Source organism: Coffea eugenioides, chromosome 9, assembly GCF_003713205.1.
Source record: "Coffea eugenioides isolate CCC68of chromosome 9, Ceug_1.0, whole genome shotgun sequence".
Lineage (NCBI taxonomy): Eukaryota > Viridiplantae > Streptophyta > Magnoliopsida > Gentianales > Rubiaceae > Coffea > Coffea eugenioides.
The window spans coordinates 13405653-13477741 of NC_040043.1; the positions used below are offsets into that span (position 1 = coordinate 13405653).

General features: G+C 37.4%; 4 protein-coding genes, 1 non-coding gene and 1 pseudogene across 7 annotated transcripts; 3 read left to right on the plus strand and 3 right to left on the minus strand.

Annotated features, from left to right (window-relative positions):
- The first annotated feature begins 11945 nt into the window (after window positions 1-11945).
- Window positions 11946-23406, plus strand: LOC113783319 (small RNA 2'-O-methyltransferase-like). 3 transcript variants are annotated; one of them, XM_027329417.1, is made up of 10 exons: window positions 11946-11983; window positions 14054-14386; window positions 16216-16305; window positions 16997-17454; window positions 18242-18481; window positions 18638-19587; window positions 19784-19935; window positions 20009-20125; window positions 20792-20929; window positions 22846-23406. In XM_027329417.1, the coding sequence occupies exons 2-10, from the start codon at window positions 14114-14116 to the stop codon at window positions 23281-23283; spliced, it is 2856 nt and encodes a 951-aa protein (XP_027185218.1). In that variant the 5' UTR covers window positions 11946-11983; window positions 14054-14113; the 3' UTR covers window positions 23284-23406. The 3 variants fall into 3 exon arrangements, with proteins under 3 accessions (XP_027185218.1, XP_027185217.1, XP_027185219.1); XM_027329416.1 differs by lacking the exon at window positions 11946-11983 and adding an exon at window positions 12032-12263; XM_027329418.1 differs by lacking the exon at window positions 11946-11983 and adding an exon at window positions 12054-12072.
- Window positions 23407-26017: 2611 nt separating this feature from the next.
- On the plus strand, window positions 26018-27709 carry LOC113782235. Its single transcript, XM_027328139.1, has one exon. The coding sequence runs from the start codon at window positions 26018-26020 to the stop codon at window positions 27707-27709; it is 1692 nt and encodes a 563-aa protein (XP_027183940.1).
- Window positions 26579-26685, minus strand: LOC113748481. The gene has a single exon (XR_003464339.1). It is a non-coding gene; the product is annotated as a small nucleolar RNA R71 (small nucleolar RNA).
- A 3244-nt stretch (window positions 27710-30953) lies between the features above and the next one.
- Window positions 30954-31643, plus strand: LOC113782236. Its single transcript, XM_027328140.1, has 3 exons — window positions 30954-31172; window positions 31284-31370; window positions 31554-31643. The coding sequence occupies exons 1-3, from the start codon at window positions 30954-30956 to the stop codon at window positions 31641-31643; spliced, it is 396 nt and encodes a 131-aa protein (XP_027183941.1).
- Window positions 31644-51519: 19876 nt separating this feature from the next.
- Window positions 51520-54363, minus strand: LOC113782238 (wall-associated receptor kinase 5-like). Its single transcript, XM_027328141.1, has 3 exons — window positions 53484-54363; window positions 52772-52954; window positions 51520-52682 (listed from the first exon to the last, which is right to left on the minus strand). The coding sequence occupies exons 1-3, from the start codon at window positions 54361-54363 to the stop codon at window positions 51520-51522; spliced, it is 2226 nt and encodes a 741-aa protein (XP_027183942.1).
- A 1544-nt stretch (window positions 54364-55907) lies between these two features.
- Window positions 55908-61909, minus strand: LOC113782239 (annotated as a pseudogene).
- Window positions 61910-72089: the final 10180 nt, after the last annotated feature.

Here is a 72089-nt window from a genome sequence, read left to right on the forward strand (position 1 = left end):
TAAATTTTTGTTGTTTTCTATTTTCATTTGTAAAATCTCAATCAATACAAAGAAAAAAAGAACATTTATTACAAATCTATGTATGTGTCATACCAAAAGAAAATTGATAAAAATAAGGCTAAACACTAGAATTATTGTTATAAATTGTTCGAAAAACAGATAAGATAGAAAATAAATAAATAATTTTTTGTACATTATTGTTTATCCCCTTCCCCAACTAACTATCACATCAATGTCGTATCCTACTTTCCTATGATGACCACCAACCCTAGCCATGCACCCTTACCCTCCTACCCAATTGACTAGATTTTTCCTTTACACCAAATTTTAAAAACTTAAATAACTCATTTTCTGCAAGTATACAAATTATTTTGCTGAATATAAGGGATATTACGTATTGATCCCACAAAGAAGAATGATATAACTACCGATGGTTTTTCAAAATCCTTTATTATTTACACCACCATAAATGAATTAAAATTGCACCAAGAGCATGAAGTAAAATTAAACAAAAACAATGCTAAAAGTTCCTAGGGTTATTGAATTACTAACTACTATTACAAGTGAAATTATTGGTTAATTGAATGTTATTATATTGGTTAGTTATAGCATGTGAAACCCATTTCTTCTGTAAATCAACTATACTTATAACTATTTCATACCTACTTTCATAGTTATGAAACTAGTTATAAGTTCATTCACTTCTATGAAATTATATGGAAAAAATCATCAAGGTCACAAAAGTGTACTTCTACTTTCATGAGTAAACTCTCTAAATTTAGTACTTTCTTGAACTAGTATTAAATCTCAATTCTCATTATTAATTTAATGCCTTGAGATTACCAAACAATTAATGGCTAGTTAATCATGATTGTAGAAGTTAAAGTGCTAAATAACTTGTTCAAAATAATAGTATGAAATAACCAAGTAAACATTACAAACAAGATGCAACAAATTCATCCATAATTTTAGATATAAACTTTAGAAACACATAATGAACATAAAATTCAAACTTATGTATTAAGTAAACAGTATAATCCAATATAAAGGATAAAGAGATTGGAAAGAAATAAAACCCTAGTTACATGAGCTCATCTCCTTCTTCATCTTTGCCTACCTATACACAAGAGATGATGATATACAATTACCAAAACTATCGTACTCTATTCTAAAAGTAAGAAAATATGAATGTTACATTTTTAATGATGAAGTTCTTTCACTTCTCAAAAGCTCCTTAATGAGAAGACACAAGTTTCTATTTTATAGAGAAGTCTTTGAGCCCTTTTTCTTGTGTTTTATTTCTAGTGTGCACATTTGATAAAAATTGGCTTAAAAAATAACAATCTGGCTCCAATGGGATGAAGAAGATTTAAAATGACAAAAGTTGTTTCTTGTTGATACTTGTACTCTCCTTCTAGCAACCACAATGTCTCGTCAATACGTGAAACACATAGGAGGAGTATAAACCCAGTGCAACTTGCTCAGAAATGCGGCTAGATAATCAGCCCTGGAGCCGGCTCGTGTTGCTAAGGTCACATGGCTGATTTTTCTGCCCTGTTTCGCAACAATTTTGGCCAACATTTTGTCAGGGCGAAGGGGATAGCCGACCCCAGCGCTTCAATCGGATGTGATCCGTCCATTAACCGGTCCTAGCCCATGAGGTTATTGGGCCGATTACCTTGCCCTGCATCTTCAACAATTTTTTGGATTTTTTTTTGCTTAATTTGATAACCGCTATTTGTTCAAATCTTTTCTCTCTTTCGTGTAAAAATAATCATATTAAACAAGTAAAAAATAATTGACCTTAATCAACAATATTTACGCATCAACTTTTAAACACTACAAGCAATTCCCTTCTTGATTTCAAGCCAAAAAAAAAACTTAAAAATCCTAAACAATAGCCACTAAATGTAGTGCATATTGGCCACTTATCACAAATCCTGCAAGACCATAGCTCATCCCACCCTATCCTTCACCTGAACCTTCCTTCTCACCTTACCTTAGACTTTATCCTAAACGCACAACTACACACCATCACCTTGTACCAATCTTAGTCACCATAACTAGTTACCTTTAAGTTCTCATCATACATATAACTGGACCTAAAAGTGTACTTAAGTTCATTCTCAAGGATTTTCTTCGCCAAATGGACATCAGTGAATCCAGTCTTGGTTAAAATATTTCATTTCAAAACAAGTACCTTCTTTCGTATAAAATTTACCACTTGTTGTTTGAAAATTGTTCTTAATTATGTGCAGAATATGGTGCTATATTGCAAACCACTGGCGGAAGTAATGGAGGGCAAGGAGCAGCTGTTGCCTCCCCAAGATTTGAGAAATTCTTTTATATCCGCTTTCAAAATTAAAAGGTTTTGCTTATATCCTTGCACAAATTAAATTTTGCCCCCAAAGATTTTTGAAATCATTCTACATCCTCTTGAATGTTAAAAGTGTTACTTATATTTTTGTAATATTAGACTTTACCCCTAAAGTTTTTTTTTTTACAAAAGTATAAGAATACCCCAGCCCCCCCCCCCCCCCCTAAAGTATACTTCTTTACTAGTTTTGCCACCTCCGAATTTCAACCCCTACTTTTGCCAGTATCACAAACTATTTTCTTCATGAAAACAGAATTTTTGTTTGCTGTAAAGTAGAAAAATATTAGATGGTCAAGATTTGCCTCATAGGGCACCGGCATCATTCACGTTCCAAAAAGATAAGGCGAGTCCTTCTTGTATGCTAGGTGCTAGACGTGAAGGATTTCCTTACTTGATCGGAAGTAATTGGTATTGTAGCATTATGTGGATGTGCCCACTTGGTGTACCTTTACCATGCAATTCGTTCGCCCTACTAAATCTACAACTTACAAGCAAATGAAGTGGAAAACTTGGGCTCCACTTGTTTGGGCATGTTTTTGAAAATTTCAAATATGGTTTTAAACATGTTTTTGGGCATGATTTTTTGCATAAATATATGTACTAATAAAGTTATTACAATAAAACTTTTTTAAGAAAATCTATTCGAAAGAGCCAAGTTTTGTATGAATGCATATATTTTTCGTATAGATGTTTTTGAAAATTTTCTAATACATTTTCTGACTATCTTTTTATTTCATAGGTAAATTTATCAAAATAGGTGCTATAGTAAAGCTTCTCTAAAAATAGCCAAAAAAAAAAAAAAACAACCATCCAAGCAGAGTCTTTGTAATTTCATTTCCATTTCAATTATGTGATGATACACAATCTAAGCTATGGAATTAGTCACCTTAGCCGTTGCAAGTTTAGGCACACACATATGTATGTGTGTGTATATATGTATGTATGTTTGTATGTATATATATGTATACGTATATATTAGGCAATACTCATCATCCATTTAGATGTATTACATAATCATTGAAAAAATGAAAAAAGAAAATTAAGACAAAGTAGCAGGGAAGTTGTGATGTAACAAAACGGTATGGGATTTAGGGATTTCAAATTTTTTTTTTTTGTTCCCCATGACACCGATGTCCTTCATTTGGGGTTTTAGAGGAGAATATATAAACTTTGTGGGTTCAAGTTGTGAAAGTTAAGAATTAGAGATTGTGTGAGCAAAACAAGAAAATTTAGATTCATATAGTTAATGATAACTTTTCATCTCTCTAAATCTCACTCATTCATTTTCCCTTCAAGGCGATATCCAAACAAATCAAGAACCAAAGCAATTCAAAACTTGAGGCTTCATCCTTAGCCTCTTTTACAAGGCGACTGATCAATGTTTTATTGTTTATTTTTTTAGTTACATTTAGAGGAGAATGAATATGGGTTTTGAATATTCTTGGTGGATAATTATTTTTTGTAGCAAATTTATGATTTCTTGCCTAATATCTTGTTTTTTAAGTTTAATTATATTATAAAATATTGGAAGTGAAATTTGAGGTATTTGGTTGTTTAAGGAAATGATTTATTCTGATAGATATTGTACGATTTAGGTATGATACTGTATTTCCAAGCCTATATATGTTATAATATGATTGTGGAATGTGAAATTGTGGGATTTTGATTACTATGCAAGGCTTGGAGATAATTTGAGGTGAAAATGGAAGTTGGCCACGTAACTCGAAACTTGTTCTGCTCCAAGGTCCGGCCCTGGATTCGTAAGTGAACTTAGATCCGATCTCAGCCTGAATCTCTTCTGACAGCCCGCACCATTTTAGTATTTTAGTCATAACTTGGTATAATGTTTGAGGTCCTTGATATAGATTATTATTTAAGACTAGTGTTTGGGTTCCCTATTATGATAAACTAGGCATTTCCATATTATACGTTTTTTTTTTGTGTGTTTTTGGGGTATGATAGGTTTTTTTATTATTTTTTTTAATAAGTGGAAGATTTTAGATTCAAAATCTATTACTTATCATGCCTCTCATCTGACCATCCAATCTAACCCTCCTTTGTTTGTTTATTAATTATATGTACATGTATTTTATATTGAAACATGTGTAAAGATTTGTAACATAATTTTTATAATGTAGTATGAATTTTCATATTTTGTATTATTTTGAATGATTATGATTTTGATATGCTTTTCTACTGGAAGAGTGGTTAATTGTTTTGCATTTTTAATTTTTTGGTTTTTTAAGTGTTTACAATATATTTGTGATTTGTCTAATTATAATTTTATTATTGGTTCTGATTAATTTTATGCTAGTGAAAGTTGTGAGAGTGGATTAATTGAAGGATTTCTTAGTGTGTATGACAGTATAATTTGAGGTGTATTATTCTAGGTTGTGTTGATTTTTCTAATATTTAGTATTGATTAGTAATGTGTAAATTGTATCAATTTTTTTATTGTTTGTTGTTGGTACTATTTAACTTATGAAGAATAATTTGGCAGCTAAAGTTGTTGTTTTGTTTGCGTATCATATGTTTTTAGCTATATATGGATAGATATAGTGGTATTTTTCTTGTGTCTGAAACCCAAACATTATGAGCTAGCATAAGGCGACAGACGTGAGAGGCCCGAAGAAATCTGGGTAGACATATGAAGCAGGCAGCGACCTAAGTACCTAACCATTGAAAATACTATTTGCAATGAAAAGGACCAAAAAGGCCAAAATCTATAGAGAAACAACAGCGAAACCAGCGTAAAAAGATCAAATTGGAATAGGGCCACCAAAATTCAAAACTTGCGGTTGACAAACATAAAATAGAGATGACCCCACAATGAGTTCCATCACACCCAAAAAGACAAATGAGGACAAAATCAACACTCAAATTACAAAAAATTAGCGGAAATCACTATTTCCAATCTTTCCGCGCTTTATATATTTAGAGATTAGCACGATTGACTGCCTTTAGATTTCGAATTAAGTACTTTTGCTATGCGTAGGTGGAAAATGATTTCTAATAGGACCGCTTGGAGTTGAGTTAGATGTTAACACTTAGGTGGCGTTTGGTTCGCACATCGGTATTGGATTCGGATTCGGAATCGGATATCTTGAGTTTGGAATGAGGTCATTCATTCCAATACATTTGTTTGGTTCAAGTACCTGGAATGTGTATCATTACTATAGTTGATGTTTGGTTCGTCGACTCTTTCGGAATGGAATATAATAAATATATTATAAACCCCATCGTAAATGATAGTTATTGACTCTTTGTAAATGGGATATAAGAAATCTTCACTAATTAAATATATTAGTATAAATGTATTAGTAAATTTAGTCTAACTAATTAATAATTTCTATTAGTAAACATGTATAATTATTAGTATAATGGATAATATTAATTATATTACATAAATTAATATACATTGTATAATACATATAAATAATAATATTATTATTATAAGTTTGTAACTAATTAAATTAAATATTATATATATAATTAAATATAAATATACAAATGTTATAATATAAATATATAAATATATAAATATATAATATATACAAATATTAATTATAATAATATTTTATATAAATATAATATATATTACATATTAAATATAGTTATTATTATATATTATTATATTTAAAATAATAATTATTATAATTATATAACTTATTAATATTACATACATGTATATATTATAATTATATGCACATATAATATACATTTATAAATATACATATATATTATAAATATAATATTATATAATATTAATAAATTTATAATATATATTATATAAGTATAATTATATTTAACTAAATAATTATAATATATAATTATATAATACAATAACATCATTATTATAAGTTTGTAACTAATTAAATTAAATATTATATATATAATTAATTATAATTATACAAACGCTATAAAATAAATACATAATTATAATTATATAATATATAAATATTAATTGTACTCATATTTTATATAAGTATAATGCATATTAATATTAGATATAGTAATTATTATATATTATTGTATTTAAAATAATAAATATAAATATAAATATAATTATATAATTTATTAATATTATATACATGTGTATATTATAATCATATGCACATATAATATGTATTTATAAATATACATATATATTATAAATATATTATTATATAATATTAATAAATTTATAATATATATTATATGAATATAATTATATTTAACTAAATAATTATAATATATATTTATATAATGTACTAATATTATAATTATAATATATTATATATGTATATATTATAATATATAATATATATAATATATATAAATATTAATTATATCATTGTATAATTATAATATGTAATTGGATTTGTTTCTTGGAATCAAACTTGGGAATCGGACAAAACCCACCAAAATACTTGGGAATGGAGAAACACCAAATTTTTAGAAATCATTCCAAGATTTCAATTCTCATTCCAGTAAACCAAACACCATTTATGGGGTTCATTCCATTCCCTGAATCCGATACCCTCTTACCAAATGCCATAGTTGAAGTAAGTGATTCATATACCCTATATGTTCTGTTAATGTAATCTATATACTTTAATGATTTTGAAATATATTTTGAATTTGAAATCCAGCTTGAATGCATGTATTTTGTAACACTTGTCTACATGAAATAAAATGTGATCTTATATGAATCGTACAATTGATTTGGAACGAATGCTTTTGTTAAGCTTTGGTGCAGGTGACAATTGGCAAAACTAGTTCAGATTGTGCTAACCAGGAGCAGTTACCAAATTTTTAAGAACCATACCACACCTCGGAAGTATTTCGTAAATCTTTGGGAACTATATTGATCGGGAGTAGTTGATAAATCTTTCAGAATTGCGCCAAGCATGAGGAATTGATAAATCTTGAGAACCGCATTAACTGGTTATGTTAATGAATGCATATCAAGCGTCAATGGAAAATCTTGTATCTTGAACTTAACAATACATATGCCTTTGAAATTTGATGTATTTGATACAAATAATGGATCTTTGATCGACCTCTTGTTTTAGATGATGTATATGTTATAATTATTGATTGCAGTGTATTACTGCAAATTAACATTAACGATATCTTTTAGTCACTTTATCCTTAAGATAACGTTATCTTTTAGTAATGTTAGGAATTAAAGTAATTGTATCACTATAATCTAAACAAATAAAGTGATGATAACAATGTAGTAATGCTATAAAATAAAAGGGTATTTTTGTCCAAAATTTCTTAACATGTTGAGTTGAATTGCTTATGGGGATAAAGTGATTAAAAGATAACGTTAGGAGCTGAACTGATAGTAGTGATATAGTTTAAGAGGGTAAAGTGATAATAACCTTTTCATTTATTAATATCTTGCAGAGATCTTAGCATTTGAAGAGGTACGTACCAAAGATTTGGAGTTTACTCAAATTGTTCGAATTTGAAGAAGTGGACGTATGTGATCAAGAAAGTGAAAATTTTATATTTATTCACTGGTCCTGTAAGCAATTGATTCTAGTATTTTATGCATTGTTGTATTATGTTGGTCCCTTAGGTTTGTAATTTGTAAAATTTTATTTCCACTTAATGGTAGAGATGAAATATTGACTATGGTTGAATTACAATTGATATTTAAGGAAATTTTTGGGTATGGCCTTGTTGCCTTGTCTAGTTTTTTTTTTTTTTTTTTTTTCTGCAACGGTAGATTATGTATTGATTGGCAAAATATACACTTATATGAGCAAAGGCTCAACTAGTTCTATACAAATGTGTTAGACACACTGAGGATTGATCCATTCCTCATCTTGAGATATGCCTAAAGCATAATCACTAATCCATTCACATCTAGGATCTAGATTTCTATCTAAACAAAAGGAGCATTTCTGGAATAAAGCTCTGAGGCTATTAATATCATCAGTCAAAGTTGCCAATTTGATATCCTTGGCCAACCCATTTGTAATCATTTTCAACTGCTGAGGGCTGAGGAGATGGACTGTAATTTTCTGCCATTGCAGCTGTCTAGCCTTTATGATGGCCATCTTCACAGATTCCGCACTTGTCTGCAAATGGCTTCCTGCGTACCTATCAGTCAGTGCCCAAGCAGACACCAACTGATGGTTGAAATTAGTTGCTATAATCCCAGTCCCAACTCTATTGGTTTGTTCTTGCACATGAGTTGATAATCTGATCTGCATTTCATCCCTTCCACCCTCATCTGTTTCTGCAGTCTCTCTATCTCTTTCAGCTTCCACAGGTGACGATTTCTCCTCCTTCCAAGCTGATGCTTGCTCTTGCCATTCCTGTAGGGCCTTTTTAATTGTTTCCCAAGGATGCCTTCGTTTGGCATTGAACTTCCATTCATTCCTCCTTTTCCAGATTTGCCAAAGGATATTCACAGTTAGCTCTACATGTTCCCTTCCTTCTATCCTGTTTGTTGCTTCCAGCATAGAATTCCACCATACTAATAAGTTCCTTGTCTGTTCCATTAATCCATCCCATTGAATTGGGGCCATCTTCCACACTTCTTGGGCTCTGCTACATTGAAAGAACAAATGTTCAATTGACTCTTCCTGTTCACCACAGCCATCACAAATTGGATCCCCCTGGTGTGTTCTTTTAAACACCAGGTCATTAACTGGTAAAAGGCCTTGTCTAGTTCAGTATCACGTTTTACGTAGATTTCTCATAGTAGTTTCAATGGAAGGATTGGATAATAGTAAATATCAACAACTTGGAGTGGAGTGCCAACAACTTTTGTGTCCTTCCAAATAGGGGTGCAAACGAGCCGAGCTCGAGTCGAGCTTTGGCTAATCGAGCCGAGCTCGAGTTAATTTTGTGAAGCTCGAACTCGAGCTCGAGCTCGACGAGCTCAAAATATCAAGCTCGAGCTCGAGCTCGAGTCAAATTCGAGTCGAGCTCGAGCTCGAACTCGAGCTTAAAAAATAAAAAAAAAATAATTATAATTATTTTTATTTTTAAAAAATAAAAAATAATTTTTTTAAAAAAATGAATAAAAAATAATTTTTTTAAAAAAATGAATAAAACAATAATTTTTTTAACAAATAATAAAATATTAGGGATATATATGTAATTTTACTATTAAAATAAAAAATAAAAAATAAAAAAAAATATATAATTGAGCTCCCAACGAGCTTAATGTTTTTGAGCTCGAGCTCGAGCTCGAGATCGACTTAATTAGCTCGAGCTCGACTCGAACTCGATATTGACGAGCTCGAGTCGAGCTCGTATTCGAGCCGCTCGCGATCGGCTCGATTCGCGAAACACCCCTACTTCCAAATAAATGCTCCAAATTTTTTTTTTTTTTGTTGGGTTTAATTAATAGCCATCCAAAGGGTGGCTTTGTCCATTATCCTTCAATGACAAATTGTAGTAAAACAAACAATAAAAGCAAAATGTCACAAATAGTCCCTTGCTTTGTGATTTATTTTCTAATTCCCACATTATCATGATGCATTTGAGTCCTTTACATATTTAAAATGTACTCTATTTCTTGCCTCAATTCTCATTGTCAGCCCGTTTTTGGCCTGAGGATGTCATGTGTGCTCTTGGCATGATACTTGAGGGGCGAAAAAAAAAAACTATCGTAGTTAAAAAATAATTGTGTTAATAACTTTTTAATTCTTGCTGCTCTATAATGCAACAAAATTCTCTTAGTAAAATAAAAGAATGACTCAGTATCTAATGGAACCTAAGCACAACTTTATATCTTTCTTAGTCTTTGTCCTAAGCCTACATTTTAGAGGTTGAATTAATTTTCACAAATCACTAGTAAAACTTGTGTAAAAGAGGCCAAAATTGAGAGGCAAGCCTGATTGGTGAATTTTGATGGATTAAAATGCATTATATTAAATGTACAGATAATAAAACGGGGTAATCTTAAAATATGAGGGACTAATTAAACAATTTTTCTAGCACAGAAGGGTAAATTTGTGGAGACAATGTGCATTTGTTTTTCAAGGGAAAGTACCAAAATTTGCTTATAAATTAATTGGGCTCCATAGGTATATTGAGAGTGGAAACTATTAAATAAAAATACACTTATCAGTTTTAAAAATATTCAAGCATACTAAATCGTTTAAAATATTGGCTTATTATCACTTTATCCCCTTAAATTATTACTACTATCAATTTACCCCATAATGTTATATCTTAGTCACTTCACTACATATGTAATTCAACTCAGCATGTTAATAAAATTTTGATAAAAATATCATTTTATTTTATAGCATTGCTACATTGTCATTATTGCTTTATCCCTTTAAATTCTAGTAATATAATCTCTTTACTCTCTGATAGCTATCATTAATCTAAAAAGTATGTTAAAAAATGTTAAAATATATTTACCTTTTTATAGATAATTGAAAATAAAAAAGATGGAATAATTATTCTTTCTTTTTTTCACTCTAAGATTCCAAAAACATAAAAAAAAAGGATTTTTTCAAATTTTTTTTTCACACTTATTAATAGTTGGAAAAGAAAAAGAGATGGAACAGAAGGAGACAGAAAATTAGATTTTGCAAAGGAGGAAAATAAGGAAGAATCTAATATTATCGTATTACTTTAATGTTCTTAGAATTAGGATTGGAATTGGATAATACTAAACAGAAAAGTATTAAAAAAATATTAAAAATATTGAATTCTTTCTTGTTTGTATTAAAAAAAACAGAATTGAGCTCTCTCTCTCCTTCCCCTATATTTTCTATTTGTTTCAATATTAATAAGATTGTCAAAAAGAAAGAGATTAATATTTTGACCTTTTTTTTCTTGATACTAAAAAGGAGAAGAGGGTACTATTTTCTATTTGTATAAGAGGGTACTATTTTCTAAAGTTTTTTTAACTTGTTAAGGTGGTTTAATGGTGAGATAAATTATTTAAAAAATAACTCTAGGGGGTAAATTGATAATAAGGTTATAATTTATGGGGGTAAAGTGATAATAATTTTAAAGGTTAAATATGTTTTATCACTTGAATTAATAAATTTCGTTAAGTTTGACTGTTAGTTTTGAAAGTAAAATGACTAAAAGATAATGTTAAGGGGGAAATTGATAGTGACGCCAAATGTTAAGGGGGTAAACTGATAATAACTCTAAAATATTTCATTATCAACTTTCAAAAAAAAAGAAAAGAACATACACTTATTACTTCATGTATTTTTTTCAATATTACTTTCCTTCAAGAATTAAGTTCTTTAATAAGTTTTTTTCCAGTATTACTTTCTTTCAAGAATTAAGTTCTTTAATAAGATTTTGTAAAATGATCAAGAAGCAAATGATAATCAAATAATTAAAAAAAAAGTGAATGCCATAAAAAAATCCAACTTATACTTTTTTTAAAAAATTTTTTCAAATAAGTTTTGAAAAGCCAAAATTGCTTCCTTGGCTTTTCCTTTTCTTCTCGATTTCTCTCAATTCAAAAAAGGTGAAATACGAAACGCCCCACCACTTCCCCGGCTGACACAACACACTTAAAACCCAAAACCCATTGCCAAATTTGCCAAACACAAACCAGTCCTCCACACGAATCACTTTCCTCTTCTCTCCTTTTCACAAGTCTTAGTCCATCTTTTGCAGGTACCATCTTTTTCCAACACCCATTTATCTCTTTTCTTGCTTTCTTCCATCTTAAGGGAAGTCTCAGTAATGTTCTCCTCTTTTTGTGGGTATATCGTCTCCTCTTTTATTAGTGCATTTTTCTTTCGTTTTGTTGTTTTTCTTTGGCACTCTGGATTGGCTTGAAGAATGGTATGCCATTCTTTAATTACTTTTTCTTGAATTCTTGGCGTCAATGTGCAAGAAGTTAAAGACGATGGCAATCAAAACCCATATGACAATCTGATGCTTGTGCTTCTCTGTATGTTCTTTATTGGCTATACTGTAAAGTTTTAGTCTTTTGTAGTTCTTGATGACGTTTCTTGATTTTTAGAATCAAATTTCTTCATTTGCTGCTATTGCTGCTGCTCTTTTATTGATCATTTTGACATAATTTTTTTCACAAATTTGAGGTGAAGAAGTTGAAAATTGGAAAAGAAGTACTGTTGTTCTTTCCATGTAATGTGTTGCTCTGACGAATTAATTGATTGCATGGAAGAAAGGACAAGGGAAGAAGAAATGAAAGCATTAAGATTCGAGTTTTGTTGGTTCGTTCTCTTCGTTCTTAATGATAAGTATTAGTTAATTATGATTTTGATGGTATTTCAGTAGGTTTTCTCTAATATGTTTATGTTGGACATTGAGGTCAAATATGTCTGTGTTGGACATTAAGGGCCTCAATTCATCAGTGATCTTGAGTAAATTTTCTACTGTTAGCCATTTTATGTGATTGTCTTGTCGTCAAAGCTTCACAAAGAGAGTTTCTGTGAATTCAGTTCTGGATTTTGTTGTGAGCTGTATTGGATGAGAAAAGTATGAACTGATATGTACTTTTCAATACCTACCAGGCCCTGAAAATATATGGAAATATAATGTTATAATCTAGATAATAGAAGTTGTTGGAACTAGCATAATATATTATGAGATGATCAGGATTGGACTATATGTATAATATAATTTTTCGATTGCAGGTATGTAAATTAAGTAAATAATAACAGGATGTCTGTATCTTGCATTCCTTTTATGTATAGAATTTCCAAACATGAAAGATTTATCTATGAATTGATTTATTATTTTCTAGTAGGGGGTTTCGTTTGTAGGTTAATAAATGCAACAATTCATCTAGGATGATGAGAGATTTGACATGATTGTTATGGCTCAACTGCATACATGGAAATAACTTCTCTTTTGGCAATGGTTTAAATACAACTTTTCTATTATAGATCATGTTCCTTGAGCACTGGCTTGCAGGGTGGCCTGCAAACTCTTCTATGAATGAGACCATTGAACTAGAACACGAAAGTAGATTAAAAGGAAAATTGGAGATTTGAAGTTGATATCCAGGAAACATTGAGACGAAGAAGTGAGAGAATACCATTGTAAATTGAGTTAACTTTCAGCTGAATCTATTAATAAATAGTTGATAATTAGTTTAAAGAGAAGGTGATGGAGTATAATTAGTTGATAAGCCTAAAGCTAAAAGTTAGGATTTTTGAGTCTAACTGATGATTTTGTTTTATGATTTTTTTTTTTCTGAAAAAGGACTATGGCATTTTTAGAAATGATAATACCTTTTGGTCATTTTGCTTCATACCAAAGTTCATCATGAGTTGTTAGTTTGTTGAGAACGTTGGTGCCTTGGCTCCTGTATTAAAACTTCAGTTGGATAAGGCTTGCACAAATATAATCACTGCCATTCCTCCTGTTTTGGGGTGAGAGGCATTGTCCTTTAAAGGATTTTTTAGATCATAAGTTGGATGATTTTGATAGTTCGGAGAAATGAATAAAGTATAAATATTTTAGAATCCTGTTAATTGGCCTAAATTAGCAATTTATTATCTCGTGGAAAGATTCTAAAGCATTCGATTAATATATAGAAAACAAACAGTTGAGATTGTAAATCCGGAAATCAAAAGGCGATTGACATCTGTTACTCTGCTTGCAATTGAATGCCTTGATAAACTTAAATGATATTTGGCTTCTGTTGTGTAATGGTTGGTCTATGGCTCGTTATATTGCTTGACACTAATGGACTCCTTTCTTGGTGCTTAGGAAGAAAGGAGATTCAACCACTTCAAGTGTGCTTAGTTGACTGTGACTGTAGAAAGACAAATGGGAACGTTGTCATCCGCTGCTGTTGCAGCAAAGAAGTCATCTCTTACGCCTAAAGCCATTATATCTCAGAAGTTTGGCAGTAAGGCCTCCTATAAGGTCGATGAAGTCGAGGAATCTTTCCCAAATGAATGCCCAGGGCTAGCAATCCGGCAGAAGGGTCGCTGCCTTTACCGTTGCCATCTGCAACTTCCAGAACTTTCTGTTGTCTCTGGAACCTTTACAAGAAAAAAGGATGCAGAACAAGCGGCTGCAGAGAAGGCTATAGAAATGGTCACATCTTTTTCTTTCCAATAAAGGCTGTATAGATTTTTTTTATTAGTTGCTTTATATGTGTGATATAGCTTAATACATGCTACCTTTCTTCATGTGCATACAGGATTACTCATTGTGCCTTATTGTAGAGTTTCAAATTTCTGTATAGTCGATCAGACTGGAAAATTATTTGTTTTAGAAAAATTGAAGCAATGATTGAATTACTTTTGTACCCTATGCTGAATGCAGAGTGTTGCCCTGGAAAAAAAAAGATTACAGAGTATTACTAAAATCTAGAAACTGTAAGAATGGCTAGTCAGAGTATAAGCTTTTGCACCTCTATATTTCCCAAAAAAAGAAACTGTGATTTTGGATAGCCTTGTGAGGCAAATTATTATTATTATTATTATTATTTTTTGGTGTAAGTGAGACAAATTAAGATTATAGATTAACTTCTTTGAAATTTTCTTTAAAGACATAATTTTCTTGCTGAAGTTTCTGAAAATTTGGTTGACCCTCTTGTTCTTTGTAGCTGCAGATTTTGTCCTTCCTTAGTTGACAGAGTGTTGTGGCTTTTTTCAGGTTGATATAGGAAAGTATTTCGTTGTTTTCTCTGTTCTTTGAATTCGTACTTCTCCAGATCATATACCATGGGATGCTGTAGAACTGCTGGTTGACTTAGCCAACTTATTGTATTGTTTGAGCATAAATTGTAAACCTCATTATCTGTGCATCACTCGAATTTTGTGGTTCCTACTTCATGGTCACACATGTAGTTTACTTTGATAAGGGGTATGATACTGTTTCATTTATTGCTTTGTAGCTATCACTGAAAATCGGAAACATAAGATTCACTAGATTATTTCCTAGTTTAAGCAATTGGAGGCAAAATTTTGTGTATCTGTAAATACCAGCAATCTGATATGCCTTCTTATGTTTGGCATAGTAATTTTTTTGTAATCCTTAAATCCAGACTTTGTGGTTGGTGTCTATGAGAACTGGATTTAATTACTTTTGCATGTGCAATTATCATGTTATAAAACTCTACAATTTTGATTGATGTAGACTAACAAATGTGAGGAATATCATAGAAAAAAGTTTGGGCTTCAGTTCAAGACAGAGAAAAATGAGTATCATTTAGAAACTGAATTAACTGTTTCCAATAGACTGCCAGTAATTAGCTTGCAAATTGAGGTGTCTTATATGTCCATCTATATGAGTTAGCAGATATGTGATCAAATGATTGTTATGGATCAATGTGGTAGTGTTGCATATGGTTGAAAGAAAAGCAGTAATTCATCTGGAAAAGGAGTTTGTTTAGCTCGTGATATCTCAATTTTTATGTATATTTATCTCTTATATCTTCTTCAGAAGAAATCGCGGTATTTTTTATATTCTGCTAAGTTGCAAACTATTTTGGGTGCCAGACCCTTGAAGCTTGATTTTTATTTTTTATTTTTTAACTTTTATTGATATTGTTGATACCCTCATGTTACATTCAGTTACACAAAGTTTTGTTTGGAAATAGAACTTTGTTAGCCTGCATATTGGGCTCAATTATTCTTGCGTTCTTATCTGAAAGTCAATGTCTTGATCGGACTAATGATGTTTCCTTGGATGAATTAAGATGGTGTCTCAATATGTATTCATTTGGCCCCATAGGCTTAACATTTGTGAAGATGTTAACTCCTCATTTCTGTGCTTGCACATAATTACTAAACCTTAATATGATTCTCACATGAATAGCTGTCAATGAATAGGTGCATGCTGTCATTTTTGGCCCAGAACTGTGAAATACTAAAGAGTCAAGTATCTGATTTACTTATTTTTTGTTCTCAACTCTGCAGTTAGGTATCCATGTGAAGGAAAATAATCCCACTGAAGAGGAAGCACGGGACGAGTTGGTCGATCGTCTTGCATATTTATTCTCAAGTGAGGTATCTGCCTATGCTTCTTTGAGTTGCTTACTATCTATCTTGTTGGTTTTCAAGCAACCAGTGTTCCACGTCCATTACATTTCTTGTCTGTTGCTAAGAAATTTGAACTTCTTGCTAATGTACTCATGATACTCTTCCACCATCACTATGGTTTTGGGATTTCTATCATGGCTTTGGGTTTGTTTGTCAAGAATGTTGCATCCTTACTTTCAAGCTCCGTTCTGCATAAACTTTGACTAATGGGAGAGAAAGTAGTAATTTGAATGAGGAAAGCGCAATATATTTGTATTGTTGGTTGCTATGCATATTTCAATTGCATATTATGGCCTGTTTTTGATGTGTATGAGTGTGTTTCTGAGCGGTTTTTTTCTCCCCTCCAGGGTTCACTACAATTTTGTTGTTTAGAACAGAGATCATTGTCAAAGTCCTTTGTTGTGTCTCTTAATGTTCTTACTGCTAATTGTACCTCATATTCATACTCTGTTTTGGTGTGTCTGTGTTTACTTTTATTTTATTTTTTATTTTGGTGATATTAGAAACTTCAGGCATCAAGAAGCATTATTTTTCTGATTTCATCAGGCTGATTTTTTTGACTTTAGTAGCTTCTGTAATGAAGGTTGACATACGTACTGTATTTACCAATGGGATTTACTTCAACATTAACTTGGTCTTTTTATTTACGTTGATGAAGTTCCTCTCATCTGGTCATCCTCTCAGTGGTCACTTCAGAGCAGTCTTGAAGACAAAGGGTCATCTCAATGGTTGTATTCCAATTTCTGTTATGGCCATGTATGATGCAAAGCTTACTAACCTGTGTAAACACATAAATCCTGAAGTTGAGTCAAACCCGCTTGGGATCACATCAATTATTCTTAGTGCTGCTGAAAAATTATCTGGCTCTTTGTTGCCTTTGGAAGATCATCTCTCATTAAAGAGGCAAAGCCCACATCCTCCTGATGTTTTACAGTCTGTCGAAAATTGTGAATCTACCTTGCCGGAAAGCTTTGAGATTCAAGCAATACGTATCCCTTCTTCTGTAAATGAGACTATTGAAACCTTGGTTCTTAACCTGTCCTCTGCTAGTTATTACCTTGATGTGATTGCAGAAGCATTAGGTGTGACTGAGGCTTCTAGAGTGCAAGTTTCAAGGTAATAAATTGATATATGCTTTATCTTGATACTTTCAAGCATAGAGATTTCTTAAATACTTGCATTCTCAGAAATTTCTTGCTGAATAAATTTGTTCTTCAATGAAGTGTTTGATTTCTTCTTCTCATCTTCACTGAATGTTAGTCTTTAAGGTTCAATAGTCAGATTTCAGCTTTTTCCCTGATCATCAGATTGGGTTTCTGCGGTATGATGTTCTATAAAACAGCATTGATGCATCTGCATACCTGCCAGTTGACCAGCATTGTGATCATCAATACTAGTCTGGTAGCCATTATGAGACGTGCAAGTGCACTTTGCCTCAAATCAACACGGATCAGATGCAACTGCTCTTATAGTTTGACATATAGTAACTATGTTGTGTGCAATATCATCATAGCTTAGTTTACCATACTAATATTGCTCCATGCAGTTTATACGCTACTTCTGCTATATGGAATTCTTTGGACCTTGTACTGACATTGCCAACTTATATACCTATTTCTCTGTAGGTTATGTATCTTAGCATGAGGGGTGCTTTGCAACTGTAGGTTCTTTTTTTGAGCACCCTAAACTTGTCCTGTGGATAATTTGCATTTGTACTTTGGAATAATGAAGCATCACTTAATGTGTAAAATGGATATAGTGTAGTGTCTATTTGGTTGTACTTGTGTGCTTATGTATGTAAATGTTGTGCTAGGAGCTGTTCAAGTGGTTTGGTGGCTTAGTTTATTAGATTACTCTTTTTCAGGAGCCTTAGTCATTAACAACTAGTAATATTCTTTTATAGGACTATAGGCAAAGCTTCCTCTGAGGTCAGATTATACTTCTGTCCCAAACAACAATTGTTAGACCAATCATTGGAGCCTCTGGAAGTCCACAGGGTTCAGCTTCAGGGATCACTTAATGTCAGAGCAAGTTATTTTGCGGGTCAGGAAGTGTATGGGGATGGCATTTTGGCATCTGTAGGTTATGTTTGGAAGTCTGCCAATCTGTTTCATGAAGACATGTCCATGCGTACATATTATAGGTAATTTTTTTGGCTCAATTAATTGCAAAATCCTGTCTTACCTAGCTTGAAATACTGTATTTCTGGTTTGTATATAATTTTGAATGCTTTATTGTGTATCAGCTTCATTTGAAAATCTCAGAGAGTTATCTAGTTACTTAAATTGGTCATTGTCAGGTTACTCATCAATAAGATACCCAGTGGAGTGTACAAGTTATCGAGGGAGGCAATATTTGTCGCAGAATTGCCCATGGTGTTCACCACAAGAAGCAACTGGAGGGGTTTCTTTCCAAGAGAAATCCTGTATACATTCTGCCGTCAGCATCGTTTGGCAGAACCTGTCTTCTGTATCCCTAATAGTTCCTTGGGCACATCAACAGATCCACATGGAACATGTAAGAAGTTGAAGGTCACAGAGCCTAGTGAAGAAGGGAAAAAGAGTCCAGTTCTTGCTGCTGGTGGTGGAGGTGAGTCAGATGGACTGACCGGAGACTTTAAATGTGAAGTGAAGATCTTTTCAAAGTGTCAGGATTTGATCTTGCAGTTTTTGTCGACAAAAGCCTACAAGAAACAGACAGATGCAGTCCAGAATGCTGCTTTGAAAGTCCTGTTATGGTTGAACCTTTTTTTCAGAGAATCTAATATTTCTTCAGAGAAGTTGAGCTCACATGCAAAGGAACTTGGCATTCAGTTTTATTCGGAGTACTTTCTAAAGGAGTTTAATATTTGTCCTTTGGTGCATGACTTTTGGATGAGCTTTGCTACAGTAGAAGATGGATTATTGGACCGTAAGCATATGAAAGCAAATGATGACATGCTAGAAAATGTGGTTTTCTCTCTTAACATGGGAGGACAAGCATCTGGAGTTAATCCATCTAGTGGTTCTTTAGTATGCATTGGCTACACTTCATGTTTGGTTACTGAAGGGGGCATGAAGGAACATCTTGAAAGCAATGAAGAGTTTGAATTTGAGATGGGCATTGGAGCTGTTGTTCCTTATATTGAAGGAATTGTAACACAGTTATCTGTTGGTCAATCTGCATGTTTTGGTGCAGAGTTACCTCCTTTGGAATTTATTTTGGCAGCTGCCGATGATTCTCCAACGACAATATCATTATTATCTTCAGGTGAGTCAGTTGTTATGTTTTCTTTTTTAATCCCATTTTCAGTTGAATTTGTGTGGATCTTATAGGGTTGAATTTGCAGTAGTATGGTTCTTTCCTATATCATGAGTCAATGGTTTTCAATGCGGGAAAATATCCTTCTGGCTATTATGGCATTTGACTGGAAGATTTCTTCATCTTTTGGCTTTATGTCTTTCAGGGAAATGCAGTTTGGAGCACACTATAACGTTGTTACGTGTAACAGAACCCTTGGAGGACAGAATGGAGCAGGCTTTGTTCAGCCCTCCTCTGTCAAAGCAGCGTGTTGAGTATGCGTTACAACACATCCAAGAGTCACATGCTTTGTCAATGGTATGTGCTTGTATACCATTTTATATAAAGATCTCAAATAACTCTAGGTGTCTAATTTGCAATTTTACTTCAGATTGATTTTGGATGTGGTTCTGGAAGTTTGCTGGATTCTCTCCTAGATTATCCGACATCCCTGGAGAAAATTGTTGGTGTTGATATCTCGCAGAAAAGCCTTGCTAGAGCTGCAAAGGTCTGAGACATTTATAGCCATTATTCATTCGTGATTATGCAACTTTAGAACTTTTTGAAATATAACATTTCTTCAGCTTATCATATCCTGTTTTATCATCGTCTCTTCTAGTTAGCTGTTTCCTGGTGACTGGACATGGTGAAATTTCTTGGATATAATTTATTGTTTCTAACTAATCTTTTCAAAATGGGCTGCATGGCCGAGTAATCACACAGTGGATCTGAAGCATTAAATTGGGTAAAGAATCTGTTGTCTAGATTTATTTATTTATTTATTTTTTGGTCCTTAGATGGTTCCTTCAATCCCCTCTCATCTTGCAAGTGCCTTATATTCCAATTGACCCAAATATGTCCTTTTAGGTCTTTTAAGAATTTTTCTATCAGGATTATTGATGGCTTCGAGATCCTTAAGTTTGCCCAGAGGTCTGTTCACTGTCACAACAGTGCTAGGAGGACATGACAGAGTTTATGGGTTTTCAATATTTTTGTCATAATTTCCGGCTGCTTTGGGCCATGGTCTTCTGTTGACAAATCAAATATAAAACAGATGAAACTTGTGCAATTTGTGGGATGCGATAGATAACAGTAACTCTTTCATAGTGGTTTATGCGTTCTTGAATGTAACCTCCACTGGTTGATGTCTGATGTTCCTTTGTGGATTCTACAGATGCTCCATTCAAAATTAAACTCCAAGTTGGACTACAAGGTATCAAGTAACAGAATCAAATCTGCAGTACTATATGACGGTTCTATCACAAATTTCGACTCACGGTTGTGTGGTTTTGATATTGGAACCTGCTTAGAGGTAATTGTTCCTGCTGCTGATTGGATTGAAACAAAATGGTCTTTAGACCCATCAATTGTTTTGTTATAATGGCAATCTTCAGGGTATGTCTGATAGATTAAGGAATGATTTCTTTGAAGCTCAGTTTCTGTATTATTGGTTACTGTGTCTTGTATGATCTTCATAGGGAGATTGGATAGCTGTAATTGATACTATATTTAATAATAGCGGTGGTCGATGAAAAATTGTCATGACTAGAGAGTATTGCCCTTGTGCTTTGTTAATTGGTAAAATATCCTTTGTTGGAGGGAAAGTTAAACTTTTTAACATAAAATTGATATGCTCCTTGAACTGATGCATTTTCTAGCCCGATAAATATATTAAGAACAAACTAAATATATACTAAACTTATATCTGCCATAGTCAAATCGATGCATGGTACACAAGTGGTTCCACAGGATATACTGTAGTTGAGTTCCACCGTTTTAATAAATACTTTGATGGGATTTTATAGAGAACATGTTGACTCCTGGAACAAGAATACTACCAGTGCGATGTAGAGGGAAGTTGATTCCTTTGTAAAAAGCTTATTAATTCCTACAGATAATGAACGGAGAAGTTGGTTCCTTTCTGAATAGCTTATTAATTTTCTTAGAGATTATGAACTAATAGCTTTTAGTAGTTGGGTATCTGTATTTTTACTAAATATCATTTGTACATCAGCGACTCTGCATCCTAATGACTTCATAGTTTTCAGGTTACCATGCCTCTAGAGATTTAACGTAACGTTGGGTAGTCATAACTAGAATGACAAGGAAAGTAACAAGGGTGGAGAAAAAGTAACACACTATTATGTGTGGATTGTAGTTTATTTCAGTCTTCCAAATCAAAGAAAATGCAATGTCTTTGATTTTATCAAGGATACCATGTAGAGAAACTCAGATTGTCCTGATTGGAAAAAAGAAAAGAAACTTGAGAGTGAAAGAAGTAATACTCTATAATCTACTGTAATGTGTTGGCTTCAGTTTATTTTGGATTATCAAGTCAAAGAAAATGCCTGATAGTTGAAGAATCATTATCAAGTGTACAGCATTTCATGTATGCTGGAACACTGTAGCTGTCAGTTAGTTGCCTAATTTTGTGGTAGCAGATTGAATTAGTCTTACTGTTTCTTCATGACTGTTCAGGAACCAATCAGGGGAACCCAATTTTTGAAAATGTTGTTGCATTTATCAGGGGAGATGGTCTGTATACTAGAGCTATGAACCCTGCAATGCTGTTAACTTGGTGTTTGAGGAAATTAGAACAATAAAAAACAGAGAAGGTGATGGGAACAGCCTGAAATGTTAAGAAATGTGCCTTTCCAATTGAAGAGTTTGAGATGCCCAAAAGGATCGAATTAATTTCATTTGGTTATACTGCATCTTGTTTCCCAAACCAAAGCCTTATTTATGAATTCTAGAACGGCTGAATTTTGTCTGAGTAATGCAGTTAGTTTCTGGACTTGGTCTTTGAGGGTGTATAGGAACTCAAATGATTTCTGCCCATGGCTGCCCCACATTTTTTTTTTTAAAAGAAGAACCTGTAAAAGGTTACAAGAGTTACTGCTATAAATTTGCAAATTCATACAACAAACTAACTTATGTGTAACAGTCTGAAATGACAGAGAAAATGCCAAATTGTTGAATACCCTTAGCTGCCATATTTTCTAGATACTACAACTCAGTAGATTACGATGTTACTTGTCCTGGCATGTTTATGACCTGCGTGACTGATCAGTTGTTAATTAGTTTCTGAGAAGCTCAGTCACGATGCTGAAGCAAACAGGAGATTAAAAATAATTTAAGGATTCTGAGAATTGAGCATTCCATGTATTATGTTTCTGTAAATGTAAGAAAAGCGATTTAATGATTGAAAGATGTTGTCACGAATTGCAGGTGATTGAACACATAGAGGAACAAGAAGCAAGCTTATTTGGTGATGTTGTGCTTAGCTCTTTCTGTCCAAGGATTCTTATCATCTCCACGCCAAATTATGAGTACAATGTGATTCTCCAGAAATCTGCTCCACAAAACCAAGAAGAGGATCCTGATGAGAAGAATCAATCACAAGCTTATAAATTTCGAAACCATGATCACAAATTTGAGTGGACAAGAGCTCAGTTTTGTGATTGGGCAACTGATCTATCAAGAAGGCATAATTATAGTGTTGAATTCAGTGGAGTTGGTGGTGTTGGTGATGTAGAGCCAGGATTTGCCTCCCAGATTGCTGTCTTTAGAAGCAAAGAAGAAAATCCCAAGAACGTAGAAATAGCTCATCATTGTAAAGTTATATGGGAGTGGAGTGAGGGAGACAGGTCAAAATCTGCTCTCTAAAACTGTTAGTTGTATGTTTTTGTTTCGGCCGGCGATGCTGCCAGAGCAATTTCTACTAAAATACCATTATATTTGTCCTTCCTAGTCAAGAACAAAATAATTTCATTAATTTTTGAGGGGTCCTATTAGGCACTTAATGTTATTAGTTAGTTTTCCCTCAAAAAAAAAAAATTTGTCTCCATCTGCGGCTAACTCCATTACCGCATCCTCCACCTTAATTAAGGAAGAAAAAAGAATTAAAATGAGATGCTTATGAAGGACAAATGATAATATAATTAAAAGTACGGTACAGAGTAAAATAGGAAGTAGGATAGAAGATTTCTTATGAATTATTAGGCAGCTTTCTAGAAACTGATGTCTCGGGGCAATTTTGAATGGAATGCAAATATTGGTTGGCATTTGCCCTATAGCATCGGGCATTCACTTGGATATTTTGGCGCTGGGCGTTTGATTTTTTTTTTTTATATGTATTTTATTTTTAAGTTTCAACTCTAGTTGTGCTGTTCTTTCTTCCTATCTTGCGCCGAGACATAAAGTCAAGCAACATATTGTTGGATGAGAATTTTTGGACTGTCATTTTAGATTTTGGGCTTTCCAGATCAGTTCTTCTAGATAAGAGTCACGAAACTACATGAGTAGGGGACAGTGGGCGCGCTTGATTTCTTAGACTCCGAGTACTTAATTGGCAGACAACTCAAGGATAGATGCAATGAGTATGCCTTTGGAATGGTTCTGGCTGAATTGTTAACAGGCCAAGAGGCAGTCTTTTCAAATAAAGAAATCTATCAAATCTCTCCAAATTCTCCTTTTCTTGTTTTTCCATAGCATGCACTTTCCCATGTTGGCTTTGTATCCACAAGAAGTTGTTTTGGTGGGAAGCTAGGTGGATTTTTAGGACTTTGTTGATCACTTTGATCCTTTCATCCAAAATTTGGATGATTCCGCTATTTAAGATTGTAAGTATTTGAATAACAATTGTTTTGCGAGGATCGATTGTGGTTAAGAAATTGTACCTGTTCATAGTCAACATATTATGAGTCTCATGATTATCTTCACATGTAGTACAACAAACAATACTAACTTTGGATGAAGTGCTAGGGAAAATTCTAGCATAGCAACGTGACCACATTATCCATTTGTGCCTTTAACATGTTAAAGAGTGTCAAGTTCCAACATACTTATTTATCTTCTAGAATTACCTCTCTCATTAGCTTATTGATAGTTGTTGGTTGCCATCTCTTCAATCAAAATTTGAGCTTCCATGGGATGACTTTTCCATTAAAACCTGATAGGGATATAATTATGCATTTTATTTGTGGTTATTTGGTCTTAATTTTGGCAATTTAGTATGCAAAGTATTGGATTTCTGCTCATAATTAGTATTTGTGTTAATTACAGGCAATTAGTGTTGAAAGTGACAAAAGGGAGGCAAAATCCAGAAGACTCTTGCTTCTAAGGCGTGCCCACGCCAGATAACGCGGAGCTGCGTGATACGGACGGAGTATGTGATCCTACTCCTTGGAGGCTGCCGCAATTCTTGGAAAGTGATGGTAGCTACGTGGGATCAGGAAGTTTTTCCAAAGAGGACTTTTGGCAACAATCCAATGAGGGAATTAAGGAAATAATTCGTTTGAGAAACAACTTCTTATTTTGGCTAGCAAAAAGGACGGCGGGCAGCACTACAAATTGGGGGGATTGCAATAGACTAGGGGATCTTTTGATTCTTTTGTTTTTTTTTCCTTTTACTTCTCCACGCAAGCTTTAGACAAGCCGCCGCACCCTTTTACTTCTTCATAGACAAAATTACTTGGAAGCTTGGGATCGCATAATGATTATGCAGCAAGGCTAGTTCTTTTATCTAGTTGAGGAATAAATCAAGGATTGGAGCACCATAACTGTGAGATCGTTTTAATTGTTTATTTTTAATTTATATGTTCATGGGTATTTGATTATTCTCTATTTTTCCCTGAGTTATTATTGTTTAGATTTATTGGATAATTAGGCCTGTTATTCGAGTGTCTAAATAATTGATAGCCAATTAGGATGTTGGCGCGTCGCCTTTAAGCATCTTGATTAGTGGCAAACGAGACAATTTCACCGCCTCGCAAGCGGTCTAATTTGGATCGTGGGGATAATTAATCTAGCCTAAACAAACCCACATGTGTGTTTGTCATCTAGAATTGGGTCTTTCTAATTCCTAATGCTGTGGCTACATTAAATCCTATGAGCGTTTCTGGGGTTGTCTAGTCACAAGAGGGTAGTTTATGAGCGTCTCTTGACTACCATAAAATTAAGGAAAGATTGGTGGTTGGACGCATCGCTTGACCACTATAACCAGTTTATTCGTGAGTATATGAATTGTCCCTTGTATCCGTGATCAGTTGTGTGCTTCGGTGCCAAGATTAATTCCTTGACTAGGTTGTTTAATTAATTGTTATTTGTGTAATTTGGTTCCCGCTATCTTACTCAATTTTGAATTTCAGTTTTTACTCCTTTTTCATTAGTTGGTACTATTGCTAAAATTTCCTCCCCATTTTCCTGTGTGATAAATCTACCGGTTCCCTGAGAAGACGACCCTACTCACCACTATACTCATTCAGTTTTGGTAGTAGGTCTAATATAAATTTTATTTTTGGTGGTTTGACACCCACCAAATTTTGGCACCGTTGCCGGGGAACTGGTGTTTTAAGTGACTTATTGCACAGGCTTTAGTTTTTATTTTTATTTTTATTTTATGCCTCGATCTTCTTGTACAGGAGAATTAGAATTTGATCCAGAGATCGAGAAGACTGCAAGAAGGTTGACCAAGGAGGCAAAGTTGCGTAAGCAACAAGATTCAACGTCACCTTCAGAATCTGAGCAAGAGTTTGTTTCCAGTGATTCATCAAGTGAATCTGAAAAAGAAGAAGTGCATATTCCCCGAGTAGCAATGGCAGCCCCAAGAACTTTGAGGGAGTTGGCAACTCCTAACGTGAACCAGCAGCCATTATGCATTACATTTCCTAACACGGAAGAGGCATTTGAGCTTAAATCTGGTCTTATTCACTTACTTCCTACTTTTCGTGGTATTGCAGGTGAAGACCCACATAAACACTTGAAAGAATTTCATGTGGTGTGCTCCACAATGAGACCTCAAGGAGTCACTGAGGACCACATCAAGTTGAGAGCCTTCCCTTTCTCTTTGACAGATAAGGCTAAAGATTGGTTATTTTACCTGCCATTAGGATCCATCACTACGTGGGAAGAATTGAAGAGAAAATTTCTCGAGAAATTTTTCCCTGCCTCTAGAGCCGCCAATATAAGGAAAGAAATATGTGGAGTTAGGCAGGCAAATGGGAAAACTCTATATGAGTACTGGGAGCGCTTTAAACAACTGTGTGCCAACTGCCCACATCATCAAATCCCGGACCAGCTCTTAATACAATATTTCTATGAGGGATTATCACCCATGGATAGGAGCATGTTAGATGCAGCCAGTGGCGGTGCTCTGGTGAACAAGACCACAGACGAAGCCACGTTATTGATCTCCACCATGGCTGAAAATTCCCAACAATTTGGAGTGAGAGCTGATGGAGCAATAAGAAGGGTCAATGAAGTGAATCACTCTGACTTAGAGGGTAAACTATCTGAGCTTACCTCTCTGGTGCGTCAAATGGCAAGGGGGCAATTACAATCTGTGAAGACTTGTGGTATCTGTGCTGCTCCCGGACACATGACTGACATGTGCCCAACTCTCCAGGAGGATTCACCTGAACAAGCCAACATAGTGGGAGATTTTTCTGGACCACCTCCACGAAGGAATGATCATTTTGCACCCAATTACAACCCAGGGTGGCGAAATCATCCTAATTTTAGCTATGCTTCAAAACCCCCTGGTTTTCAACAACATTTCCAACCACGGCCACCAGTGCAACAACCATCCACTTCCAATTCAAACATGTCTTTTGAAGATATGGTGAAGTCACTAGCCCAAAGCACGAGTCAATTACAGCAAGAGGCTCAAAGATCTCAACAGGAATCTCACAGATTTCAACAAGAGACTCGTGCTAGCATTAGGAATTTGGAAGCACAAATGTCCCAATTGGCAACTTCCATGAGCAACTTGGAAAATAGCAATAGAGGGAAATTACCATCTCAAGTAATTCCTAATCCCAAGGAGAATGCCAGTGCAATGCAATTACGGAGTGGCAAGGAGGTACAGTCTCCTAGGCGTGCCCACGCCAGAGAAGAAGAAGTGCCCAGGAAGGTGGAAGAGGAAGAAGAGAAACAATCCTCTGAAATCTCAAAGAAAGTTGACATTCCTCTTCCTTTTCCTAGCAGGTTTACAAAAGCTAAAAAAGAAGAATCTGAGAAAGAGATTTTGGACACCTTCAGGAAAGTGGAGATCAATATTCCTTTGTTGGATGCTATTAGGCAATTATGCTAAATTTTTGAAGGGCTTATGCACTAATCGCAATAAGTTGAGTCTGGATGACAAGGTGAAGGTGGGGGAGAATGTCTCAGTGATGTTTCAAAGGAAGTTGCCCCAGAAATGCAAGGATCCAGGTATGTTTACTATACCATGCATAATTGGCAATCAAAGAATTGAAAAAAGCATGCTTGACTTAGGTGCTTCAATAAATGTCATGCCTCTTTCAATTTTTAAATTTTTTGAATTTAGGACCCCTAAAAGAAACTAGGGTAATCATTCAACTAGCAGATAGGTCTAATGTCTACCTTGAGGGCCTAGTTGAAGATGTTCTAGTAAAGGTCAATGAATTCATTTTTCCTGTGGATTTTTACATTGTTGATATGAATGATGAATACTCTACTAATTCAACAGTGATTCTTTTGGGTAGACCCTTCATGAGTACAGCAAGGACTAAAATAGATGTACATGAAGGAACTTTATCTGTGGAATTTGATGGAGAGAAGGTCATGTTTAATATTTTTGATGCAATGAAGCATCCTGTGGATACTGAGTCTGTAAATTTTGTTGGCATGACTAACACCATTGTGCAAGAGAATTTTGAACAGAATTTCATGGGGGACAAGTTGGACTTTGTCTTACAACAAGGCAAGACCAATTTGGAAGTGTACGACATGGAGGAGGAGGAAGTCAAAGAAGCTATCATGTCCTTACATTCACTACATCCGCTTCCAGGCAGGTTTGAAAATTCTTTTCTACCATTACCCATTTCTAATGAAAGAATTCTACCTTCTGTTCAACAGACACTAATGTGGAATTGAAGGAACTGCCCGAGCATTTGAAATATGCTTACTTGGGAGATAACAAGACTTTGCCTGTAATCATTGCCAATGATTTAACTGCATTGCAAGAAGAGAGGCTCTTACGGGTCTTACGGGAATTTAAACCAGCAATTGGATGGACGTTAGCAGACATCAAAGGCATCAATCCATCCATTTGCATGCATCACATCCTTTTGGAGTCGGACGCAAAACCCGTGAGAGAGTATCAATGCAAGCTCAATCCCGCAATGAAGGAGGTGGTGATGAAAGAGATTCTCAAGCTCTTAGAATTAGGAATTATTTTTCCTATCTCTGACAGCCAGTGGGTAAGTCCAGTCCATGTTGTTCCCAAGAAGACTGGAATCACATTGGTGAAAAATGAAAAGAATGAGTTAGTGCCAATGAGATTGCAAAATGGGTGAAGAATGTGCATTGACTTTAGGAAGTTAAATGTCGCAACTAGGAAAGACCACTTTCCACTCCTATTTATTGATGAAATGCTTGAGAGGTTGGCAGGTAAGTGTTTCTTTTGCTTTTTAGATGGTTACTCTGGATATTATCAAATTATTGTTGCTCAAGAGGACCAACATAAAACCACTTTTACCTGCCCTTTTGGAACTTTTGCATATCGCCGTATGCCTTTTGGTTTGTGTAATGCTCCTGGAACATTTCAAAGATGCATGATGAGTATTTTCTCTGATATGATTGATAATTGCATTGAAATTTTCATGGATGATTTTACAGTATATGGTGATTCTTTTGATCAGTGCCTAGACCATTTAACAAAAGTTTTGAAAAGATGCATTGAAACAAACTTGGTTCTTAATTATGAAAAATGTCATTTCATGGTTAAGGAAGGCATAGTTTTGGGCCATGTTGTTTCATCAAGGGGTATTGAGGTAGATAAGGCTAAAATTGATTTGATCACTAGCCTACTTTACCCTATTAATGTCAAGGATATTCGTAGTTTTCTAGGCCATGCAGGTTTTTACAGGCGTTTCATAAAAAAATTTTCAAAAATTGCTCAACTGTTGTCTCGCCTGCTTCAAAAGGAGGTGCCATTCAACGTTGGAGATGATTGCAAATTGTCCTTTGACACACTCAAGGGTATGTTGACCACGGCACCCATCATCCAATCCCCAAATTGGAAGCTATCCTTTGAGCTTATGTGTGACGCCAGTCAGTATGCCGTAGGAGCTGTGCTTGGACAGCGGAGTGGGAAGTGTAGTCACGTGATATACTATGCGTCAAAAACATTGACACCAGCTCTATGCAACTACACCACCACGGAGAAGGAGCTTCTAGCTATTGTTTTCACTTTTGAGAAATTTAGATCATATCTATTGGGGTCAAAAGTAACGGTTTACTCTGATCATGCAGCTTTGAAGTATCTCCTGTCAAAAAAGGAGTCCAAGCCAAGACTCATTCGTTGGGTGCTCTTACTGCAAGAATTTGACTGGGAGATCAAGGATCGGAGAGGGGTGGATAATTCAGTAGCTGACCATTTGAGTAGATTGATAAGAGAAGATGAAGCAGTTCCCATATCTGAGGTATTTCTTGATGAACATCTTTTCTATCTCAAAGGTAAGGAACCTTGGTATGCAGATATTGTGAACTTTTTGGTCAGTCATAAATTTTCTATTGGCATGAGTAAGAGTAAGAGAGATAAGATAGTCCATGATGCTCGATACTACTTTTGGGACGAGTCATATCTATGAAAAATAGGCTCTGATCAAATTATTCGTAGATGTGTACCTGAAAGTGAAATTCCTTCTATCCTTGCTCATTGTCATAATTTTGCATGTGGTGGCCATTTTGAACCTAAGAGAACTGCTAGAAAAATCCTTGATTGTGGCTTTTATTGGGAAACATTGTTTCGTGATGCTTATGCATTTTGTAAAAGCTGTGAAAAATGTCAAAAATTTAGAAGTTTGTCTCATAGGGATGAAATGCCTCAAGTGCCTATGTTATTTTGTGAAGTATTTGATGTTTGGGGTATGAACTTTATGGGACCTTTTCCTAACTCTTTTGAATTTTTGTATATTCTGTTAGCAGTTGACTATGTATCGAAATGGGTAGAAGCAAAGGCTACCCGGACTAATGATTCTCAAGTTGTTGTAGGATTTCTCAAATCCCACATTTTTAGTAGGTTCGGGGTGCCGAGAGCCATCATCAGTGATCAAGGTACCCATTTCTGCAATCGCACCATTGCAGCTCTCATGAGAAAATATGGAGTGCACCATCGTGTGAGTACAACATATCATCCTCAGACCAATGGGCAAGCTGAAGTCTCTAATTGAGAGATCAAGAGCATATTGGAGAAAACGGTTAACCCCAACCGTAAGGATTGGAGCTTGCGATTGGATGATGCTTTGTGGGCATATCGAACGGCGTATAAAACGCCCATTGGAATGTCCCCATATAGGTTGGTGTTTGGTAAGATGTGTCATTTACCTGTGGCTATTGAGCATCGTGCATTCTGGGCAGTCAAGCAATGCAATTTGCATGCGGATAGAGATGGCAAAGAGAGAAAGCTCCAACTCCAGGAGTTGGAGGAAATTCGTCTTGAAGCATATGACAATGCACGTTTGTACAAAGAGCGTACCAAGCAGTTTCATGACCGCCTATTGCGTGCGAAACACTTTTCTCCAGGACAAAAGGTACTCTTGTTCAATTCACGGTTGAAATTCATGCCAGGTAAGTTAAAATCTCGTTGGATTGGACCATATGTGGTAGCCAATGTTTTTCCCAATGGTGTGGTTGAAATCCAGAGTTTAGAGACTAATAAGAGTTTTACAGTTAATGGTCATCGTTTAAAACCGTTTGTTCATGTTTCAGACATTGGTACTGTGGAAGAGGTACACTTGATAGATCATATCTATGCCTAATTGCTCACTGAGGAGTCGTCTAGCCAAAGACGTTAAAGAAAGGCGCTTCTTGGGAGGCAACCCAAGGCCTCCATTTTTTGTTATAGTCCTCTTTCATTTTTCGTTGATTTTTGGTTGTTTTGTTTCATTGCCAGTGTTTTTGGTGTTGGGCAGGAGACTTGGATTTACAAGGCATGCCCACGCCCTATAAGTGATGCTGTTGAACATCGTAGAAATGCTTGGGCAGAAGACTCTGCCTTATAAGGCGTGGTCACGCCTTACAGCAACGCTGCCAGTCCCTGACACCTCCCCTACCATGGTGTTTTGCTGCAGTTTTTTATTCATTCAGGGAAGTTTTTTGCTCTCTTCACTTGACTTCAACTTTTCGTTCTTACATTGAGGACAATGTAGACTTTAGGTGTGGGGGGAGTAGTCTAGCTTTTCCTTCTTACTGCTTTCCCTTTTGCAAAAAAATAAAAAAATAAAAAAAAAAACTTTACCATGCCTTTTGGATTTTTATGGTTAGCCCTGATAAGCAATGGCTAAATTTTCAAATTTAACTATTGTTACGGTTTTAGATGATAATATGTTAAGTATGATATGATAACATTTTAGGATGTCTCTCTGGTAAATATTTGAGATTTTGTGACTCTTGCAATTTCTTTTGGTTAACTTTTCTAGGCATTGTAAATATTTTTCTGACATTTTTGTGTGAACTGGTTCAACTATTAATCTTAGTTCTCCATGTTAAGGAAATGAAGCAGGCTTGCATGGTTTTAATTTTACTTGGGTGTTTATTTGTGAATAACATTCGGCTATACTCCGCTGGTTATCATTGACTAGTAACCGGGGGTCTTCACCTAAAGTGTCGATTTTCGCGTCAAAAAGCAGCGATAACTATGAGTATATGGTCTTTAAGCGGTTAAAGTTGAGTAACCGGGCTCCTTCATTGGAGAGATGTCGGAGTTCGCGTCAAAAGACTTGAATGGCTCAAGACTTAGCACTTCCTTCAAGAAAAAGAAAAAAAAAAGGAAAAAGAAACAAAAAAAAATGAAAATGATGAAAAAGAAAAAAAAAGAAAGGAAAAGTATACGAGCATGAAAGTATGTGAATAATTATATTGCCTGCGGATCCATGAGTCTTTATGTTGAGATTTTGCTTAATAGTTAGACCAGTTATTAAAGAATGTTGGTTGGATATTTTCTATTCTTAGATTAGTTAGTCTGGATTTGAAAGAGTCATTGGTTTTAAAAGCTAGTTGGAGAGTTATCTCGTAAAATTTGTCATTAGTACTTGACAGTTATCTAAATCATACATTGGCAATAGTTGCTTTGATTAATAGCCATTGTTTTGAATTCAACTGCTGCAAAAATGTTTGCTCGCTGGGTTGTGTATTTAAAGTTTGAAACGCTTGAGGACAAACATTGTCTTGGTGTGGGGGAATTTGATAGGGATATAATTATGCATTTTATTTGTGGTTATTTGGTCTTAATTTTGGCAGTTTAGTATGCAAAGTATTGGATTTCTACTCATAATTAGTATTTGTGTTAATTACAGGCAATTAGTGTTGAAAGTGACAAAAGGGAGGCAAAATCCAGAAGACTCTTGCTTCTAAAGCATGCCCACGCCAGATAACGCGGAGCTGCGTGATAAGGACGGAGTATGCGATCCTACTCCTTGGAGGCTACCGCAATTCTTGGAAAGTGATGGTAGCTACGTGGGATCAGGAAGTTTTTCCAAAGAGGACTTTTGGTAACAATCCAATGAGGGAATTAAGGAAATAATTCGTTTGAGAAACAACTTCTTATTTTGGCTAGCAAAAAGGACGGCGGGCAGCACTACAAATTGGGGGGATTGCAATAGACTAGGGGATCTTTTGATTCTTTTGTTTTTTTTCCTTTTACTTCTCCACGCAAGCTTTAGACAAGCGGCCGCACCCTTTTACTTCTTCATAGACAAAATTACTTGGAAGCTTGGAATCGCATAATGATTATGCAGCAAGGCTAGTTCTTTTATCTAGTTGAGAAATAAATCAAGGATTGGAGCACCATAACTGTGAGATCGTTTTAATTGTTTATTTTTAATTTATATGTTCATGGGTATTTGATTATTCTCTATTTTTTCCTGAGTTATTATTGTTTAGATTTATTGGATAATTAGGCCTGTTATTCGAGTGTCTAAATAATTGATAGCCAATTAGGATGTTGGCGCGTCGCCTTTAAGCATCTTGATTAGTGGCAAACGAGACAATTTCACCGCCTCGCAAGCGGCCTAATTTGGATCGTGGGGATAATTAATCTAGCCTAAACAAACCCGCATGTGTGTTTGTCATCTAGAATTGGGTCTTTCTAATTCCTAATGCTGTGGCTACATTAAATCCTATGAGCGTTTCTGGGGTTGTCTAGTCACAAGAGGGTAGTTTATGAGCGTCTCTTGACTACCATAAAATTAAGGAAAGATTGGTGGTTGGGCGCGTCGCTTGACCACTATAACCAGTTTATTCGTGAGTATATGAATTGTCCCTTGTATCCGTGATCAGTTGTGTGCTTCGGTGTCAAGATTAATTCCTTGACTAGGTTGTTTAATTAATTGTTATTTGTGTAATTTGGTTCCCGCTATCTTACTCAACTTTGAATTTCAGTTTTTACTCCTTTTTCATTAGTTGGTACTATTGCTAAAATTCCCTCCCCATTTTCCTGTGTGATAAATCTACCGGTTTCCTGAGGAGACGACCCTACTCACCACTATACTCATTCAGTTTTGGTAGTAGGTCTAATATAAATTTTATTTTTGGTGGTTTGACACCCACCAAAACCCCTCCTCTTGCTACATCAACATTTGTTTTAGTTGCATAAATCAAATCATTATAGAATCTTTGTACAATAAGCTAATCAGGGAGTCCATGATGTGACATCTTCTTAGCAACTCCCTAAATCTTTCCCAAGTTTCAAAGAATGACCCTCCTTGATGTTGACTAAAACTAGTTATGTCCATTCTAAACTTAGCAGTTTTAACAAGAGGAAATTACTTGTTCAAGAAAGTATAAGAATATCATCCCAGGTAGTAAAAGTGTTAAGAACATGGGATTGCAAATATACCTTGACTTTATCTCACAATAAGAAAGGAGGAAATAATCTAAATCTAATAGCATCCTTACTAACTCCATTAAACTTGATTGTATCTTATATCTGATAGGTTACATTTTTTTTAATTAAATTTATGATTGTTTTTTCCTTGAATTTTACCAAATATTGTGTTAATTGGTAGATTCTACTCATATTTTATAATCGGTGTTGGTTGTAAGGATTTAGAATAAAAAGAAATTAAGGATATGATTTTTTACTGGACTTTTGTGCTGTTCAGCATGGGCGCATCAAAATCTAAGCTTGCACGTCCGGAAAGCTCGGAATTGGGCACATGATGTCTAGTTTCAAATTGAAGTCGAAAGAGTCAGATTCTTCACCGAATGGATAATCTTACTTTTGTTAGGATACTAGTCTAAGCTATCTTTTGGGATTTTTTGAAAATGACTTGTTGGTTTATTAGGATTAGGATTTTGTTTTGAAAAAAAAGAGAGAGTCGTTTAGTTCGAGTAGTGACAAGCCGATTTTCGAGCAGATGAGCCGAGTCAACAGCATGAACTCACCTACCAAGATCTAGAAATATCCGGGGTCTTGTCTCTCGATCCCACTCCGATGCTAAAGTCAGTTTTGGGTCAAGAGTTATAAGTAAAACCAGTGGAGTTGAAGTTTTTTGTACTCTTTCACAAAAGAGAGGAGGGTATTTATAGTAGAGAGACCTACGGGAGGAATGATGGACTCTAATCTCTGTCATCTGCAGTGCGATAGCTAGGGCGGCGGTGTCAGAAGTAGGCCTGGACAGGACAGCGGCAGGGGTCATATCAACCTATTAGGTATTAATTAGCTTTGCTTGAAGGTGTCAGACGTCAGGTGACCAGACTCGAAAGCGAAACTGAGACAGCACTCATCTTGGGAAAATGAAGATGATCTGCGGGTTAAAGATAAGGAGTCGAGGTTGTCACCTCGACATTGAAGAACCGAGAAGGTTAATCACCTCGTCATTGAAGATTCGAGAAGGGCCGATGTGAGAGCCCACAAGTAGGATTGGTACTTCGGAAGGAAGAAACATTGTAATCAATGCTTTCTTTCTCATGAGAAGAGGAATATCGCGGTCTATCTTTTCTTTCTCAGAGGAATAGGAACATCATTCTCGACTTTCTTTTCGGAAGAAACAAGAACAGTGGTTCTTTTTTTTTTTTCCTCTTAGCACCCATCTAATGATTCAAGAATGGCCTTGGCAATTACTTCTACTATTTTGCGTGCAATTTCCTCAATGGAGATGAATTAAACTTTTCATTCTAGTCAAGGAACAATGAAGGATTTGATTCAATTAAAATTGTGAGATCGAATTGATTATATTTATTTCTTTTATTTACTAGTATTCGTATGCTCTTTGGTTTAATTTCTTATGGTTATTGTTTTATTTGAATATCCAGGGCTCGGTATTTGAATTAATCTAATAACTTAGAACTAATTAGAGTAGTTAAATCCGTAATTATTTAATTATTTTAAACTAGTGGTAATTGGCATAATTGGGTTTATGTCAGGGGGACATATGGGCTAATTTAAAATAACCCTTGTTGTGTGTTATGTGATTATAATAGGGTTTCTCTAATTCTTAATGCAATTGAAAAATTAAACTCTAAGATCGTGCCTAGAGTTATTTCTTGATTAGGGTCGTAGTTAATGGTCGTACCTTAATCATCAATACAATAAGGAGGAATTGACTGTCAGCACTTGTTTGGCAGTTATAATTTATTTATTAGTGAATAAATGGAATTATTATTGCATCAATGATCAATTGAGCGAGCTATCTCCGAAGTTATTTCTTGGCTAGAGTTTATCCATTATTGTTTTAATTTTAATAAATTGTCATTTAATCATTTTTATTTGAGTTATTTAATTCTCATTTTTATAAAACCCCCTTACTCTGTGTTCTAGAAGAAACGAATCTTCTCTAATCCCTGTGGATTCGACTATACTCACCGCTATATACAAAAATTATATTTTTCTTGAGTAGGTATTTATTATTGCACAGCCTCAATACCTATCAATATCTCTAACAAGGAAGCTAAATAAGCATGTGGATCCTCTATAGCATTACTTTCGAATTGAAAATTTTGCACCATTTGAATAAGTGTAGATTTAATTTCAAAATCTTTAAGAGTTCCCGATAATGCAAAATCTCAAATTGAGATTTGGCATTTACCATTGGTTGCACAATACTCGTTTGAGCACCTTGAGTTCCTGATAATGCAAAATGCTTAAGAGTTTGCCTATTTGCTTATTGCTCTGCCACTGGCTCAATAGGTGGTAGATCAATAGAGATTTCTTCTATTTGGTGTGCTCCCCTGCTCTCCTTCTATGTCTCCATATAGTTTTTTCAAGTTTTAGATCAAAAGGAAGAACAACAAGTGAAACTCAATGCATACACTTCAAGTAAGAGTATATATTATCCTTTAAAATTCACACCAAACCACTCGAAATATATTAAAGAAAACTTAACAAAAATACAAACAAGTCTAAACTAATAAAAGTTTCTTAGGTCCCAATATTGCCACTCCTAGGCAACGGTACCAAAAATTTGACTGATTTCAAATATGTACTCAAATTTAATTTCAAATACTCCTGTTTATCTGCAAGTATACAGGTTTTAATTACCATTCAGGGAGTATGAGAGTCGATCCCACAGGGTGTTTGAATTTCAATTACTAATTCCTTACTTCACTCTATTAACTAAACAACAAACAAATTAGGCAATAAATAACAAATATGTCAACTAAACTAAAATTGTAAACTAAACTTGTAGATGAAAATTTTAGAGGAAAAAATTACCAAATACAAAGTTCTAGGACATAGATTTCACTAATGATCAAGTATACAAGTAAATAGATTATTCTCTTACTAGTTACTCGTCTTGTTAGGAATGCATTTTCAAGGTTAATCAAGCTTCACTCTCATGATGAATTGATCAATAGTGACATTATACTCCACTAATGATCAAGACCTAATAATTGAATTTCAATTACTAGGTCCTTACTTCACTCTATTATCTAGACAACAACAAATTAGGCAATAAAAAACAATTATGTCAACTAAACTAAAATTGTAAACTAAACTTACCAAATACAAAATTCTAGAGGATAGATTTCATTAATGGTCAAGAATATAAGTAAATGATTATTCTCTTGATAGTTACACTTGTCTTGTTAGGGATGCTTTTCCATGGTTAATCAAGGCTCATTCTCATGATGAATTGATCAATACTAACATTATACTCCCCTACTCTCATGGTGAAGATATAAAATGCTAGCTTTTTTAATTCATGAAATGTAATAAGCAAATCCATCTAAATATATCACTACTCTGGTGTTTCTATTTCTTAGATTTCATTCATTTTTTTCATTTATTAACAACAACTAAATGATTTTTAATTGATGATTAAGCAATTACAAATATTAAAGCAAAAGCAAATGAACTGACAGGTACAAGATCTAACATGAGCATTCACATTCAACTTATATTTAAGATTTCATTAGTTTCATCTATTCCCTAGATAAAATATCTAGTTCATCATGAAGAAATAAGCAACAAAACAACAAGATTCAATGCAATAATTCATGTTGAGAAGATAAAAAAGAAAGAGCTAAGAAAACCTTAGCCAAAGATGAACAAATCTCCCAAGATATTCAATTCAACTTCCAAAATGAACTAGTTACAAAGAGATCCTCTTTGATTAACTTTACAAGTTTTTCTCTTCAAGAAGAGAAAACTACTACTTCTACTTGGAGGGACAAGCTCCACTTTAATTCTTAACTTCTAATCTAAACTCTTATTTCCTTAAACTAGCTATCACTTCATCTATTTATAGGCAAACTTTGCTCTATATAAGACAAAAGGGAAATAATCTTCACCATGTGAACACAAAGAAAAATAGTGCTTCAAAAGTCAAGAAAAAAAGGCTAAATGATTCTTCCAACTTTGGAATGCTCAAAAGCGTGAATGTAGTTTCTTAACAAGTTAATCTAGCGTCCTTTAAGTCCCATCCATCATTGTTGGTCTAACTAGAACAAATTCATCAAGAAAAATCAAGTTGCATCTTGTAAAAATTGGCTTCAAAAGAGAAACCAGAACTTGGACAAGAATTGGTGCGGAGGACCAATTTCTTCTTCGACAGAATTTTTCAAATCAGTTTCAAACCGTTCTGCCTCCAAACCATTCTTCTAACATTAAATCACATGTGCTTAAACATTAACTTATGAAAGATTTTCATCCTCAATGCTATTGTTTTTAGCCAAACATTATTTAAAATTAGTTGAAATGGCTACAAAATACAGTGCATAAAATGCTCTAGTCAATATGGCAAACCAAATGCCCCTCAGAAAACGAAAAATAAAGAGAGTACAAAGAGATAATATGTTAACTTTGCATCCATTGGGAATATAAGGGTTTCCATCATATCCAGAAGAGCACCAACACTGGTACCCAACACCCCGAGTAGAGTTAACACAGTGACTATTATCAAGGCAAGCAACATCTTTTCTTTGTTTTGCTTCTGCACAACTCAAATTTCCGATCGACCACTCAATTACTATTGGGACATCATGTCTATCATCACACTTAGACAGATCACATTGAGTATAATCTGAAAATTCCTTAGCTGCAAGAATCACGAATCCACATTGATTTGATTTAGATGACCAGGATCTAGCCCTAGTATGTAATGGTACCAGACTGAGCTAAATGAAAATGCAGATTTGATAGTGAATTTGACAGTTGGATTTTGACAGAAATTAACTAAACAACAAAATAAGCTGAGACCAATAGCTCAGGAGCTGTTTTCATTAATTAATGAAGAATTACAGAAAATTGGCGGGAAAGCTAAGAAGATGAAAAGAAATGAAGGAATGGGGGAAAAGGGAAACAGAATGAGGTTCAGCTCGATTCTGTTGAATTGGCACAAAATTCTCCTATGCTATTACATTCATCTGATTCCCTATATAAAGCTATCAACTAATAACTAACTTCTAAAGCTCCCAATCACATTTGACCACGTGGCCAAGTGGCTGAAAGTTTGTTGCAATTAATTGGAAGTTTGTTGCAGAACTTCTGTTGTCTTCTTCACATTTGTTGCAGATTTGATTCCCAGTAAAAGCGTGTTTTTTGGATCACGCCTTTGCTTGCTTCTTCTTCCTAATTCACGACTTCCTCTCAGTTGCCTTCACGCATTCGTTTGTTCCTTTGTTCCTGCTGCTAACTATTCCATGGCATAGTATTAATGGTATGCATAAATATCTTAGAGAATGTGAGATCTTTTGGAAGACTAGCCTGACAGCAACGGACACCAGAGGGCACTGATGAAGACGCCGAGGGACTAATATTTGAGCTATTGCAAAAGGCTGCACACCCCATAGCGAACTCTTTACTCTTTGCATCAATCAGATATTCATAGATATCACAGCCGGTAGCAACGGATTTGTTTCTGGTGTGAGAAAAATTGAAATGTTCGCTAAGAAAATCATTCCCTGGAGTATCGTTGTATAAGTTCTTTCCTACAAAATTATTTCTGAGATTTGATGAACCACAATTGGAACTCCTCTTAGAATTGTAATTCTGGAATCAATGCAGAAGATTTCAAATTCTTCATCAAAGTAACAGCCTTTTCCAATGCCAAATGGGTAAGGAATGGTTAAATTATACATTTTTGTCGGCAACCTGGCTTTACAACAGATCCTGCTCCTGATCCTTGCACTTGGAGAAACATAATGCCATAACTAAAAGATAAACTGGCAGAAAGAAAGCGGTCTTAATTCCTACCTTTGGCAAGTTTTCTGGTGGTATGTTTATGTTATTTGTTAAGAACGTGTATAGACGAACTATGTTTGAACTCTGAAGTAAACAGATGAAGGACAAGGACATTATTCAATTTCCGCAACTTCTGTAGACTTTTGTTTACTTTTCAGAGCACTGGGACAAAGTTGGCATTGGGTATCTCAGTAAATATGCCAATCAAAATCCATATTTCGAATACTTGTGATTGCATCTACCTTAATGTGTGAATATGCACATTAATTCTTATAGTACTTCGTGTTTAGATAATTAATTTTTTTCACTTTTATAAAAAATAATCATCCGAATCCTTAGTTTAATGAGCGTCTCATGAATATCCTTAGTTTTATAAAAAATGAGTGTCTCATGGATATCCTTAGTTTAATTCTTATAGAACTTTTTGTGTTTAGATAATTAATTTTTATCACTTTATAAAAAATTATCATTTGAATCCTTAGCTTAATGAGTGTCTCATGGATATCCTTTAACCAGACCCATTAAATATAGATCAAATCTATGTTAAAGAAGTCTAAATTTGTAGATTTGCCTATATTTGATTTATGATCTGACGTGAATAGATCTATTTGTCAAGAATAATAGTATCTCGAATTTACTTTTTCTTGAACACTTTATCACCTTCATCCTTACCACCCTAAATTCAGCAACTTAATTTTCACATAAGTTTAAAAACATTAAACATTTTGATTATTATTAATGAGGTATGAATGGCTTTAATTTGGTTCAACTGATGATAATTGTGTCTACTCAAAGGTTTAATTATATTTAATGCTTGGTTGGGCATTATATCTTAATAAGGAGGAGATACCGAGAAATGAATATGTCATAGGCAAAAGAAAAAGTTAAGAGTTGTAAAAGAAGAGAAATGAGTGGATCCTCTTCTATAAAACAGTCCAAAAGAAAAAGTTAGAGTTGTAAAAGAAGAGAAATGAGTGGATCTTCTTCTATAAAAAAGTAGAGTTTAAAAGCAAAACTTTTAAATTATGTGGTAGGGCCAATCCACCACGGCCACGCGTTAGTTCGGACAAAGTTCATCTATCAGCTCGGTCGGATCAGCTCGGATAGGGTGGTGGTCAGTTTGTGCAGGGCCGCCGCCTCTCATACCAGATGGGCCTGGTGGGCCGTGCCCCTCGAACTCTTTGGAGCCACCCAACGGAGCCCTAGGAGAAATCCTTCTCTAATAAGACTCCATTTCCTATAAGGAGACTACTACCCTAGAGTCTATAAATACACCCCCACAAAACACAGCAAGGTACGCCACCAAAAGTACTATATACTATTACTCTGACAAACAGCTTTCACTGACTTGATCGTCGGAGTTGCACCGGAGAACTAGCCCCGCCGTTTACTTCTCTCGGCAGGGCAGCTCGCTCACCTCGCTGGTACCAGTTCGCTGAACTGCAGTTCACTCAACACGCCGCTGTTCAGTTCGGACGCACTCTCGACAGTCGCATCAATTGGCGCCGTCTGTGGGAAACGTAATTTTTTCTCTTGCGAAAACATGCCGAGAACTAGATCTCAGAAGAACACTGACGGGTCCAAGGGGAACGAACGAAATGACCCCCAAAATCCTCGTCAAGATCCAACTCTTGGGAATGAGGGTGCAGAGCTCTCGCGAATCCCGCCTGAACAACTGGTGTGAACAGTGGCAAAAAACCTATCTACTTTCAAAGCAATTATAAACTACCTCAAAGGGCAGACCGGAGACCATCATGACCAGGAGCCTAAGGCACGGAGGACAGATGGATTCAAGCCGTTAGAGTCTCGGACGGGAAGCCCCAATCCCCGACAGAAGCGGGCACGGATTCTGGAGCCCTCTCACAGGAACTCCCGAACAAAGCACCCTGAGGCCTTTCAGGGGTTCCCGCAGAGGGAGCCCTCTCCAAAGAGAGACGAGTACCAGATACAGGATGAGCTGGATCTTTTGCTAGATCCGGAGTCGGACAAGTATACTGCCTCCCCCTTTGTGCCAGACATCGAGGACTACTCGTTGCTCGTAAAGTTCAAATACCGAGCATGAAATCATATGATGCGACCACAGACCCGGAGGATCATCTGTTCGCATTCTTGACACAAATATGCCTACAAACGGCTGCAGATGCGGTCAAATGCAAGACCTTTCCAACGTTGTTAGAGGGAAAAGCGCGTCAGTGGTTCTAGGGACTGCCCCCCAAGTCAATTCGGCCCTTTAGCCAGCTCGCGCTACTGTTTTCAGCACAGTTCGTTTCGTCGCGAGCCTTTTCCAAGAGCACTGCTCACCTGATGACGATCCATCAAAACCCCGAGGAGTTGCTGCGCGAATACATGGTGTGATTCAACAACGAGTCCCTCCAGGTCTGGGATCGAGACGATAAGGTTGTTGTGGCCGCTTTCATCAACGGACTAAGCAAGCAGAAACTATATGCCGAATTCATGGAGAGGCCTCTCAAGTCAGTTCGGGAGATATTGGACCGACCTCATGAGAAAGCTAATGCAGAGGAAGCCAATCGCCTGAAAAGTGTGTAGGAAAAGCTAAGGGATGATAGGTGCAGAAAGAATGCCGACTCGGGGGACGCACGACCTGGTCAGGCACGAAAGAATACCCTCGACCGCCAACCCAGGAGCAGCCCCTGGTCAGGCACGAACAGGCCCTTTGAGAGAGAGAGAGGCTTGGACCTCCCTCACAGCGCCTAGGGCCCAAGTCCTCGCGATGATGGAACAGGAAGGTCTCTCTCGACCCCCTCGACAATTGATCGGCGATAAGAGCAGATGAGATCAAACTTTGTATTGTGCTTACCATCGTGACGTAGGGCACGATACCGAGAACTGTCGACACCTCAAGAAAGACATTGAAGAGCTGATTAAGCGAGGATATCTAATGCAATTCATCCGGAATGAATGAACTAGCCAGAGCCGAGGGGAGTACAAGCGAGAACGCGTGACCTACCCGCGCGACCGACCTGGAGGTCCCAGCGGCCAAACTCCCGAACAGGAGGTGCAGAACTTAGTGGGAGTAATCAATACCATTGCGGGAGGTCCAGTTGGAAAAGATAGTCATGCAGCCCGGCAGAGCAACCGTCCATCTCTTGATGGAGAGAGCTCGAACAAACGACTGAAAATGTATGAAAAGATCATTTACGGGGCTGAAGACGCAGTACCACTTGCTTCCCATAATCACGAGGCCATTGTGATAGAAGTTATAATGTGCAACTACAAGGTCAAGAAGGTGTACATAGACAATGGAAGCGTCATTGACGTGCTATACTATAAGACTTTCAAAGAATTGCACCTGGAGGACAAGCAACTCATCCCAGTCTAGACTCCCTTAATCGACTTCACAAGTCCGCCAATAAGACATGAGGGAATGATAACTCTCATGGTCACGGTGGGGGTATCACCGAAGTGCTGAACTGTCCCAGTGAACTTCACGGTGGTGAAGGAGTCGTCGTCATACAATATGATTCGGGGGCGGCCTATCCTGAACGCACTCCGAGCTGTCTGCTCAACTCTGCACCTTAGCATGAAATTTCCCACGCCTGCGGGAGTAGATGAAGTGCTAGGGGATCCAGAGGTAGTTCGGACGTGCTATATTGCAACTCTCAAGGGCAAGGAGAAGTTGGTAGCTCAAACAACCTACTTAGAGCCTTGGGAGCCAGCGGAGAAGAAAGAGAGATTGGAGACGGATGAGGGGCTGTCAAATTGCCAATTAACAGGGAGAGGCCCGATCGTGTGGTCAAGACCGGCTCATGCCTGAGTGAACTGACCCGGAAGACACTAGAATCCCTTCTGGAGAAATATGCAAAGATTTTCGCCTCGAGTGCGGATGATATGCCCAGGATTCCGCCCGAACTAGCAGTTCACAAGCTGCACGTGGACTCTAGTGTTCGACCTGTGAAGCAAAAGAAGCGGAATTTTACGCATGAACGGAATGAGGTCGTCAAGGATAAGATAGGCAAGCTGTTAGAGGCCAAAATTGTGAAGGAAGTCTTCTACCCAACCTGGCTGGCCAACCCTGTGCTGGTCAAAAAGGACGACAAGACCTGGAGAATGTGAGTGGATTTCACCGAACTGAACAAAATTTGTCCGAAGGACTGCTATCTTTTTTCCCGAATTGACCTGCTTGTGGATTCAACAACGGGATACGAGATCTTCTGTTTCTTGGATGCCTTCAAAGGGTACTACCAGATAGCCATGGATGAGGAAGATCAGAAGAAGATCTCATTCATCACTGAGTACGGTACCTATTGCTATGTCACCATGCCGTTCGGACTAAAGAACGCGGGCACGACATATCAAAGATTGGTAAACAAGCTGTTCAAAAATCAGATAGACCGAAATATGGAGGTCTACGTGGACGACATGCTGGTGAAGAGCCGAACTCAGGAGCAGTTCATCACGGACCTTAAAGAGGTCTTTGACATCGCATGCGGTTGAATCCCAAAAAATACACTTTCGGGGTCAGGTCGGGCAAATTTCTAAGATATATGATATCCAAAGACGGAATAAGAGCTAATCCTGAAAAGGTTAAAGCCATCATGGATATGACTCTTCCCAGAAACATTAAGGAAGTGCAGTGTCTAACTGGTAGGATAGCGGCCTTAAACAAGTTCCTATCAAAATCAGCAGTCTAGGGTTCATCTTTCTTCAAGACCCTGAGAAGAGATTCCCAATTCGAATGGACCTCTGAGTGCCAAAAAGCATTCGACAAACTGAAGGGTCACATCGCTAAATTGCCGACCCTGACCTCCCCTGGACAGGGTGAGACCCTGTTCATCTACTTAGTTGTGGGAGAAGAAGCAGTCAGCGCTGTGCTAGTGCGGGAAGAAGATAGGGTCTAGAGGCCGGTATACTATGTCAGCCGTGCCATGCAAGGGGCGGAGACCAGGTACTCCGCAGTCGAGCGGTATGTCCTGACGTTTGTTCACGCAGCACAAAAATTCAGGTCATACATCCAGACTCACCTCGTCGTAGTGGTGACCGACCAACTCTTGAAGCAGATCTTGTCCAAGCCGGACATGTCAGGAAGGATGATCAAGTGGCCTGTAGAGCTGTCCAAATACGACTTCGACTACCAACCTGGGACGGCCATCAAGGCCCAGACACTGGCTGATTTCATAGTAGAAGGTGTTTCCTTTGGGCAGCAGGAGCCCGAACAGGCCGAAGAGGTTGGCGTTAAGTCAGCCGAGGCCAAACAGGTCGGAGAGGCTGGCATTAAGCCGGCTGAGGCTGAACAGGCCAGAGAAATTGACACAAAGTCGGCTGAGGCCGAACAGGCCGAAGAGGTTGGCTCTAAGCGGGCCGAGACCAAACAGGCCAAAGGAGCTGAGGCCAAGCGGGCCGAGTCTGAACAGGCCAAAGAGGCTGCTACGCGAGCTGAGGCTAAGCATGCCGGAGAGGCTGGCGTTAGACTAGCCGAGGCCGAACAGGCCACAGAAGCTGACACTAAGCTGGTCGAGGCCGAACAGACCAAAGAGACCCTTGCGCGAGCTGAGGCCAAACAGGCAGGAGAAACTGACGCAGAACCAGTCGAGGTCGAACGGGCTGAAGAGGCTGGCGTTAAACCAGCCGAGGCCAAACAGACCGGAGAGGCTGTTGTACGAGCTAAGGCCGAAGAAATCGCGAAGGTTGCCGAGCAGGCCATCCCGACCTGAACACTGTATGTCGACGGAGGTTCAAATAAAGAAGGGTATGGAGTAAGGCTCCTCCTGATCAGTCCTACGGGGGAAGAGTTGGCTTACGCCTTCAGGTTCGATTTTAGAGCCTCCAATAATGAGTCCGAATACCAAGTTTTTTGGAATTACGAAGTTAAAGAAGAACCGTTGAAAAAGTACGTCGCCAAGGCCCAGGAGCTGAGGAGTCAGTTCAAGCAGTTTACGCTCGAATAGGTTCCGCGGAGCAGGAATAAAAGAGCTGACGCCCTATCCAAACAAGCCTTCACTTCATTTGGCACGTTGAATAAGGAAGTGTTGGCAGAAGTCATCAAAAGTCGGGCATATGAACAGCTGGACACCGCAGTAATTCAAGTGGTGAACTCATGGATGGATCATATTGTACGGTACTTAGCTAATGGAGAGCTCCCCTCAAACAAGGTAGAGACTCGAAAAATCCTCCTCAAGTCTCAGAGGTATGTGCTCACGGATAGAGTGTTGTATCAGAAATCATACCTACGTCCGTGGTTGAAGTATGTGACCCCTGAGGAGGGGGACTACATCTTGCGCGAACTGCACGAGGGTATCTGTGGAAATCATGTTGGCCCGCGGGTTCTGACCCAGAAAGGAATGTTGTCCGAATACTACTGGCCTACCATTTTCCGGGACTCGGCTGAACTAGTGGCGATGTGTAGGTCATGCCAACTGCACACACCAGTTCGTCATGCCCCGACTCAAGAGCTGATCCCCCTTCAGAGCCCATAGCTGTTCTTCTAGTGGGGAATAGACTTGCTTGACCCATTCCCTCGAGCCCCCGGAGGGTATGAACATCTAGTGATGGCAATAGACTACTTTACTAAGTGGATAGAAACCGAACTACTCAACACCATCAGTAGCAGGTTGGTCCAGAAGTTCTTTTGGAGGAACATAGTCTATCGGTTTGGCATACCTCGAGCTCTGATCTCTGACAAGGGCTGCAGTTCGCCGACAGTTCTTTTCAAGATTGGTGTTTCGAGCTTAGTATTCGGCAATACTTCACTTCTGTGGGATACCCTCAAACTAATAGTTAGGTAGAAAACGTCAACCGAACTATCCTGCACGGCTTAAAGACTCGAATAGAGTCTGCTCGAACTGGATGGGTGGATGAACTGTCCACCGTACTCTGGGCTTACTGAACTACACGCTGGACGGCCACCCAAGAAACTCTATTTGCCTTAACCTATGGAGCGGAAGCGGTAATTCCAGCAGAAATTGGTGTGCCATCAAGCAGGGTACAGAACTTCGTGGCCCAAGATAACGAGGGAGAGATGCGGTTCAACTTGGACCTGCTCGAGCAGAAGAGAGAAGAGGCAGCCATAAGAATGGCTAAGTACAAGGGACAGGTCGCGCAGCACTACAACGCCAGGGTAAAACACCTCTCCGTCAAACCAGGGGATTTGGTCCTACGAAAGAACTCAGTCAGTCCCATCGTGGGTACGAGCAAGTTGGATCCGAACTGGGAAGATCCTTATGTGGTGAAGGAAGCAAATCGCGCAGGGTACTGTAAGATAGCCCACCTTAGTGGAGCGGAGGTCCCACGTACATGGCATAATTCAAATTTAAGGCTTTTTCGTTAGGGCTCCTTCACCCGAACTGTTTTACGTAGATCTGAATAAAGTTAGGGTCCAGTTCGCGCAATTGTAATTGGTCAAGGTTGACTTGTTTTAGAATGTAGCTCGCGCATGAATGAGTTAAGATAGTATGACAAGACAGATGTGAATGAAAATTTTGGCTAAGTGTTTAGTAAAAGAAAGATTTCATTCGTTCAAAAGAAAATTTACAAAAGGAGTAGAACTCGTACAAAATGAACTGGATCTATCCAGTCCAGTGCCCTATTCCAATGCCTAGTTTTTCTAGTTCTCGCCCTCCTCCTCCTCTTGCTTAGGTTCTGGGGTGGTCACGGGCAATAAGGGATCAACAACCAAGTTAGTCAGCTTGCGCCGCGCGAGTAGCCCTCTACTAAAAGGTCAACCTGCTTCAGCGCATTGGGGTTGTAGTTTGAGAATTTTTCCAGGTCGAACCTTGGTAGGTTCGGTTCCTGCACCTCCTTTAGGGCCTGAGTGTACCCATGTTGAAGCACAGGTCTGTTCAAGATGGCCAGGTTGCCCATAAAGTCTTCTGAGCTCAGAAACTCCCGAACACCCTCCAAGCCCCCTTCCTCCCTGGTTGTCGCAGCCTGCTTTGCCAGCTTGGTGCCTTTCTGCTGCTCGTCCTTCAGCTGGGAGGTCAGGGCAGCATTCTTTTTCAGTCCAGCTCGAAGTTCGAGTGGACCTGCGCGAGCTGCTTTCTCAGGCCCTCCGCCTTCGCTGTGGCTGCTTCAAGCTGACCTGACAGCTTTTCGTTAGCCATCTTGGTCTCACTTAACAGGGGAACCAAGCTCTCATATCGCATGGCCAGCTCTGGACCTACCACGTTCATCTGGCAGTTCGGGTTCGAGAGTATCGGTCAGTCCAAGAAAAAGAAGAAGAAGATACGAGAAACACCTTTGGTAAGGACAAAAGGGAACCGACCTGAGCTACCCCCGCATAGTAGTAGTCGAGGAGGTCGGAGGGATTTGAGGTCTTGATGAAATTGTAGTCGCGAGGAAGGATGGTACCGTGCAAGAGCTCCAAAGCTACTTCCAAATATTGATCTCGGTCATTTACGGACAGCCCCCACTGGGGGCAGAAATGCATAGGGTGCTGATGCGTGATCAGCCTGGTCTGCCGGTCGAAGGGCGAGGTGCTCTTATGTTGCCACATATGAGGAGGGGCCTCAGTTCGAGCCTGCTCCTCGGGGGTGTTGACGCCATAATGCCGGAGCTGAGCAGGGTCAGGCGTCGACCCCCCTTCTCAAGCTGGAGATGAGGTCGTCTCAGTCCTGGCTTTCTTCGCCGTGGACTTCTTCCTTTTATTCTTTCCTAACTCCCCCGCCGGAGATGACTGAGCTGGAATTCATTGAACTGGTGGTGGAGGGGCCGAGCTGGCTGGAGCAGTGGAAGGAGCTGGGGTAGGCATGCTCGAGCTGCCAGTCCCCCCGAGAGATTGGAGTTGAGAAAACCTCTTCACTGCATAAATACAAGTTGAAACGATAAGTATCAGGATGAGCAGAGGTTGTCAGTTCGAACACACAAGGAAATAAGAGCAAAGAAATTACAAGTGGCCAGCCCATCCGAGAAAAGAGCATTGTTCTCGGGGAAGGGATCTGATGCGTTAGGTTGGATCAGATCGGCAGCCCAGAGCTGGGCATTGTTAAACTCCTTCACGTTCAACCTAATGTCCGAACTGAGTAGGCGCTCGAGCTCGGACACGGGGAGAGGCGAAGGGAGTGGATCGGAGACCTGGGTCTCAACCCTCCAGGTCGGGGGAGGAAGACCTATGTTCTTCACATAGAAGAACTGGGGCTTCCAATCCCGAATAGAGGAGGGCGCACCCGCGAACAGTTCACGGGTGGGGGTCTTCACCCCGCTCCTACGAGCGAAGTAAAACCACCTAGACACATGACTGCTGACCTTCATCTGGAACACAGATCGGAATAGATCGAGCGAATAAGGAATCTCGAGCACGCGGTACAAGATAAACAAGCCAAGTATGGAACGACCAGCGTTGGGAATGAGTTGGGTTATATGAATACCCCAGAAGGTGAGGATTTCAAAAAGAAAATTGGGGATAGGAAGACGGAGACCAACTATTAGCGAGTCCCTATATATTGCCACGAACCCTGGGGGAGGTTTGCTGGGGACCTCCTCAGGTCGGGCGACTCTGGCTTCGAATTGGGTGGGGATGTCGTATTTCTCTGCCAGTTCGTCAACGTCCTTTTGTTCTAGGGCGGGAAAAATGGTGTTGACCTCACCAAAGTCGCCACCCGTCCTCCTCGAGGTCCCCACAAAGGGTTGGTCTAGAGCTGCATGGGCAGTAACTCCGACAGAAGGATCGACGGGATGGTCAGGAAGACTCATTATCCGAACAGGAGACAGAACGGGGAAAGGTATGTACTCGGATTAGGATGAACTGGAAGAGGACGAGCTGGAGGAGGAAGTAGAAGAGCTAATATTTACGAGTACAGGACGGCTACCCTACGTCTAGGGGCTGAACTGGTGATGTCAGATCGCTCATATGAAGAAGACATAAAAGAAGAGGGAACTTACTGGTGAAAAAGGAGGGCTTGGATGCTAGGCAGGGTCTAAAGGCAAGACGCGCGAACTAACCCTCGACTCCTAAAAGCAGGACTGACGAGCGAACTCTCGAGAGAAGGAGGGAAGGAGCGAGCTAGCAGGCAGAGAAACGAACTGATTAAGTGAGGACAGTGGAGTGAAAGTGACGCCTAGAAGGCCTATTTATAGGCGATCATCAAGGCGGGAAAATGAAGAGACATGCATTTAATTCGAATGAAATACTGGAAATCGCCATTATGAGGCGACGTGACGGTTGAAGTGGCGGTTGCTTGGGCGAACGTGACGGTTACTCGGGCAAGAGCAAGACTATGGGTCCCACACCAAATTGACACGCTGCCTCGGAATTTGGTCAAGACTCATGTGACTGTTCGATGACTCTAGACTCCATGAGGGGCTAGTGTGGTGGGGCCAATCAACCACGGTCACACGTCAGTTCGGGTAAAGTTCATCTATCAGCTCGGTCGGATCAGCTCGGATAGGGTGGTGGTCAGTTTGCGTAGGGCCGCCGCCTCTCCTACCAGATGGGCCTGGTGGGCTGTTCCCCTCGAACTCTTTGGAGCCAGCCAACGGAGCCCTAGGAGGAATCCTTCTCTAATAAGACTCCATTTCCTATAAGGAGACTACTACCCTAGAGCCTATAAATACACCCCCACAAAACATAGCAAGGTACGCCACCAAAAGTACTATATATTGTTACTTTGACAAACAGCTCTCACTTACTTGATCGTCGGAGTTGCACCGGGGAACCAGCCCCGCTGTTTACTTCTCTCTGCAGGGCAGCTCGCTCACCTCGCTGGTACCAGTTCGCTGAACTGCAGTTCACTCAGCACGCCGCTGTTCAGTTCGGACACGTTCTCGGCAGTCGCATCAAATTACAAGCTTCATATGAATAATTACATGGGTTCCCTTTCTTCCTAGTTAAGGATGATCATATGGTTCCATTATTTGCAAAGAAACTATTCTTTTTTTTTCCTGACTTTTCTAGCTTTTATTGGATAAGGGTCATTTCGACCATATGTTTGCATTTTTCGGTGTACATTTTAAATCCATTTTTAGTTTTAGGATTTCTTTATCCTATTTGTTCACTACTTTGTAATCTCATGATTACGCAAAGAAAACCATAAATCTTGAATAAGCACTTTCCAACTGAAAAAGAAATGTTGATCTCAATGATTTTGTTTGTTTGCTTGCATTATTCCTTTCAACAACTTCGCCAAGCAAATATGAGGAAGTTTATCAAGATTATATGGAACCTTATTTGAATCAAGGGAGCATTTTTGGTCAATCAAAAGGCAAGGGAATGAATGCAAGAAAATAAGGTTTGGGATTGTTCAAAATGTTTTAAGGCCACTTAGCATCATTAATTAACTCTTAAAACAGATATGTATTCTATGCTAAAAACTATATAGATACTCTTCATTTCCTTCTGGGATTATATCAGTTTTGCAGCAATAGGAGCTTTGACCAACTAAGCAACCATCATCTTCATGAACTGTCTTTTCATCTACCAAACTCTTTCTCGCCATCATAAGTTTGTCAAGTTCTACAGCTACTTCTTTCATGGTTGGCCTATTTCGTGAATTCAGTTCCATACATTTCTTGGCAAGCATAGCCACAACAGTAATCTCCTCATGTTGACCTTCAGTAGAAACTGTGCCGTCTAGAATGTTGAACAATCGACCTTCGTTCATCGATGACTGGAACTGTATAACCAAGCCTTCATTTTCTTTATCAGAAGAAACTGCCTTTTGGCCTGTTAACAATTCAGCCAGAACCACTCCAAATGCATACACATCGCTTCTATCATTGAGTTGTCCAGTCATCAAGTACTCCGGATCCAAGTAACCAAATGTGCCACCTACTAATGTAGTCAAGTGACTCTTGTCTGTAGGTACTGATCTTGAAAGTCCGAAATCTGAGATTACAGCTCTGAAATTTTCATCTAACAATATGTTGCTCGACTTTATATCTCTATGGAAGATGGCTGTCGAGGCATGAGAATGCATATAAGCCAATGCTCCTGCAGATTCTCCAGCAATGCGTAAGCGATTCTCCCAAGAAATTGTTCTGACATTTGACTCGTCATGCAAATGGTTTGAGAGGGTGCCGTTGGAAACATATTCATAAACGAGCAATGGAACTTCAGTTTCTAGGCAGCAGCCTAACAATTTTACTATATGCCTGTGGTTTACTTGTGAGAGTATGGAAACTTCATTTATAAACTGAACAATTTGATCCTCATTAACCTTGTTGGATTTTTTTACTGCCACTATGCTTCCATCTAATAACATTCCCTTGTAGACTGTACCAAGCCCACCTTTTCCAAGAACCCGATTTTCACTGAAATTATTGGTAGCCTTGTATAATTCTTCTTTGGTAAAAATCTTTGTCTCTGAAATGCTTCCTCTGCTCGAAGACATTTGCTGCTTTAGTAACAAACCACCGTTCCTCCTAAAAAAATTCTTCTTTCTGATTTCGTCTTTTTTCTTCCTTAGCTTGTGATACAACAGGGTAGCAATGAGGATAATCATTAGAAGACTGAAAGTGAGCCCAATACCTATTCAAATTGACAAAGCAAAGATTAATGAGAGAATCCATTATGGGGAAGCATAGAAAAGTGAGATAGACATGAACAAATGAATCTACCTAATTCAATGGACAAAACAATGATGCGATTCCTTCGTTCTGGTACGCAAACTAGTTTGCCAATGTGTTTTCTATCACTCTTGTATCCCGGGAAGCAAGTGCAAAGATAGCCGCCAGGGGTATTCAAACAAAGTGCTTCCATGGGACAGTTATTACTTTCTTGAGTTTCACATTCATCAACATCTGCAAAAAGACTCAAAAAGTGCACCAAGAGCTTCATCCCCTTCACTAATATTGGTGTGAATAGAAAGTTGGGATCTTTGGTAAAGAACATGGCCTAAGAATTAAAGCACATATGTTTAACCAAAGACAACGTGTTATGACTTATCATTTGTCATGCTTTATAGGGGTGCTCCAACCCCATTCTACCAGGTATTTGACAATCTCATGAGTGTGATAAGAGTGTCGGGCAAGTCAGACAAATCCATTGACGGGTGAATATAGAGCCATTGCTCGTCCCATTAATGTTTTCAATAAAAATGGAAAGTATAAGCACTTAAAACCATAAGTGATCAGTACTGTAACGTGACTTTATGTGCTAGAGTTGAAACTGGTTAACAAAATTTCCCTTTTTTCCAAAATAAGATGCACAAAACTTGAATCTCATTCTCACTTGCTAAAATGTTTCATATGTTTTTATGTATCAAAATAAAAACTGTCACTTCAATATATATAAAAAAAGAGAGAACAAAGAGACGTATTAATGTGTTACCTTCACATCCGTTGGGAAGATAAGGGTTTCCTTCATATCCAGGAGAGCAGCGACACTGATATCCAACGCCCCGAGTAGAATTAACACAGTAACTATTATCATGACATGCATAATCTGTTCTTTTCTTTGCTTCTTGACAACTTAAATTTCCAATTGACCAGTCGAGCACAATTGGCACTTGATAAGTTTCATCGCACTTAGACATATTAAATTTGCCAAAATCTGAGAATTCCTTAGCTGCAAGAATCAAAAATCCACATCGACTAGAATTGGATGACCAGGACATAGCCCTAGTGTTTATAGTATGTAAAAATGACTTGGAATCTGTGAGATCTTTTGGAAGACTAGCCTGACAACAACCTACGCCAGAGCATGGGGATGAAGACGCTGAGGGACTAATATCTGAGCTGTTCCCGAGGGCTGCACACCCTGTAACAAATTCGTTAGTTTTTGCATCAGTCAAATATGCAAAGATATCACAACCAATTGCAACGAATTTGTTTCTGGTGTGAGAAAAACTGAAGTGAGGACCGAGAAAATCTTCTCCAGGAGCCTCATTTTGCAAGTTCTTTCCTGAAGATCTATTATAAGTGAAAGAAAGAGCTTGTCCCATTATTCCAAAACTATCTTCTGAGATCTGATACACCACAGTTCCTTCAAAATATGGTAGATTTGCAATTCTGGAATCATTGCATGCGACTTCGAATTCTTCAGCAAAGCAACATCCTTTTCCAATGCCAAATGGGTAAGGAATGGTTAAATTACCACATTTTTGTTGGCAACCAGGCTTTGCACTAGATCCTAGTTTTGATCCTTGCACATGAAAAAACAATAAAGTGATCAAAGCTGAAATATGAGCTGGCAGAAAAAGAGGGTTCATAATTCCTACTCTTTGCAAGTTTTTGATATGTTGATGATATCTTATAAGCACATATCAATCGCAGGATTATCCTTGAACTGTGATTTGTTGAGATCATGGACTATGGGCACCTTTTACAAAGTTCTCTTTACTTTTTTGAGAACTAGAAGAAGTTGATATTTTGCTACTTATCATAATGCAGTATTTTGTTAAACCGGAAAAAATTGTTTATAAACTCTAACTTGCTTTAAATTAATAAGAATCATTAGAATGTTAATAACACTTATTTCCTCTAAAAACTCAAGTTGAGGTGAAATCTAAAACTTGCACCATTGTGCATTCACTTGCCTCTTGGGTGGTTCCTCAGAGCATAGAATTACCTTGGAGAAGTCAATGTCTACTGAAGCTTGATAGTGCAAGCTTTCCTTCGTTTAGATAGTTTGTTGTAATGGAGCACTATTTTTCTTATTTACATATTGTTTTTTTCTGTAACTATTTTGGAGGTCTACATAGTTTAATATGAGTTCATAATTGTTTTAAAATTTATGATTCAAAGTGAATACCTTTATTTGACAATATAATATTTTTTTAGAACTTGCTTTTGCTTGAGCCCTTTATCATCTCCTTCCTTGCCACTACCTATGATCATAAAAGATGTTGATTCTTGTCAATCGGCATGGACGGAGCCACTTTAGTTGTAATTATGATAATGCAAATGCAAATATCAAGGGCAAAAGCAAAAGAATACAATTTGTAAAAGAATAGAGAATAGTGGATCCTCTTCCAAAAGTTGTGGCTTGATCTTAATATATTGTGGACTAATATGTAAAAGAAATAAGGTGCTGTTTTACAATAGATTATGCTTGCTCATATATAATTTTATACAAGAGGATCCAACTTTTGTTTCTTTTAGTACTTCTAATTTTTTTCCTTTGGCCTACAACATGTCGGATTGCAACTTTTATTGTGTCTTCATGTTAATTTTTCATCATTAGAGCCAAATTAAAGTGAATGAGTCATACCCCATTAACAATAATCAACACGTTTAACATTTTTTAAACCCCATGTGAAAATTAATCCGGTGAAATAGAGAGAGACATGGATGAAGGTGATAAAGAGCACAAAAAAAAAGTTAAATTCAAGAAAATTTTATTGTGAGAAAAAACATGTAAACAAACATTTTCTTTTCTTGTCATTGCTCTTTTTTCAGAGTTTATACAAAAGGCGGCCAACAAAAGAAAACACTTTTACTTTTTCCCTGCAAATAAAAATAACAAACCTGGAATGAACAGTTGTACAAAAAATAAAAAAGCTACTTTATAATTTCTTCTTTTTTTTGCTTGTTTTATTCCTTTCAATATGTTTACTAAATAATTAAATTTGAGGGAGAAAATTGAGATTAAATGGAACCTCATTGACTGTATAGTGAATATTAACTTGCTTGGGTTGGGAGCATTTGTGGACAAATCAAAAAATTAAATCAACTCAATGTCTACAAAGTAAAGTTTGGGATTAAAAAAAAAAGACAATACACTTAGTGCTCAAAAAATCAAATACATTATTCTTCAAAAGCTAAAAATATATTTTTGATCTTCTTCTGCTATTATATCAGTTTGGTAACTATAGGACCTTTCAATAACTGAGCATTCGTCATCATCATGAATACTGTTTTTATCTTCTATATTCTTTCTTGCCATCCAAAGTTTGTCAAGTTGTGTGGCTACTTCTTTCATGCTTGGCCTATTTCGTGCATTCAGATTCATACATTTCTTGGCAAGATTAGCTACACTAGTGATCTCTTCTTCTTGACCGTCGCCTGCCACTCTACTCTCCAGAATGTCAAACAATTGACCTTCGTTCATGGATGAATGAAACTGAATTACTAGGCCTTCATCATCTTTATTAGAAGGAATTGCTTCTCGGCCTGTTAACAACTCAGCCAGAACCACTCCGAAGGCATAGACATCGCTTCGATCATTAAGTTGTCCTGTCATGAAGTACTCTGGATCTAAGTACCCAAATGTGCCACCTATCAATGGAGTCAAGTGACTCTTGTCTATCGGTACTGATCTTGAAAGCCCGAAATCAGAAATAACAGCCCTGAAATTCTCATCCAATAATATGTTGCTTGACTTTATATCTCTGTGGAGAATAGCTGTTGAAGCATGAGAGTGCATATAAGCCAGTGCTTCTGCGGACTCTGCAGCAATACGCAACCGATTTTCCCAAGAAATTGCTGAGACATTTGGCTGATCATGGAGGTCGTTTGAGAGGCTGCCATTTGATACATATTCATAGACAAGCAATGGAACTTCAGTTTCTACACTGCAACCTAACAATTTTACTACATGCCTATGGTTTAGCTGCAAGAGTATGGAAACTTCATTAATAAACTGACCAACTTGATTCTCATCGACCCTGTTGGACTTTTTGACCGCTGCTACATTTCCATCTGATAGCATTCCCTTGTAGAGTGTGCCAGCCCTCCTTTTCCAAGTACCCGATTTTCACTGAAATTATCTGTAGCTTTATCTAACTCTTCTTTTTTGAAAATCTTAGTCATCGACATGCTTCCTTTACTTGAAGAGATTTGCTGCAGCAGTAATAGACCACCATTCCTTTTAAAGTATTCCTTCTTTCTGATTTCGTCTTTTCTCTTCTTATGCTTATCGTACAACAGGGTACCAATGGCAAGGATGGCTAAAATACCAACGGTGAGCCCAATAGCTGCTCAAGTAGATTAAAGTGAAGATTATTGAAAGAATCCACTGAGGAGGAGTCAGAAAGGCATGAACATATGGGATTACCCAAAGAAAGGAACAGAATCCTGATGTGATTTCTTCATTCTGGTATGCAGACTAGTTCGCCAATTTGTTTGGTATCACTCTCATATCCTGGGGAACAAGTGCATAGATAGCTGCCAGGAGTATTGAAGCAAAGAGCTTTCTTGGGACAGTTATTATCTTTTGGAGTTGTACATTCATCAATATCTGCAAAAAGACTCGGGTGCCCAGCAGGAACTTCATCGCCTTTTGTTGACTCACAATCACGTGGATTAGAAAGTTGAGGTTTGTGATACATGAAATTTTGGTTAGAATGTATGAACAATCTCGAATGTGGTGCCTTTCAAGTTCAGTTCTGCCTAGTTCTGTTCAATTGATGTATTTCTTATAAATATTTGAGTAAACTTGTACAACTTTGATGCAAGCATTAAGTTGTCAATTCATATAATTAAATTGGTATAAAATTCACGATTATAACAAATCCGCACAAGTTTATATCAGATGTAGTAAGGATTACATCAATCAGATAAAACCAGACCAAACTCAATATGAGAGGTCTCATTTCCGAAAAGTCTCTGAGACTAAATTCAAGCCAAATATGGAATTAAGAATTGAATCCAAACATGATGTCAAATCAGGTCATATTTTGCAATGTTAAACACAGAGTATATAAAATAATCAGGGATTAGTAGCCTACTTTATTTGCTAGAGTTAAAACTAATTGAAATGATGGAGAGATTTTATGCGCCAGATTTTGCTACATGTTTTATATATCAAATAAAATTTTATCCTTTGAGAAAAAGGAAAAAAAAGGGGGAATAAGCAAGAAAAAAAAAAAGATATAATGTGTTAGCTTTGCACCCTACGGGAAGATAAGGGTTTCCGTTGTACCCAGGAGAGCAGCGACACTGATATCCAACACCGCGAATAGAGTTAACACAGTAGCTGTTCTCACCACAAGCATAATCTTTTCTCTTCTTTGCTTCTTGACCAGTCGACCACTATTGGGATATAGTAAGGTGTAAAACAGTTATCAAATTTATGAAAATCAGAGAAATCCTTAGCTGCAATGAATGAAAATCCACATCGATTCGATTTAGCTGAACAGGACCTAGCTCTGGTATTAATGGTATACGCCCATGTCTTAGTCCTTATAAGATCTCTGGGAAGACTAGCCTGGCAGCAACAGATGCCAGAGCACGATGATGATGTCGAGGGACTAATGTCTGAGCTGCTGCAGAGGGCTGCACAGCCCGTAACAATTTCCTCAGTTTCTGCATCAATCAAGTATGCATAGATATCGCAACCTACTGCAACGAACTTTTTTTTGGTGTGCGAAAAACTGAAATGAAGGCCGAGATCATCTCCCCAAGGAATGTCATTCCAGTTCATTCCTGACGATCTGCTGTAAACGTAAGGAAGAGTTTGCCCAATTGTTCTGAAATTATCTTCCGAGAGTTGATAAACCTCAGGCGCCCCGTAGAATGCTAGAGTTGCTTTTCCAGAGTGGTCGCATGCGATCTCGAATTCTTCAGCAAAGTAACAGCCCTTTCCAATGCCGAATGGGTAAGGAATGGATAAATTACCACATTTTGGGGGGCAACCTTTCTTCACAATAGATCATGATTTTGATTCTTGCGCTTGGAAAACCAACAACGTTAGAGCCAAGAGATGAACTGGCAAACGGAGAGGTGCCATTATTCCAACTCTTTGGCAAGTTCTAATTGGAGTGTAGTAGGAGAGGATGTGATATTGGCTTTAAGATTCTCTTTTGAGCAGAATCATATGTATATGTCTATAAATAGTATTGCTATTACCTTGATCCCAAAGATTGAAAATGCTATAAAAATGAAGGATTTTCAGCCCATTTCTTGTTGCAATACTTTGTATAAGTGCTTCTTTGGAATTTTGGCAGCTAGATTGAAATGTGTTCTGCCTACTATTATCAGTGATACTCAAAATGCCTTTGTCAAGGGCAGGCATATTATTGATAATGTCCTAGTAATGCATGAACTAGTGAGAGGATATCAAAGGAGTGGGGGTAAGCCCAGATCTGTTTTGAAAATTGATGTTATGAAAGCACATGACTCTCTATGTTGGGAGTATCTCTTTGCTGTCCTGGAAGTGCTAGGATTCCCTGATCAGTTTAGAAGATGGGTGGTTTTATGTGTCACTACTGCAAATTCTCACTCAATCTCAATGGATCACTTATTGGATATTTTTCCAATGAAAGAGGTTTGAGGCAGGGGGATCCCATTTCCCCTTACCTCTTTGTGATTGCAATGAAAGGATTTAGTGCTTTGTTTAGTTGGCTAGTTAAGCAAACTGGTTTTGATTTTCATCCTCATTGCCATAAAATTGGGCTAACACATTTGACTTTTGCAGATGATCTCTGTTGGCTTGTCAAACCAGCAAAAATAAAAGTTCCTACTCTAAAAATATGAATTCGAGTATAGCGGTGAGTAGGGTCGTATCCACAGGGACTGGGTGATTTATTTCTTTGTGAAAAATGGGGGATTAGGAGAAATTAACTAAATAGCTCACTTGAATAAAAATAAAGATAGTATCACAAAATTAAATAAAACTAAACCAAGAATAGGCAACACTCTAGTCGAAGGTCTAATTTCCACTTTGATTCATTTAACTGATCATCGATGTAAAGGTGAAATAACTTATTTATAAATAACTGGTTATGATTGTCAACACGCTCTGACAACCTGCCTCTCCTTACTGTTTCGATAACCACAACACGCTCTGTGGCTATTTTTCTTGCCAATTAAGCAACCCTAAACAAGCTCTTAGGATTTAACCTATTGACAGCATTAATAATTTGAGAAGCTACCAATTCTAACCAACAAACACACAAGTTCGGTTCATTTAAGTTAGATTATATATTCCCGTAACATAGATTCGAAAGTCTCTTTTACAATCAAATTATATCACGCGTCACAGATACTAAAACCATCAAACAATTACGGATTTGATATTTTAGATGGCACTAGACTATTTCGACAATTAAATATTGATCAAGTTTTTAACTGTAGGAAATAATCATAATCATGAATGAACAGAGAATATATAAATACTCATAAATAAATGAAGCAAACAAATCAAATTAGATCTCACAGTATAGTCGAACCAAAGTTTCAATTATCTTTCAACTAGAAAAGAAACTAGCCGCTCCTCCCGGTAGATTCGCGGCCACAAGAAATACTAGGGTTTATTGTAGAGAAAAAGAGGAAAAAGAATGAGTGCTGCCTGAGTGACGGCTCCCCCCTCTTTCTTATACTCCTACGAGATTAGTCTAATGCCACAGGAAGAAGGAATACGTCTCCTAAAAGGAAAAAACTTCATTTTCTAGTCTTATTCTTACTTAAACTAACAAAGTAATAAAAATTCAATAGGCTAATTACTTTTCAAATGGAATGCATCACTCCACAATTGATCAGACTTCCAATTTGCGTCTAATGTAGCAACAAGGAAATCCTATTAGCCTATTGAATTTCCTCTTCTTCGAGAATTTCCCGCACAAAGTGATAGCGAACATCAATGTGCTTCGTTCTTGCGTGAAAGACCTGATTCTTTGCTAAGTGAATAGCACTCAGACTGTCACAAAACACGTCAATGTGTTTTTGACCAATTTCCAAGTTTTCAAGCAATCCTTGAAGCCAAATTGCCTCCTTCACAGCTTCTGTAATCGCCATATACTCTGCCTCCGTTGTAGACAAAGCCACCGTTGACTGCAAAGTAGACTTCCAACTAACTGGCGCCTTAGCAAACGTGAACAAGTAGCCAGTTGTAGAACGTCGCTTATCCAAATCACCTGCATAGTCAGAAGGGAAAATGATCGGTTTCATCCTTCACATTTCACAAAAATATTCTTTTCGTCCCTCACTTTTAAAATGAAGCAATTTCGTCCTTGACATTTAAAAACTGAAATTATTACATCCCTGAACCCAAATTTCAATCTGAATCAAACCACCAATCAACCTAATTACAAATTTTGGGTGTGTAATTGGTAGATCACTTGGTTAACTCAATTTGATATTCATGTGAAATTTAATGAAAAATAAAAAATTATAACATAAAAAAGAAAGATTAATCTTTTCTACATTATCATTGTATACACTGACGGTTTTATGTACCGCCATATCATTTTAATTTAAATTTAAATATCAAATTTTATATTTATGATACACATCTAGATTCGCAAGCGGATATACTAACGGTGCATGAAAAGATTTATCAAAAAAAAAAACTCTACTATTCCAAGACAAAAAATGGCCTTTTTATGTTATAATTTTTATTTTTTTGGTTTAATAAATGTCATGTGAATATGATGAAGTTGATTGAATGATCTATCAATTCTATTTTCGAATTTATTACTGGGTTATTGGATGGTTTGATTCAGATTGAAAATTAGTTTTAGGGATGTAATAGTTTTAATTTTTAAATGTCAGGGACGAATTTGGTTCATTTTAAAAGTGAGGGACGAAAAGAATATTTTTACGAAATGTGAGGAATGAAACAGGTCATTTTCCCTAGTCAGAATCACAATATCCAGCTACACATTGACCAAGTGATTTATCCTGCTCAAATACTAATTCAACATCTATGGTATTTTGAATATACCGTAGAATCCATTTCACAGCTTGCCAATGACCCTTGCCCGGATCATGCATAAACCTGCTTACCACACCAACTGCCTGTGAAATGTCGGGTCTCGTATATACCATTGCATACATCAAGCTACCAACTGCATTAGTATACGGGACTTTCGCCATGTATGCTCGCTCTTCATCCGTTTTTGGAGATAATAGGCTACTAAGTTTCAAATGAGAAGCAAGCGGAGTACTTACAGGTTTTGAATCTTCATTCATGCCAAAACGTTGTAGTACCTTCTTCAAATACTGCTTCTGTGTCAGACAAAGGCTAATTACTTTAACCACCAATCTTGCCTTGTAGCGAACATCAATCTTGTCAGGAAATCTTTCTTTCTTTGCAAATATCCACTTGCATCCAATTGCCTTCTTGCCCTTCGGTAGTTGTGTCAACTTCCACGTCTTGTTCTTCTGAAGAGATTACATCTCTTCGTCCATAGCATCTTTCCATCTATAATCTTCTATACTTCGAGCTGCTTCAGAAAATGTGGATGGAACATCATCAACAACTGGAAGTGCATAGGCCACCATGTCAACAAAACGAGCAGGTTTATGAATTTCTCGTCTTGCTCTATTGACGACAATTGACTCTTGCTGCTGTTGAGGTTCTTGGGTTGAAACCTCTTCCTCATTTGACTCCTCTTCTGCCATGGGAGAGTCACTGATGGTTCTATTTGCTGGGCTTACCATTATTTGCTCAAACTCCACCTGTTGCGGAGTATCACTGGTTCCATCTTGTGCTACCTTATTCAACATGGCAGATTCATCAAAGGTAACATCCCTACTGATAATGGTTTTCTTTACTTCTAGACACCACAACCGATATCCCTTAACTCCAGTATTAAAGCCCATAAAGAGAACCTTCTTTGCTCGTGGATCTAATTTTGATTCATTTACATGATAATATGCAGTAGAACCAAAAATACGCAAAGAATCATAATCTATTGCAGGTTTTCCAGACCATATCTCTAATGGAGTCTTGCCACCGATTGCAGATGATGACAAGCGATTAACGAGATGTTGAGCGTATGTCACAGCCTCAACCCAAAATTTTTTGCCTAACCCAACATTAGACAGCATGCAACATACTTTCTCCACTAGTGTTTTGTTCATACGCTCTGACACCCCATTCTGCTGCGGTGTTTTTTTAACTGTGAAGTGTCGAACTATGCCACATTCTTGGGATATCTTCTGGAAGGGATCACTCTTGTATTCTCCACCGTTATCTGTTCAGAGGATCTTGATCTTTCTTCCCGTCTGGTTTTCTACCTGAGCTTTCCATTTAAGGAAAATCCCTAGCACCTCATCCTTGCTCTTCATAGTAAACATCTAAACTCTTCTAGAAAAATCATCAATAAAAGTGACAAAATAATACCTGCCACCAAGAGATGGAGTCTTGGCAGATCCTAGAGGTGGCAAAATGGGCGGGATGGGCGGGATTTGCTTGGGTTTGTGATGGAACCGAGTCATATGGGTTTGGGCCCAACCTTACCCATATGTGTTTTGGGACTAACTTGGGCGGGATCACTTTGGGATGGGTTTAGATTGATCCCGCCCAATACCCAAATCTATTTTCTACATATTTTTTTTCCTTTAATTCATTTTTATTTTTTATATAATTTTAATATTTTTGATTTATTAAATTTTTTTTAGTTTTATTAAATAAACATGCAAGTGCTTTATACTCAGGATTCCCATAAAAAATTGGATTAACAAATAAAGGAAAAAATAGATATACAGTCATATTCCAACATATATCAAGATGACCAAGGTACTTAAGGTGTTGAATATTTATCCTCATCATTGTCCAAAGATGACAGGTCTAAATTGACTGAAATGTTGAAAATTCTTGTGGATAATGACTAGGAAAACTACTAGATTATATTCTCTAGTATGACTATAAAAATTGTTAAAGATAATTTTTTAATCTAAGACTCCGTTTGGATTGGCTATTTTTTCAAAAAATAAGTTTTTCAAATACAATGTTACAGTAATATACAATAACTCAAAAAACATCCCATCCATATTAGTATATCAAATATTTCAAAAAAATTTTATAGTAAAAATTTTTCATATACACTGCTATAATAAAATATTTCAAAAATACCTCCCAAAAATAGCTAAACCAAACAGAGCCCTTGTTATTTGAGACCAATGGGTACCCATGTATTTCCCAAGTATTCCCATCAATTAATGGGTACAATTGGGATTTGTCCCATTTTAAACCCAATATCAAAATCCAATACCCATCCCGCCCAAAGTCCCCATGGGCATTGATAAGAGTTTATTTTACGTATTTTTAGTGTGTTTTATTAGTTAATTTTGGTTTGATTATTTAGTTTTATAACTAAAATAACTAAGGTTTTGGTAAAAATCTACATTTTATGTTAAAGTGGCTAAACATTGCATTTTATGGATTTTTATGGTAAAAACTTCATATTTTGTAGGTTTAATGATTCAATCATCAAATGAAGTGCATTGAGAAGATATTTGGATGATTGAAGATGGATTAAAGTGGGGAAAATAAAATATGAAGTGTAAAAGGAAGAAATGCAATTTGAGGACAAAAATCAAGAAAAGTCAGCTTTGACAACTCAGACACATTTTCGTATTTTGACTATATCAAGAGCTACAATGATCGGATCAAGGTGATCTTGGTACCATTTTGAAGCTAAGAGATATATCTACATTTGGTATGAAGACATCAAAGTCCAATTCATCCGTTTTCATAGTCCAAAAGTTGAAATACCGAAATTCAACTCAGCTGTCCAAAGTGGAAAACAGAGTTCCAACCAGTGTTTAGTATTTTGATCATATCTCAGTCTACAAAGCTCCGATTTGGATGATTCTTGAAGCAGTGGAAAGCTAACTCAAAGATCTACAACTTTGGTGTTTTGCAAAAAAGCCATTTCGGCCTGCATCATGGAGAAATCGCAGTTGAAGTAAGGACAAAGTGAAAACGCGAGTGCACAAAACGCGAGTTGTAGACGCGTTTTGTAAAGGCGCGTTTTCTGGCCGAAATTCTGCAATTTGCTCAGTCAATTCTCTTGTGTTCATACCACTTTCCAGCTATAAGTTGCAAGAGAATTCGGTGCACATGCTTCAGAAGACAAAAGGGCAGACAAGGTGGCTTATTTTCAAGTCAAAAACATTTGTTATTGACTATCCTAACAAAGTTGAGATTTGGGAATCAAAATGTGGAATTTGACTTGGAAAAATGGAGCTCTTAAGCAGTTTATATGCAGAGACATTTTGGGTGGTCTGGGAATGGGGGAATCATACGGGAGAAGCTTGAAGAGTGCAGAAATGTAGTTCTTCCATTTCCTTAGTGTAGGATAGTGTAGTAAGTGTAGTTCATCCATTCTTGTATAATGGCTAGATTAGGATGAAAATGGAGATGAAGAAAGAGAAGTTGAAGCTCAAGTGACATGGGTTATCTCTTCTCCAACTCTTTATCTTTTGTATTGGATTCTTAAATATAGTTAATATGCAAGTTCTGGAATTTATGTCTATTATGTGTTTTTAAAGTTTATGCCTTGGGTTTGGTTGAACTTTCTATGATTGTTAGTGTTTATCATTTGGCTATTTAACTGCTATGATTTGAGCAAGTTATTTAGCACTTTAACTCTTTAAATCATGATTAATCTGGTACCATTAATTGTGATTATCTAAGGTGTTATTTCTGCAATGAAAATTGAGATTTAACACTAGTTCAAGAAGTGCTAAACATAGGGAGTACACTCACGAAAGTAGAGGTGCACCTATGTGGTTTTTAGTGATTCATTTCATGTAATTTCACTGAAGAAATGAACTTGTAGCTAATTTCATAACCATGAGAATGGGTATGGATTAGTTATAAGTATAATTGATTCACTACGAAAGTAGGATTCAAATGCATAAGGAAATTACACCATAACTAGCTTAGATGTAGTAATTAATGATCCAAATATAGCACTTGCATGAGTAGTTAGGGATACCACAACCTAAGGAGCTTTCATTTGTTATTTTATATAATTTCAGTAGGATAAATTTTGTTATAATTCATTGATAGTCTAAATAATAGAGAAGTTTTAGTAATACCGGTAATTGTTCACTCTTCCCTGTGGGATCGACCCGATATATACCCTAAACTACTAGTTGATCTGTATACTTGCAGTGAACGGGTGTAATTCGGTATTTTTTAGCTTGCACGTATGTAAAATACCCGTCAGGGATGGGTAACCCATTGGGACTTGGGACAAATTGCCACCTCTAGCAGATCCCCACATATCTGAGTGCACATAATCCAAAATACCCTTGGTATTATGGATACCAGTGCCAAATTTCACTCTTCTTTGTTTTCTCAGAACACAATGCTCACAAAATTCTAATTTACAAACTTTCATACCTTTCAATAATCCTTGTTTGGCAAGATTTTGCAAAGATTTTTCACCAGCATGTCCCAATCGCATGTGCCACAACTTTGTTGCCTCCGCATCCTTCTTGCTATTGGAAGATGTTGCTGCTGCTGCTATCCCAACAACTGTACTACCTTAGTAGTAATACAGATTATTCTTCCTCACACCTTTCAACATCACAAGTGCTCCCGAAGTTACTTTAAGAATTCCATCTCGCATCTTCACTTCCAAACCTTTTGACTCCAAGAGTCCCAAGGAGATGAGATTCCTATTCAAATTCGTTACGTACCGAACATCCTTCAAAATTCTAATGGATCCATCATGATTACGCAGCTTGATTGAACCTATCCCACCTGTTTTACATGGATTGTTGACAGGTGCCGAACCTGTGCAATAATAAATACCTACTCGAGAAAAATACAGATTTTGTATATAGCGGTGAGTAGGGTCGAATCCACAGGGATTGGGGATAATTCGTTTCTTCTAGAGTCCAAAGTATGGGGGGTTTTTGGATCAAATACTAACTAAATAATTTAACTGCAGAAAATAATTAAGTAAAAGAAATAATTAAGACAGCTCTAGCCAAGGGTATACTTCAGAAATGGTTCAGGCACTGATCATTGATTCACAGATAATTCCAACATTTAGTAATAGATTAGTTATAGTTGTCATGCACGCGATAAACAACCAACCCTTCCTTAATTTCTCGATAGCTAAGGTACGACCGTTAGCTATTTCTCTAACCCAAAAATAACCCCAGGTACGACCGTGGAATTTAATTTCCAGATTGCATTAATAATTAGAAAGGCCCAATCCTAACCAACAAACACGCTACGAGGGTTTGTTTAAGCTAGATCATATGCTCCCCTGACATAAACCCAATTATGCCAGTTGCTACTAAGATAGAGATAACGAACAATTACGGATTCAATTACCTCTATTTAGCAAAATAGCCTATATGAATAATTAATTATTGCGCACTAATCAATCATACATAAGGACTATAACAATTAAAAACAGGAAACACATAAATACCAATAAATGAGGAAGCGATTAAAATAATTTCGATCTCACAGTAATTGTTGAACCAAGTCTTCAGTTGTCCCCTTGACTAGAATTAAGAGGTTAGTCCTCCATTAATGGAGAATAACCATGCGAAAGAGCTAAGAAAAGAAAACTAAAACTATGCTAAAAGCCTAAACTAAAACTATTGATTCATAAACCTCTCGTACGTTTCTCCCTTTTTAAAGCCAAAAGGAAGTCTAATGCTATCTCTAGTGGTCCCCACACCAAATTCAAAGTCTTGTACGTTTCTTTTCCTAGAGTCCAAATGACTCATGCTTCTTATCCGTGGTCCCCGCACATGTGGACAAAGCCTTCAAAGTACTTGTTGTTCCAAGTCTCTCTACGTTGCTTTCTTTGAAAAGCCCAAATGACTAAATGCCTTGCACTAACTTGTGGTCCCCACCAATTCAAGGACCTAAAGGTTGAAGCCCTTAGAAGTCTGCATTTTTCCATACAAGTCCCTCCTTTTTGGTAATTTTCTGCTTCACTCCTGAAATTGATTCCAAATACCAAATATGAGTAAATATCAGCAATTAACACAATATTTGTCAGGGATAGAAGGGGAAATCAATAATAAATTTACTAACAAATTATACCCTATCAATTCCCCCCACACCTGAATCATGCTTGCCCTCAAGCATGGGGAAAGTATACAGACACCAAAATTTGATAATGGGCATTGCTCTATTTACCAAATTGCCAAGATATTCAAGAGAGAACCATATATCGGGCATTAGTAATTAAAATCCAAGAAGCATCCCCCCAGTTAGCTTCCCAACCACCAACTTTTCCAATTTAAAGCAAACTAATCTAAGAAAAAGGAATGGTTGCTCACATTTATCAGTAAATGGTCCAGCTATTAACCAAAATCTCGACACTAAGATCACAAACCGGCAAGCTGACTTGTTCACATACTAACACAATCTTTTTTTATTTTTTTATTTTTTTATTTTTTTATTTTTTTATTTTTTTTACCAATAACAAAAGACTTAGTCTATAGCCCTTAGAGCTTTTTGATGCGAACTCCAACATTTGACAGATGGAAGAGCCCGGTTACTCAGCTCTAATTGCTACGGGACCGCGCACTCATAGCAACTACTACCTTTTGACGCGAAAATCAACACTTTAGGTGAAGATTCCCGGTTACTCAGTAGTAATCACTAGCGGAGTACAGTCAGCTCTTATTTATAACCATATAGCACAATAACTAAAAATAACACAAAAATAACAGCATCCAGCCTCAAATTTCCAAACATGGAGAACTAAAATTAATAATTGGACCAATTCACGAGAAAAATGCCAACAATCATTCCCTATGCCTAGAAAAATTAACTAAAAATTAGAAAAGTCAAGCAATTATTGATATTCACCAAAAAGATGTTCCTGAACTCAACCACATCAACTCGATACCTTTTATTAATAAACTTGGCAACATCAGAATCAGAGACAACAATCCAACATCAAAACTTGGTATTCATATGAAGACTGACCACTAGAAAAAAGAAAAGAAAAGAAAATAAACGAAAGATGGACAAAAACAAACAAAAAAAAATAAAGAAAAACAAAAAACTCTAGAAACTAAAAACAAAATTTCTAGCACCACAATGATTCCCCCCCACACCTAATTCACACATTGCCCTCAATGTGATAATGTAAAAGTAGAAGGAAGGAGAGGGGCAACGGTACTTCCCTGAAGTCATCAAAACAGGGGCAGTTCAGGTGGAAATTGGGGATCAAGACTTGCATGGTGACGTCAATGTGGGTCATCCGAGTCTCTAGTCTCTCAACTCGCATCTGGAGCTGGTGCCATTCGTGGCTTCACCATGAACTCTAAATATCACTCTAAGCAACAAGAGACTACCATTGCCAACAAATAATGGAAGCCGAAAATTCAAAGCAATAACAATTTTTAAAGCCATCCCAATGAGCAAAATGCACAATTCAACCTCCCATAGATTAAACCAGACCCCAACACTTATAGCAAATGCAATCAATAAATACTCATGGACCCCATGTAGTCAAATTCAGAATTAAGGCCGTCCAAAGTGCAACAACTGCTCCAAAGACCCCAAGCAAGTCAATAAGACACAACCAATAAGCAATAAACAAAGGAGGAGCACAGTAGCCGTCCAAAAACAAGCAATCAGTCACGAGAACCGCTTAGAACATGCAACCAATATCAATAAGCAAAAAGAAGCGTCACGGGCGCCCCCTAATATAACCAGCAATTGCAGCAATGTACCCACAATTTGACACCAATGATATGAATTAGACACAGTTGGACCCAAAACTGGAACCACTGTCTCGAACTGGACAGTCAATTACCCAATACAATTTACCAAATTAGCAATTTAGCCAAGCAATTGGCAATATCAGCAACCACAGGTCAAAATGCGACCAACAATTGAAGTACAAGGTTATTAGCTCGCAAACAGACAGGCGACCACATAAAATCAATGAATGTAAACAAAACACCCCAACCAGTACCACTGGTATACACACAGGGAAGGTCAGACGGCCAACAATTCAACAAATATCAGAAAATATCCCCACATATGGCAGCAATTAAACCCAAATCTGTCCAAAATGAACCCCAGAAACTGCCGAATCATCACATTCTTTAATCCATCAGGAAGCCCATACACAGAGTTCAGTGAGTTAAACTAATTGGGGGAGAAATGGCAATACCTCCACCTGTCAGACTTGACAGGTGGTGATGGGCGGCGGTCAGCAACGACGGACGGTTGCGTGTCACTAGCGGCGGCGCGGCTATGGCGAGCTGAGGCGGTGGCGCTCACGCAGGTGAAGGGCTGGTGGTCCGCGGCGTGCTCTGGTCGTGGGCGAAGCTGGAGGAGAGCCGGTGCTGGAGTAGACTGTGGGTGAGGTGCGGTGGAGCTCGCGGCGGTGCTGCTGGAGGGCGCCAATGGCGGCGGACGGCGAGGCGAGTGGCCTGCGATGGGCAGCGGCATGCGATGGGGAGTTGATGCGGAGTGGGTGGCGGCGGATGGAGGGCATCCGAAAGAAGAAATAAAAGAAAAGGGAAACAGGGCAGCAGGAAAGAAAGGAAGAAAGAAAGAAGAAGAAAGAAAGAAAGAAAGAAAGAAAGAAAGAAGAAGGAAAAAAAAAAAAAAAAATAGTTTTTTTTTTTTTTTGCACACTCAAATTTCAAAATCGAATTGTGAGAATCAAAACTGAAGGTGTAAAACGGAAAATGTTTTTATTTTGAATTTTTGAATTTTTTTTTTTTTTTTTTAGTCAAGGAACCTCTGGCTAAGGCGTGGGCACGCCTAACTGCTATAGAGTCCGCAGATCCTGAACGAGAATTTCTTTCCCTCAGGCGTGACCATCTGGCGTGGGTACACCTAACTACTATAGAGTCCGCAGATCCTGAACGAAAATTTCTTTCCCTCAGGCGTGACCACCTGGCGTGGGCACGTCTAACTACTAATTTCCTGCCACCAAACATCAAACTATTAATTGACACTAACACTTAACTAAAACTTCAAAAATGCATGAAAACTGAAACAAATAGTCTTGGGTTGCCTCCCAAGTAGCGCCTTTCTTTAATGTCTTTGGCTAGACATGCTATGCTTGTTCACGGGGGATAAAATCTTGTGGCTCGCTTCAATGCTTCATCTTCAATATGATCCTGGTAATCCTCATAGATGGAGTAATCTTTGAGCACACGAGTTACGATTTTCCATGGACTAGTTGATGGCACCAAACAAGTTGATGATAATTTGCATTCTCCATTCACTCCTCCCTCACTTGCATTTATTGGTACAAGATATCTTGCCATCACCACTCTTAATTTATTCCTGTCATGAAATTCAAAATTGTCTGGTATAATAAAGTCAATTTCATTAACAGGAATTGAAGAGTAAGAGTCAGGAGAATAGTGATGAAGGAGTGGAGGGGATGTCACCGCATTTGGAGATTGTTCACTGGATTCATTCACTTGAATGAGTTGATCCTGGAGTCTCATTTTTTGCACTTCAACTTCCTTTTCAACTGCATCTTTAAATCCGTTTCCTTGAAACTCTTGCAGTTCCATGTCATTTGGCCGGATAATTGCACTCTCATCTCCTTCAAGATTGATATTGGTTTGTGAGGGCAATTCTTCAAGGTGACAAGCTAATCGCTCTATCCTGGATGTCAATTGACGCATTTGATCCGCCAGGTCGCGACGGCTCGCTTGTGTCTCCTGATGAAATCGATTTGTATTAGCAATTAGTAATCCCATCATTTCTTCAAGAGACATACCTGACACGGAGGATGATTGCTGAGACTCTTGCTGTTGAAAATCCATTGTCCCCGTCGCATAATTAAAATTGGAATTATCCCACCATCCTTGATCATACCTGTTTGGATAAGGGTCATACCACGTTTGATATTGGGGTGGAAAATCTCCAAAAGTATCAAGTGGAGAACTTAGATTATCTTGAAATGCGGGGCATGTGTCAGTTGAATAACCTGAGTCAAAATAAGTTTCACAATTTGCAACAGCCCATTGATCATTAGGAAAAACATGAGTCTCATAACCCCATTCAGGAACAAAGTCCAGTCTATCATCAAAGTATGGAATGTTAGCAGCCATAAAAAAAAATAAAAAATAAAAAAAATAAATAAGAGAAAAATAAATTAAAAATGAAAACAAGGTGAACTCAAAAAGAAACAAATTAATCTGACACCAGTCCCCGGCAACGGCGCCAAAAATTGACAGGTGCCGAACCTGTGCAATAATAAATACCTACTCGAGAAAAATACAGATTTTGTATATAGCGGTGAGTAGGGTCGAATCCACAGGGACTGGGGATAATTCGTTTCTTCTAGAGTCCAAA

Bases quoted from the DNA above. Each gene is read 5' to 3' on its own strand.
- LOC113783319 (XM_027329417.1), top strand. From the start codon at position 14,114: ATGGGAACGTTGTCATCCGCTGCTGTTGCAGCAAAGAAGTCATCTCTT. The intron at 17,455-18,241 runs GTAATAAATTGA...ATTCTTTTATAG, and splicing joins TCTAGAGTGCAAGTTTCAAG to GACTATAGGCAAAGCTTCCT. The intron at 19,936-20,008 runs GTATGTGCTTGT...ATTTTACTTCAG, and splicing joins AGTCACATGCTTTGTCAATG to ATTGATTTTGGATGTGGTTC.
- LOC113782235 (XM_027328139.1), top strand. From the start codon at position 26,018: ATGCCTCGATCTTCTTGTACAGGAGAATTAGAATTTGATCCAGAGATC.
- LOC113782236 (XM_027328140.1), top strand. From the start codon at position 30,954: ATGTGTCATTTACCTGTGGCTATTGAGCATCGTGCATTCTGGGCAGTC. The intron at 31,173-31,283 runs GTACTCTTGTTC...GTTGAAATCCAG, and splicing joins ACTTTTCTCCAGGACAAAAG to AGTTTAGAGACTAATAAGAG. The intron at 31,371-31,553 runs GTACACTTGATA...GGTGTTGGGCAG, and splicing joins ACATTGGTACTGTGGAAGAG to GAGACTTGGATTTACAAGGC.
- LOC113782238 (XM_027328141.1), bottom strand. From the start codon at position 54,363: ATGAACCCTCTTTTTCTGCCAGCTCATATTTCAGCTTTGATCACTTTA. The intron at 52,955-53,483 runs GTAACACATTAA...GTCTTTTTGCAG, and splicing joins TCTTCCCAACGGATGTGAAG to ATGTTGATGAATGTGAAACT. The intron at 52,683-52,771 runs GTAGATTCATTT...CAATTTGAATAG, and splicing joins TGTTTTGTCCATTGAATTAG to GTATTGGGCTCACTTTCAGT.